Consider the following 69988-nt stretch of genomic DNA (forward strand, 5'->3'; position numbering starts at 1 on the left):
ATGGCTAAGTAGGTCATTGAACATCTGGGAAATCCATTTTATATGGCATCTGTGGAAAAGAAATATTCTGGGCTATTACAAGTAATAGACTTCTGCTATGTCCATTTCAAATCACAGCAAGTCCAAAGTGCAATTGCTAAAGGATCTAAACATCATGTTTTTATTTTCATTTCAGGATCTTCCATTAATAGAATATCTCAGCTTGGAAGGCACCCATGAGGATCATTGAGTCCAACTCCCTGCTCCTTGCAGGACTACCTAAAACTAAACGATATGACTAAAAGCGTCGTCCAGATGCTCCTTGAACTCTGACAGGCTTGGTGCCATGACCACTTCCCTGGGGAGGCTGTTCTGGTGACCGACCACCCTCTCAGTGAAGAACCTTTTCCTAATGTCCAAGCTGAATTTCCCCTGACACAGCTTCATTTCATTTCCTCCTGTTGTACGATTTGGTGTACTACTTACATAGAACTTGTTTAGCATAACTTGCTTAGCATTAGTAGCTAAATTTGCTGAAGCCTTAGGCCGCAAGCTGTGAACTTTCAGCTAGATATGTTGAACTTTTACCTAGTCAAGTAAAAGAAGGCTCCAGAGTTGGTTCAAGGCAGAATATAAGGAAGCTACATTCATTAACAAAAGCTGGAACCTTAGAGATAAGAAAATAAATGGCCCGCCTAGACCCAATGTAGGGACCCAATGAAGAATGGGAAGACCCCAGTCTCTAATATTACTACTGGTCCAAACTGTTGCATGAGGGGTGGAGAATTTAGATTGTAAGGGTATAATTGCCGAGGGATTTCTTCGTTCAAGGTCCCTCTTTGGAGGCACCCACCTCGAGCTGTAGCGTTATTAATAAAAAGTACTTTTATAGAGGAACCGATCTTTCGGCTTATCAATTCAGCAGAAACCTAGAGTTGAACGCAACTGGTGACTGGTTGCCAGCCTGATGTAACCCCATTTACTATAACCCTTTGAGCCTGATCCGTCAGCCAATTGCTCACCCAACGTGTGATGGACTTGTGCTGGACAGTTTGTCCAGGAGGATACTCTGAGAGACAGTATCGAAAGCTTTGCTAAAATCCAAACCCACCACATCTACTGGCTTCCCTTGGTTAACTAGATGGGTGACCTTGCCATAAAAGGAAATTAAGCTGGTTAAGCTGGACTTTCCCCTCGTGAACCCGTGCTGGCTATGACCAATGCCTGTATTGTCTCTCAAAGGTTTTTCAGTAACTCCCGGAATAACATTCTCCATAATTTTACCAGGCAATGAAGTGAGACTAACAGGCCTGTGATTACCAGGGTCTTCCTTCTTACCCTTTTTGAAAATTGGGACAACATTTGCCAGCTTCCAGTGGACTGGGATCTCTCCAGACTCCCAGGACCATTGAAAAGTAATGGAGCGAGGTCCTGCAATGACACCAGCCAGCTCTTTCAGTACCCTGGGATGAATCCTATCAGGCCCCATAGATTTATGTGCATCCAGCTGGAGCCGCAAGTCTTGAACAAGTTCAGGGTCGGCTGAGAGTTTATCATCCCCCAGTCACAGTCTTCCATCACAGGGCTCCGGGGGTCCCAGGGCCCATCATCAGTGTTAAAGACAGAGGTGAAGAAGGTATTAAATGTCTCCGCTTTGTCTACGTCTCTATTTGTGAAGTGACCAACCTCATCAAGTAAGGGACCAATGTTATCTCTGATCCTCTACTAAGAGGTTTCACCCACAGAAGACAGCCAGCTGCCTTACTGCTTGTATGTAGAAGACAACAATCATAAAATGTTGCTAACATTCCCCGGTTTCTAAAAGCCACCAATATCCTGGAAAGACAGCTTGTTACTGGGAGTCTTGAGCATACTGGACAGTGCTACATATCCCCAGTGAGAAATTTCTGGATGTAGAAATGGAGGCAGGTACCAGCCAGAATGGGGACCAGTGTCCCAGGCCCAGTATTCTGCTAACATTGTTATTCCTCTGATGTGGCCCAGTGGTGCACAGGCTGATGGGAAAAGGGTACTGAAAGAGGACTGCTAAATTAGCACCCAAGCAGTTGATTAATTCACTTCAACTGAGGCATTTTGATGAAAACAGGCTATTTCCTTGACTGTTGGAAAAATGAATCTCTGGCAAGAGAAGGTCGATCTGCCGAAAGGTACATTTGTGGAGACGTACTGTCCTCTCGGCTATCCTTGTCTCCTACCTCATGCTGCAAGAGGAACAAAAGTGAACGTAAAACCACAGAAAATGCCCCATCGGGGCAGAAAGCATAGTCCAGACACTGTATCTAGTAGTGGCAGAGGACATGTTTTTTAGGGAAAGCAGACAAGCCTGGCCACTATTTGTGGTTCATTATGATCCAGTCACATTACCTCAATACCCACAATGACTGTGGTTGGGAACCCTGCATCTTCCCTTTAGTGTCTGTTTATGGGCTTGAATACCATGAATTTCTCAGATTTCTTTTGGCCCTGTCCTGCCATCTGTGTCCACAGTTTACTGGGACAGCAGATTCCAGAAGTTCACAGCTTGCCATGTAATAAGCACTTGTCTCTGTTTTAAACTGATCAACTAATGACAGTAAGTGCCAGATCTTGCTATACAAATGTCTCATCATTAATCACTGAAACACTTGTCTGCATTTGAAAGGCTGTGCTAGCCTAGAGAATTTTCCACTGGCTCAGTGGGAGCTATAACATGTAACTGACAGCAGCACTTGATCTTAAAAGAGCAACTTAAAACATCCCCAGATGCTCCATTCAACAGAAGCAAATCCTCCATCCACCAAACGGTGTGACTGTGGAATGATAATTACAGTATCTGTGGTCATTGCATTTCAGCAGCTCCACTCAGCTGGCTAAAAGAAGTAAGAAAGTATTTTTATCCACAAGCCCGTCCTGGAACTGGACCACTAGATGTATCCACTGGAAACTCCTTGAGAAGCAAGGCATGTTAGGCTGCACAAAGAACGGTAGGAACGCAGTTGTACCCCTTGCAGTTGTCTGGCTGCGTTGTTTGCTCCTCTGTCCGATTGTTCGCTCCTCTGTACTGTGCAAAGGTACAAGCCCTGCTGTCCGTACCAAGTGCTTGGGAATAGAACCTCTCTCCATCCCTTGTTCCTGATGCTAGGTTATTTTTGCAAGACTAGGATGAATATTCATTGACTTATACCCATTTTAGTCATTAAATTCTAAAGCTATGATTGGGCCTGATTCTTTTCTCATTTGTATTGCTAATCTTTTAACATAGTCAATAGAATTACTCAGAGTTTTCGACCAGTCTAGCCTAAAGAGAATCTGGCTAATGGAAAAAAAGAGGTGACAACCTGTAACTCACAAAATGGCAGCACTGCTCCTCAATTAAGTAATGGCCACTTCGGTAATGTGTCCTCCTGTTTATATATGGGTCTTTACATCTTACAAGTTTAGGAGCTGATACTTTCAAGCTGGTCTTAAAGAGGCAGAGAAAATTGATCACACAAGTTGTTATTGGGGTAAGAGAAACACAGACAGTGTGAAACCGCTAAACTCAATTTATGAAGTAAACCAAGTGTCTCGCCTCAATCTCTGCTGTTGAAGGTCCTTGTAGCTAGTTGTTGGCACAGGCTGCCAATCAAATGATATCACAGTATACCTTCCCAGCAGCTTTTGGGGTGGTTCTGTCGCTTGTTGATGTACTGTCCATGCCAAGGCTCATTATGCTGAATTTTTGTTTACATTGTCCTGTTGGCCTTGACTTACCACACTCTGTATTGTAACCAGCTCTTGGTCAAAGCAAGGCTGTGACATTCCTATGTCACAAGCAAGCAAGAACCCCAAATTGTTTTCACAATAAAAACCGAGGGCAATTATTATGGTCTGTGTATGTCAGCGCCCTGAGGGCATTAAAAAACCCTTAGTTGCCTTGACGACCTTCACTTGGGGCTTCCACTGACACACCGCCCACAGATGGCCCAGGAGCTCCATTTAAGCTCAGGTCTGCGCTATTAGTCCCTGCCTGAGCTATGGCATAGGTGCGCTTGTCTCCATCTCTCCCACCCATGCCTACGTCCATGCCCGTGGCCAGCCATGGAGCCTGTTGATCTGTTTCCTGACCTGTGAACTGATTTTCGGGGTTGACCTCAGACCTGTCTCATCTCTGTGGACCTGGCTGGTGATCACCGTGTCTGTATGTGACCTTGGTTGCCATCACAGGACCTGATCCTGACCTGAGGATTGACTTCCCAGCTTGACCTAGGACCTGCCTGGTCAGCATGAACCTGCCTGAAAAATCTGACTCTTGGTTGATCCTGGCTGCTAGCCCTGGGCCTGCCCTGCTCTCCTTTTCTGGGTACACTGGGACGGGCCCTGGCTAGCAAGGCTCCTTCCTTGCTGTCTGCTTTATCTTGCTTGACTCGGCTCCTCATCCCTTAGGGAGTAGCTGGCCCTTGCTGCACCCTGGCAGTGTCTGGCAAGAGCTGCTGTGACTTGGGAACAGAAAACAGAGGCTCTGGACACCTGGCCGGTTGTCTAGATTCTGCTTATCTATAATGCTATGACGACATTTTTATTTCAAGCCATTCTTTTTAAGTCATATTTGCCTAGCAAATTAGTCTGTGGTCAAACAGTAAGCAAGAAGAGACCTCCCTTTCAGCTCAGTTCTCCCCGGGGTGTGTGGGGGGGAGAACAAGGAAATGAAATACAAAATGCTGTATCTAATGTAATAGTGAAAGTAAACACCAAATGAGACCTGATAGGCCAAATAGCAATGGTGCAGCTGAGCAATATTTCTCAATAGTAACTTAGAAATCAGAAGCCATCCCTCTTGAACTGGCAGAGGCAAAAGCCAAGTCATGAAACAGGAGAATACTCTTGCTGCTGCCATAGCTGGCTGGAGCACTGCCATTTAACCATGTGGCACATGCATATGGGGCTAGGAAAAAGATCTGGGAGCTGAGGGGTGATGTTCTGTACTCAAATGTCTTGTAGTTCTCATGTATAGAGGAACAGAAAGGCCTGAATCCAGTCCCAAGTAGCACCTCTATGGTCACTGCTAGTCCTTAATGCACTGCAGCCTTTCTGTTCCCTGCTTGAGGCATATGACATTTTAGTCTCCCACGGACTGAAACTTGTGCTTAAGCTCAGTCATTTAGAGGTTATGGATGATATGTAGAGTAAGGCCTCATCCAGCACTCCGTTCTGGCTACCTGGTCTGTTCGCATCCTCTCCACCTCCAGCCCAAGCCCGTGTCCTGCCACACAGCGCGATGACTGCTCTCCTCACCTCCGTTTCCTGACTACACAAAGGTGCTGGTAGCTGTTGTCTCTTTCCCTGCAGCATCCCAGATCTCTCAGGCACTGAAGGGGTTGGAGCTCCATTGCTGGTTTGGCCTGGACTTTTCCTTCAGCAGATCAGAATTCCTATGCCAGCATGCTCTGTATGTGCCACCCCACCTCTGCATCTGGATGGTCACTTGGTGGCATCCCAGAGCTCCGAAGAGACCCAGGGAGCAGCCAGAGCTTTATCTCCCCAAAGTGGCTTTGGGAGCCTGGCTCAGCTCTGCTTCCTGATCTGCAGCCCCAGAGATGAGATGCAGAGTCACAGTGCTTTGCACTGGCATTGCCTGATTTGTGCTGCATCCATTGCTACCGTGGGTCTGATTAAACCAAGAGCAGTTTTCCTGCCAAATGAAGTCTCTGTTCATCCTTGAACCTTATCCATGGTGATGGGAGGCAGAGTGTCTCAGTTTAAGCGTCTCTGGTGAAGGTGGATTGTGGACTGGGCAGTAGGCTGTGGCAAAGGAGGTGCAGATGGATATGTTCCCCATCCTGCAGCCCTGCCTGTCTTACAAGACAAGCAGTAACTGTGTTAGCCTCCAAATCTGCAGTCTGTGTTAACTGTAGTAGTGAGATCTGGCAGGACTTCCCTGTCAGCATCATGCATGACTTCTCTGAGATAAGACAGGAAAATTGTGACAGGGCAGATTGCAACAACATGGTATCATCATTCCCTCTGCTTCCAACTACCGTCTGGATTATTGGTCTACCCCGTAGTGGGGTCTTTCCATAGCAGCATCTGATCAGCAAATGCCTAATCCATAGCAGCATCTGATCAGCAAATGCCTAATCCATAGCACCAGGGCCAAGACTATTTGGGTAGTTGGAGATGATTTTCAGGCCGCTTTCATAGCTGGATCTGATGAACATTTACAGTTGACCCCATTAGGTGTACTTGTCTGAGTGAACCATGACAGCTCGGCTGGATTTTTGGATATAAGGTCTGCCCTTCCACCCTCACAGTTCCCTGCTCGTCTTGATTTCCATCTCATTTGTTTTCCACTTCTGCCATCTGCTGCTCACAAACACTGGTTAACCCCACATGCACCTTTTAATGCCTCACTTCTCTTAAGACCTACTTAGATGCAGTGAACACGATCCATAACCATCACCGTGGCAGGTGGGGGTCCTCCTTGTGCTGCTGACTGGCCTAAGCAACACCGCTTCAACCTGGGAAAAGGTAGCTGGGACCCACCGCTTCAGCTGCATCCCTAAATCTCTTCCCTTGAAGGGTTATCTCACAGCTGTACCAGGTGTCCCCTGGACCTGCACCACGTGCCATGACTGTTCAAGTTCAAAGCTATCAAGACTACTGATAGATGGTCCCCTGAAGATTGTCCTGCCTCTGCTGTGAGGAATACCATAAAACACTGCTGCTTAAACACACGTTTGAGTTCCTATCTCACAGTCCTGCTCCATACCAGTGACAGGAGAAGGAGCGATAGCTGTGATGGAGAGACTATTTACATAGTAACATAGGGCCCGAATCATGACGATCCTGGCAGAGCAACCCCGTATCTCTGGAGTCTTCTGAAGACTTCTTACAAGACCTCTTTAGCAGCTTACCTGCGGATATCCAAGTAGGGTGGATTTCTAGCCTACCTATGGATGTGAGATGGTGAGTTGGGTTAACCCTGGCAGGCAGCTAAGCACCACACAGCTGCTTGCTCTCCCCTCTCCCTGCCCCATGGGATGGGGGAGCGAATCGGAAGGCAAAAGTGAGAAAACTCATGCATGAAGATACAGGCAGTTTAATAAGTGAAGGGGAAAAAAAAGAAAAGGCACCCCAAATGATGCAGAGGCAGTCACTCACCACCAGCAGACTGATGACCAGCCAGTGCTTAAGCAACAGCAACTTCAGAAAAAAATCTCCCCAAGTTTTATTGTTGAGCATACCATTAGATGACATGAAAGATCCCTGTGGTCAGTTGTTCCAGCCAGCATCTTGCCCACCCCCAGACTACTGACTTGGGGGCAAAGTCAGAAACAGAGACGGCCTCAATCCTGTGCAAGAGCTGTTCAGCGATAGCTAAAATGTTGGTGTGTTATCAACACTGTTCTCGTAAACCAGGCTAAACCACAGCACTATACGAGCTGCTATGAAGGAAATTAACTCCATCCTTAATGGTGCCCGATGGTTGTAATGCCTGGTTCTGGCAGACATTTTCTGCTTCTCATGGACATTTTACCTCCCATGGGAGCTACAGCTTACAGGTGAATTTTGGGGAGAGTTTAACCATGTGGTTGCCATTGAGCAATACCTGAGCACTTGGAAAGAAAAGCTCAGTGCTGAAAGTTCCTAGAGCTGCTCTGAACGCTCTCTCCAGTATGACTGATAGGAAAGGAACAGATGAATCATTGCTTTCTTTCTAGTGAAGTCCACCTGGTTTTGTTGTCCCCCTCGCTATTTAAAACCCTGCTAGTTGTGTGATGATTGTATGCCAGACTCAGCCTCTCAAAGGGAGTATGGACACTCTGATGTCCACTGGGTTTGCAGTACTTATTGTTCTACTAAATGCTTTGACACAGTGCGTGCATTGAAACAGAGGTAGAAACAAGGCAAAATCAGAAAGATAAATATGCAGAATTTCTGTGGTGCAAAGTAGTGTGATATGACTGTAGAAGGACTGCTTAGACTAGAAAATCATAGTCCAAAATACAGATATGTTCACTTGTAGCATTTCTTTTTTCACACTAACTCCTCATGAAATATATTTGATCCACTTCACTGATTTCTATAGCCTCACCAGATTTCTATACCCTTACCAGTAAATGTGAAAGAATTCTGTTACAAGGATATTGGGATGTTTTGTTTAGCTAAGAAAAATTAATACTGAAGTAAGCACATAGGTAAGTCCTGCCCACTAACCACCCGTCCTCCACCTTGCGTGGGTCAGGGCTCTGCCCACACGCCCTTGTGGCTGGCTGCCATTCCTTTTCAGAGTCACTGTTCAGAGTCAGACTTACCCAGAAGTAGCACGGCGTCAACAGTTATCTTAATCTCTTACATTTTCATTTTCACCTATGGAAACTGAACAAGATTCTCAGTAAAGTATGATGCTGCTGTGTAACCTGCAAAGGAAAGGAAAGCAAAAGTGCTGGGAGAGATAAAAAGGCCATGGGTGGGTGAGCTTACTGGTCAGAGTTGTAAATTCATATGCTGCTAAGGATGTGTATTTGTTTATCTACAAGCTTGTTTTTATATGCATTATTGCATTATTATGCATACATATATATGTAAATATCTGTGTGTGTACTCATACATACATATTCATACACACACAGAGACACGTTTTAGCCCTTTTTAAAATTTGAAGTTCACAGAATAAATCTCAAAAGGATCCGTGTGGTTTTTCTTTCCATACAAATGTAGATATCTGCTGAGAAAATGTCATTAAATCCAAACAAACATACAGCAGATTTTCCTTTTACTGTCAAATGTGCCAGCAGCAGAACACTTGAACTAACACAAAAGTTACCATTACAAATTAAGTCCAGGAGGCGGTTTGTAAGTGGAGATTGAGACCTAAGCCTCTGTGGCAAGAGCCCCAAGCTTTTAGTCACATTTAAGTTTTGCCTTCCCCCTTGCTTCCAGACTTCTACCTGGTGATTCTCACCTCTTTCCAATAGATCATTGAGCCAGAGAATAGAAAGCTGAGTACCTGTAAAATTCTCAGAGATTTGCGAATTGGGATGTTGGCTGATTCCAGCCTCGTCTCTTTTTGTCTTCTATGATGTCTGATCTAACTTTCCTTCTTCTGTGCTCCTCTTTGTTCTCTCTAACCTGCCCGTCTTTCCTAATTTCCTCCCCATGTTTCCATTTCTATGACTTCTACCTCAGTCCACATTTGTGTTTTATGCTGAATAAAATTGTTCGGTGTGACGTTGGAGTTGATGTTACCAGATCTACACCTTGGGTTTCAAGTGTCAGATAAGCCAAAAGATATTTGAGAAAAATTGCAGACTTTGTGCCTGTTCTCTGGAGACACAGCTGGCTCAGTGAAATAAGTTAGAGGAGTGGTACATTCAGGAGACACCACTACTGTAATACCGTCACGCTGCAGGGCTGTTATGCTGAAATCTGTTTCCTGGGAGACATCTGTAAGGAGTTAGCTCCCTGTTGCTCTGTCCACCTCTCTATCACCTAATGTATATCCTGGAGTTCCTCTGCAAAGTGTTCTGAAGAAGCTGTGAAGTTTCTGGACAACTACCCCCAATGAATCTGGTCATAGGTATACAGCATGGCTCTGCTACCACAAAAGGGAATATTATCGTGAAGGTCTAAGGAACCTGGTGGCTAAAGGAGTCATGTGAGTGTGTGTCCACCACTCTGTGTGCCCTTTGCTTGTGTATGATCCTCCAAAATGCATTTATGTTCAGGAGGTATGTATATGAGGGTGGTGGGGGTTTTTTTAAAAAATCCTTTTGCTGGAGCAGGTGAGATATATTCAGATGTTACCAATAGCTCAGCATTACAAACCACCTTCACTTTTATATCTAACATTATCTTAAGCAGCTTCTGTAAGGGGAGATAATTGACAGCGTGAGAAATAGAAAAGAATATTTTGATCACAGCTGTTTGAGTAATATGAAGTCCCACCCATATATATAACCCTTGTTACAGACATGTAGCAACTTAAAGGCATACTGGATTACTGCTATTTGCTCATAAAGGCCCAGAAAGGGTTTTCCCACTCAGGTATATGACCCTTTTGGAGGTTATCATCATCCCCTGATGCACGGAAGTTTGGTCCCCATAGACAGGATGTGCAAGTTCTTCTAGAAGCGTGAAAATTCACTTGTGTAGTAACCTTGTCTTTCTGATTTTGTTAGGGATTCCTCTCCTCACATTAAGCTGGCAGAAGTGACAGAACGACACTTCCCTTTTTTTTCTCTTTTGGTTTTCCACCATCTCATAGAGCACATTCACCTTCCTGGAGACACCTGGAAATGTTGCGTTGCAAATTCCCTGCTTCTGCTTGGACTCGTTTTTTCTCTCTCTGCTTTCTGTGACACATCGCTGATTTTATACCAGGAACTACTGCTACTGAGCACTGCTGTTAATCAAGCCATTTCTTGCAGATCAGACTAAGCATCTCAAAACCTAATTTACAACTGCATATTTGCAATTATCTACTGCAGAGAGAAGGAAATTAAGAGAATAGCATAGTATCAATGCATTTCTGGCCTTACTGAGTATCATGTCCATGATCTCAAAAACACATTAGTCAAACACCTTTCAAATTTTTTTCAAGAAGTGTCTGAGCTGATCCCATTCACTCTTCCTAAGTTACGAACTAATGCAACCACGAGGCAACAATTCTGTGCTGTGGAGTGGGTGGTGACCTTGCAGCAGCAGAAGAGGCCCTGAAGGCAGGTGCTGTGTTGGCACCGTGCTGCCCGATAACCTGCCGCGACCAGCCTTCTCCTTCACAGAAGGTCCTGCCAGTGCCTGAATCCCTTCTCCCTCTGTAGTCCACCATTCATGTTCACTTCTGTTTGGTCTGCCCTTGCAGGAAACTGAGTATTTTTTGACAACAGAATATTGAGGGCTGGCCTCGGAGAATACAAATAAATCACTCCTTTAGCTTTACAATCCCAAGTCAGACCTGGCATTGAGGATGGCAATGGCTTTGTCCTCAGGGAGTGCACATTGCTGGACGATGGCTCACCAGGGATCCATTTCTGCGGCTTGCATCAGGTCATAAAATAATTGTGTCACAAAACCAGGGGAAACTGTAAGTGATGGAGGCTGACACAGCACAGTCATGTCTAGCTAAGCCATATGAGGAATTCTTTTGTAATCCCTTTTGCTCTGCAAGCCAGTTTTGGGTGTGTCAGAGGAAAGCTTCTCACTAGCAACTAGCATTGCTTCACTCATTTGTCAGATTAAATGGGAAATATTTTTGCTGCATCTTGTGGGAATTACAGAACAGGTCACAGGAAGGTGATGCCCAGTTCATAATGCAGAGCAGATTTCTCAGGGCACTGGAAAAAGCCTATTCTTTTTACATCAGGGAACCAATCTGTCATGACCAGTAGCTTCTGCAGATACTCACCAGCTGGCTCAGGTCTTGCTGTCAGGATGCTCACATGAGTACAGAGCTTTTCTCAGTTGTGAAGTTTCATAAGTACCTGGGTGTTCCCCCACAACAAGCTGTCCACTGCCACAGCTCTCTTGGATGCTGGGCAGCTTGCTCAGGGTTAGCCTGAGTGTCTGCCCAGTTGCTGACCACAGCTGTAGATGTGTCCTCACACACATTGAGGGTCTGCCTTGCTTACCTTAGGACCCAGGTTCAGGGGTGGATGAGTGGTCCTTGGAAATCCACAGAATGGTCCCATGAAGGGAAATGGCAGTCACCATCACCACCTGCTGGAGATCCATAAAATCACAAGCTTTTGCAGATGATGTCTTCTGTTTCCCTCTCTCCACCGGGTTCTGCTCAACTTTCTGATGAGAGCTGGGTGCCAGAAAAGTTATCTGCCATGCCACAGCTATGTGACTTGATGCCATTTGTGTAGATGCTTTTTCTCCCTTCGTGTATTGGGGTGACCAGGGAAGACTTGCTTTTCTATTCTGGGGCTAGGGGTAATAAAGAGATAAAATTTCTGTTCTGCACTGCAAAAAAAGGGCTCACCTGTTAATTCCAGCTTCTGGCAGGCAACCTTGTTTACACCCCCAGATCTACTTCTGAATGGGAGTCACCCTCCTTAGCAATTTTTTTGCTGCCAGGAACTTGCTTTCAGTTTCCCTGAGCGGGGTGGTTTATGTGCATAAGAGCAAGTCACCAGGAGGAAATAGTTGAGTAACATTACTACTGTCCAAACTTCAGTGTTTGGGAACAGAAACTGAAACAAATGTAAGACTAATAAAGAGACATCCATCGCTCAAGAGGCAACAGACAAATCCAGAAATATCCATGGCTGCTGTCGCTGATAGAGGTAAGTACCTGTATGTGAAAAGCAGGTCTAGTTCTCCATATTCGGTGTAGATATTTATTGTAGTTGCATCTAAGGAACTGATGAGTACAGCCAAATGTGTGCATTGGCACATGAAGATATACAGGAGATACTTGTGGATTTTGTGTGTTATCTCTTTGAATGCATTACCATATCTTGAGTCTTAGGTCCAGCTTCAAAATATTAATATAATTTTGTTAACCCTCACGTGGCATTAGGCAGGAAGAATTCAAATTCCAAAAGACCACTTAATGTGGAGAGAGATCTCAAAGGCAATTAAGAATGGAGAAAATTAGTTGGCTTATCTTTTCGCCTATTTTGTTTTCAATGCAATAAAAAAATTAGAAGATGCCTCTTAAAGAACTGGTGCAATAAGGCTGTGCAAAGAGCTGATCAGGTCTCTGTTGATGTAGAAGACTATTTTATTCCTGCTGAAATGTAATTTCACTGTGTATATTTCATAATTCCTCATCTTAAAGAGCTAAGAGCTGTGGAAAAATACCTTTAGTATCTTAATTCTAAGTAAATTAATTCTTTTCTTGAATAAAATGAGGGTTCTTAGATCCTTAAGTTTGCTCTGGATGGACTTTTACAAAAGAAATAACTGTACTTGATCACCCGCAATTGTTTTCATCTAGACCCTCAGCTAGGAAGGGATGAAGGAGTCATAGGGTCAAACTTCTTTGCCATCACAAGAGACAAAAATGTATATAATCAGGCAGGTCTGTGGTGCCACCCCATAGGTATTTGGTAGTCAGAAATCACCCTCCTATCTGCACTAATATTTTTCCCTTGGCACTGATATTTTTTTCAGCTTTTGAAACAGTTTCATACTAAGAAAAGAAAGAACCATTGGCTGTGGAAATGTTTTTGTCTAGATTGATATTATGAGTATCAACAGGAAAATAGCTCAAGTTTTGCCAATAGAAGTGGTTTGGAAGATACAAAGGGAGAAGAGATTTTATTCTGCTCTTTCATTAGTCAGGGAAAAGCAGATGCAGTACTGCTGAAATCAGTGAAGTTAAACTTGACTGAGATCGCAGTCAGCCCTAATGTGTTAAAGCGAGTAAAGGTTCATGTACAGCATAGTCTAAACAACCATCAATTTCAGCTCCTGGGTAGAAATCCACCACTCCCGCATCCCAGAGTGACTGCCCTTTTAGATAAAAGAGATTTGGCAGGAAGCGTATAGACTGAAAGGGGCCAGGACAGGAGGTGTAGAGGAAATTTTGTTCTCTGATCTGCTATCCCTAGTGACTGACAATTCTGTTCCATTTAGATGCTGCACCCAGAGAGAACATCCAAGGGTAAGAGATACAGTTCTATCACTGTGTGCTGCCCGGGGCCCATGGCAATTTCCAGACATAGGCAAAGCTAAGAAGCCTTGTGCCTTGTTTTCTTCTTACCATCCCTTTCCCTGATCTTCCTTTCCAGTTGTCTCACTGCTTTGACCAGTGCTGATCTCAGAGTGGTGATGGGGTTGCTTACTCTCCCAACACCTCTCAAGGAGGTGCTGTGGGTGTTTCACCAGGGTCACGCTAGGGGAATAATTCTGGAGCCTTCATCAAATTCCAGATTTAGATCATTAGATTGCAACATTCTTCAAGCTGCTTATTTGTGATGGGAAAGGCTGAGAGTGGGAGGCTTGGCTGATGTTGAGAGCAGGCAATGCTCAATGGGACCAAACAACTTTGAAGTGGTAGGATCACAGTACTGCTGATACATTTGTCGCAGGTGGAAGCTACAGCCAAATGACTTCAAAAGAAATTATTTGCCTGGCCAACATCCAAAGGTGGTGTACATGCTGTACGAAATCAGGTGGAGCAGAGGCACCATCTGGAGGAACTGGTGCTCAAACAATTCTACCCAACACGCTGAAGTCAACTTCTTGGAAAATTGTTTCAAGGCCACGCCATCTGTTTCTTGTTCCATCACCTGGGTCCTATCTACTACCCCCTGTGGGAAATGCTCCAGAAGAATTCTGGAGTTCCTGAGGGTATATCCCAATGTGACCTTGGAAATATACGCAGCCAAGCTGTTCAAGCACCTGGATATCCGTAACCGGCAAGGTCTCAGGGACCTGGCAATGAATGGAGTCATTATACGTATCATGAATCTTTCAGGTATCCCAACTACTCTTTGGCTTTGTCTAGATGTGGATTGAAAGTTCTGGGATTATGTGCACTCTCAGCAGTTGTGCTTTGTAATAGTGGTAATGACTGGCATTGGGGAGGACTAGTGAGTGCAAAAGTGCCACTCTCTTCTGCCTTATTTCTTCCACAGTCCCATACAGCAGCAGGACCAGCATCATCATTTCCTTTTGCGAAATCTGAAGGAGAGTTATGTCTTTCTCTAGCCATGCACACCTCCTTTATATACAGTAAAAAATCCTGAGTGTAAGATAGAACCTGTCCCTTCTAGCATATATGGGCAGATCAACTTGCCAGCTGCAGCAAGTAATGGGTTTCCCTTGATAGCTGGAGGAGACAATATCTAAAGGATACTTTCAGAGGATGAATCACAGAGGACGTCTTGCATGTGTGTCTTTTAATATGTATATCTTGCTTGTCTGTTGATGTTTAGCTGTAAAAATAGTCCAGACAAGTAGCTCACAGAAAGGAACGTACATTTGAAGAGATGAATCTCACATACCTGTCTGGATACTTGCTACTGGAGTGTGCAGCTAGAAAACCTACCAGCTCAAATGTAAACTTAAAGGACATTGCTTATCTTGGGGAACCTGTCTCTGGGATCATACCACCAGAGCATTGACAGAAGCTCTGGCCATCCTATCAACACTAAGATCAATATGAAACTGCTAAACGTTAGGGTGTTCACTCCAGGTTTTCCATGATCGTCAAGGTAAGTCAGACAGATTCATGACTGAAGCAACAAGTTTATCGTCTTAGCCAAAGCTGCTGTGATCAAGCACAAGGCTGCCAAAATGTATGCCTGAACAGCCCTGATTGCACATGCTACTTCCCTTTTCAGTCGCTCCCAAAGAAGCAGCCTGTCACTCGCTAATTCCTTCTCCCTTGGCCAACATGCTCTGGCTTTATGCCCTGATCTGCTATCTGTGATAGGGGTTGCCCAAGCCACCGTAGTGATCTTTCTCTCTTTGCCAAATCCCCTTTTTAGACATACTGCTATTTGTAGAGTTTTGGTTCCCCTTTCCACTAACTTATTTGTGTATTTGCAAGTCATTGTTAGTCCCTTGCATGAATACCCTCAGATGAATATCTTTCTCCTGCCCTTTACCGTTGTCTTACTGAGAAAGAAGTGACTCACTGACATATTCATGAAGAAAGAACTGGGCATGCCATTCATCAAGTGTGACTGGATATCTCTCTTTTCAGATTACAGTTACTGCTGGAAAACATTTGTTGCATACCAACATGGAGAAGAGGATTATTGGCCCTGGAGCTTTGCTTCATACATCTTTCTGAATCAGACAGAGCTCTCTCATATCCTTTTGGTTAGTATACACTTGAAGAAAACACTGAGAGAGAAAAGTAATGCAAAATCCTAGGAAAAGGAGGTTTGGAGGATCCTGGCAATAGTGTTAGCAGAAACAATAGTAGGAAAAATAAGCATGGGCTTGATGCTGCATGAACAGAGGGCCAAGTGGGCAAGAGATTGCCAAGGACTATGAGCCTACATTGTGCCTTTGTGGCCAGGAGTAGAGAAAAGATTTAGCAATACTCTCACTTTTTTTACTAAGGAAATGGTAAACTATTTCAACCCTTTACATGGATCAGCTACAAGTTCATTAGCTTGCAGCTTACTGGAGCTATTTGATCCCAAAAGCTCCTTCAGCTGTGTAAACATGATTCAAGTACACTCGTATTGCCTCTCAGGACAAGGCCACTGATTTTAGTTAAGTTCTGAGCAAGTTCAAAAGCCCAGATGGGTGGATTCACTTTCAGAATCAGAGCTTACACATAAGAGTATCATATGATTGAGATCTGCATTCCCTATTTCTTGCAATCCATACAACTGCAAAAAGTTATTTCTATGGCCTGATATCCTACTATACAAGAAAGACAAGGTGGTCTACTGAACAGGAGAGAAGACCAGGACTGGAGTTAACTGCCTGGCTCAGCCACCCTTTGCGGAGCAAGCCAGTTCTTGAACTGGTCCCTATATGTAGAACAGGGGCTAGCAGAATGGACAGCAGGAGATAGAGGAAGGGATGCACAGAACTACGTAATACAGACAGGAACTTGAAAGTCTAGAAGGAGAAAAACTAACCTGTTTGTAGGATGCTATAAATGCCTTGTTTCATTTGTGACTGAGGAAACGGTATGCATTAGCATTCATTTCAGTTCCATCCACTCCAAACTTTAAACAGGTCTTTTAGTACCTCAGATTAGGTATACCTCAGGAAAGGACCTGACCTTTCTAATTCTAAGACATTCAGGTGACAGGATACACAGTCAGTGGCATTATCCTGCCAGTCAGCTGATCTAACAAAGTAGTTAATGCAATGTAACTGTTTAGGAGATATTTTTCCCTTGGCTTTCAGCCTTCCGGAGTCTCCTAATGTCTGAGATGATTAAATAATTTAGCAGCTTACGCACAATCAAATGCATAGTGTGATGCTTACCAGGGAGCTGAACAGAGCTGTCTGCTAAATGCTTGCGGGTACTGACAACATGCAGCTGACTCAGCACCGTTCCCTGGGCAGCAGGACATGGCAAATATGTCCTTCAGGTCTTGGTTTTAGAGACAGCTAACAAAAACCTGTCCCTCCCTGTGCCCCTGGCATCCCTGTTGTTTACTGCAGAGTCCTGGTCCCTAGGAAGCTTGCACTGGGACACTCGTGCTGAGTCAGGCACTTGCTCAACCGCTTTGCTGTCTCAGCGAAACTCAAGCTACCCCTAAAATGAAGGTGAATAGGGCCCGTTATCAGTAGTTCTGACTAATCACTAACTCACCCAGAAGGAATGGGAAGGTCTATGTGCTCAGACCTTGTGAACACCCAGCCCCATTGTACTAATTACACAGGGGTGTAATGAGGAGAGTGAGTTCCAGGCACATGCTCCAGAGAAATACAGACCGTTGCGTCAAGTCGTGCCTCCCTGGCATAAGAAAGACAGTGAGGAACTAGAGAGGGTTTGGTGGAGGACCACTGCGATGGTCAAGGGGCTGGAGCACTTGCCCGACGAGGAGAGGCGGAGGGAACTGGCTTTGTTAGACCTAAAGAAAAGAAGGCTAAGGGGGATCTAGCTGAAGCGTCCCACTACATAAAGGCAACAAAGACCGCCAGGCTCTCCTCAAAGCTGCACAGAGGGAAAATGAGGCAACAGGCACGAGCTGCAACAGGGGAAATTCCAACTGGAAAGAAGGAAGAAGTCTCCCCAACAGCAGTGCCGTACTGGAGCCGGTGCCCAGAGAGGCTGTCAGACCTCCATCCCTGGAGATGCTGAGAACTTTCCTCTAGAGCTGCCAGATGTAGCTTTGGAGTTAGCCATGCCACAAACACGATGTTGGACTAGAGACCTCTAGACAGCCTTTCCAACCCCCCAAATTCTGCCTTTCCACAGGATCTAGCTCCACTTCCCCTGAATTCAGCTACGCAATCTGCCATCTTTTAAATGCTTCTGTTTCTGAGTGGTCTGGCTTTCTAGGAGGGGTTTACACGGCACGGTAAATTCCGAGGTGCTATCCTGTTGTCTGGAAAGCTGTATCCCAAGGGAGATTATCTAACATGCTGAAGGTGGATCAGAGCGATCTCTTGGACTAGATGCTGTATTTTGAAACTCTGGATCATGTTGAAGAGACAACTTAAGTTTTTAGCACCCAATTTTTAATGTTCATGTTTCTTTCTTCCTGCTAGGGACTTCCTCCATTGCTGGCAAACTGAATACTAACAAGCATTAGCAGCACGTTTCAAGCTCACTTTTATCATAGCACTATTTACAAGACTGGAAAAGCCAGTCCCTGGCAGTCTTTTCTACTGCAGCCTTGAACTATCACCTTCATACTGCCACCAGAGAAGGCTCTTATCACTGGCTGGGCATTGCTAAGTATTGGACACAGCAGAAGAAGCACATGAAAAACGATCAAGAAGTTCGGATGATGCAGCCAGGGAGCCAGGACACAGTGCTCTTGGTCTTTACAAGGCTTCCCGAGAGTCCAATGGGGATGGTGACTATGCCCCAGGATCAGGCTTTTCATGTCTGCTGATTCTGCAATCAGATTCTGTGAGCACCTTCTTGAGAGGCCCGTGAGTAACATTTTTTGTGCTCTGATCTGTTCCAAAGAAATAATCAGAGCAATGCATTCTGTTTTTGAGAATTTCATGAAGATCACTTTTATGGCTATGTGTGTATGCTTCAGAAAATACTTCATGCTACTGCAGTATTTCTGTAATATTATTATTATATTACTGCTTTTATTAAAATATAATACTATGATATTACTAAGGATTATGTTGCTTCATTTTAAGTTTTTATTCTCCCTACTTTTATGAAAACAACAGAATAAAAGGGAAAACGTCCACTCTGTGGAAACTTTTCTTTCTTGCTCTGTTCCTGGGCACATCCTTCTCTTGTAATTCCAGACTCTGGAGTCCTAGCTGTTCATTGTAAACTAGGGGAACACAGTAAAAAGTCTCTGCTTTTCCAGCTGGAAACACTGAGTGGAGTGGTGAGGTAGGAGATAGTGAGAGCTCTGCGCTATCTCTACAGGCAGAAGGCAAAAAGAAGGTACAGGTGTGTTGGGCCTTGGAGCAGTTCACAGTTTGCACTGCAGATAATGCAAAACATCTGAATGAATCATGCTGGGAGCTCCATGTTTCAGGATTCCCCACCCCTCCAAGCAGGAGGCCCATTGTGTGATCCCACTGGGGAATGTGCTGCTGCTGGGATTTGCAACATGCAGGCACAAATGATTCTTTGAGGAATAAGGCAGGGGCTGGTGGGAACCATGCCTATCTCTTCTAGTTGATTAATGCTTATAGCATCCTTTGGCCATGCCAAAGCCTCCAGATGTTTAGCAGACAATCAAGACAGCCAGAAAAGTTGCAGGCTGAGGAAGCAGCTCCAGCCCCTGCTGTCTGAGAGAGCATCTAAAGCTGAGCGCAGCTGGCTAGGGAGTGTCTTTTACATTAACCAAGTAAAATTACTCCAAGCAATGTATAGCATGGCTAAAGATTCCTTTCCCCTGTCCAGGACCTCAGGCTGGATGTCACATGCTTGCTTTCTGGCCATTCTAGTGTTAGGTCTTTGTTTCCTTAGGGAGAAATCAAATCACTTGATCAAGATGTAGTGGAGTACACCAGGGTCCATAACCATTCAGCAACATACTTTCTAAGTTACTGGTCTGCTGTAGAATGTGGCAAATTGATTTGAGCTTCATCAAGATATGTATCTTCAAAGGCCTTCATTTGTCTTGCTTTGAAACTTCATTATGCCACAGAAGTCAGCTAAGTCCCATCTGAGAATCTAAAAAGTACAACAGCACAAAGCTCTGCAACAATGTGTAGTGTCTGTGGCCAGCACAAAATGGAAACCCCAAGTTTTAAGAAAGTCTGCAAGACCTGAAGACCCATCCATGTCTCTTGTCAGAAATACTTAAGCATCATAGAATCTTGCTCACAGTTTAGCATAGCACAGAGAAGGCTTTACCCATAGCAGTGTGGAAATTACGGACACATTGCTAGTTCACATGAAATAATCTAAAAATGCTGGCAGGTGTCACTATGTTTCTGTACCTTAGAATAAATATGCAGTCATATGACCTTGGAAAGGTTGGAGCTCAGTGTACCTAAAACTCCAGCTCTCTGGAGGAAGACAGCAGGTTGGATGGCCCAGGTCTTTGGAGTAGGATGATGACATTGCCTGGAGATTAAAAAAGATGTGAATTTGAATGAGGAAGGGAAGGTGGGTTGATGGGAGGGAATTCATCTGAGAAGACCCAAGAAAGAGAAGAGGAGCCTTCTGTAAGTAGCACTAGACGAAGGGGATTACATGGTCCAGAAGCTAGGGCTGTGTCAACCACATTGTTCTACATGAGAAAGGACCAGTAGTCCAGTAAGGAATGTACCAGGCCAAAGTTGATCTTAATCCTATAACAGCAATATGGTGACCTGCTCCAAACTAATTGCTTTTTCCTGCAGTATCATCTGAGGGTGAGCACAGACCCTGCTGTGAAACCTCCAGCTTTGTTCCTGGCAGTCCAAGGCCCATCTCAGTGAGCTATTACCATGAAATAGCTTTTCTTCAGGCAAGGTAGAGGACAGTGCCTTCACTGCAGGACAGAGGGGTTATTCCTGGCACACCAAGAGGTACCCTATTCTTGCTTTGAACTTCAGCTAATACTCATCTGTTTAGCCCCAGGCCAGAGAGCCCTGGATGAGGGTGGGGTGGTGGCCAAGGGAGAAAAGCAAGGGAGAAGTCAGAATATACAGCAGAACAACAGAAGACAAAATGATTGATGAAGGAGGAAGAAAATGAGATCCCACCAGGCTCCTCAGTTTCATTTAACATGGGTCTTGCAGCATTACCTGGTGCAGCTTCTCTCAGACAGGTAGTGCGGTAGGTAAGATTCCCTCCAGGCTGTGAGGAATGCCTTGGGGATTAATAACAGTAGGTCAGCACTAGCAAGCATATGAGATGCAACCTGATGAGTTTTGGACACACATCCTGAAAGCTGTTGGGCTTACTCCTGTTCCATCATCCTATCTTAAAACACTATTGGCAAGTGTCCACTGGCTCCTCAGGGAGCAGTGGGTGCCTGCACAGGGATGTGCTGGTTTATGTCCCTTTTCAGCTCCCTATAGTATGCTATAATATCGTACAGTATTGACTCGCTGACTTTTACTCCCCAAACATGTGTTTTCGTTTGTTGTCCCCTGTAATTATCTGGTTTTCTGTCCAACTCCTTGTTTGTTTGTTCCTCCTTCTCAGAAGGGTAATCAGTCTTCCTAGAAGTCCCAAAAGAGAAACACAGCAACAATGGGTTCCTGAAGGTGAAATACTAGGGAAGAGAAGAACAAAGTGAGAAGATAGAATACTTCTCAGCTGACGCACTCCCAGGCTCCAGCTCTCTTCAGCTCTTCCTAGGCCAAATGTGGTTTCTGAGTATTCAGTAGCCCTTTCTGAAGCATAAGCAGCTACGATGCTGTTCTGGGAGTGGAAATGAAGCAGGATCTTGGAGACAGCTGAAAGCAGAGACAGCATTTTATGGAGGCTGTAACAACTCCAGCTGGAGTGTGATCAGGGTCCCATGGCCCTGCCCCAGTACAAGTGAGGGTCGGGGGGGGGGAACCAGAGATGTGCCCATTTGCTCAGCAGCAATCCTAGTCTGTTAAGCAAGAACTTTGCAGTGGTGATGATCCTGTAATGTGTAGAACTATCTCTAAGGGAGCAAGAGGGCACCTGATAAAGCAGAAATGATGAACAAGGCAGTGTGAGGGATGGTGCCACACTCCTAGTAGAGCCTGGACTGCGAAGTGAGCGCTGGGGATAGTGCTAGGCATTACCAAGTCATTCAGCTGCACAGAAGTGCCTGGATTAACTGAAGTGCACATACTCATTTTTATGAATTAGCCAGAGTTCATGATTCTTCATGGAAGGCTCAGCCCTTTCCCAGTGAAGGCAGGAGGACAAACTTTCTCTGGTCCATTTGGAAGCTTGCCAGTTCCAAGTCAGCTTAGTGAAGCTTTTTACACCAGTTTTAGCTGCCAAAGTGAACTTGCAATCTCCTGTATCCCTGCTGTGCTCCTCCTGGCATGTAAGGGCCTAGCGGTGGGTCTATAGAGGTAGCCTACAGAGGTAACCACACAAGAAAGCTGGTTTACTCTCATCTTCATCTGTCCCTCTGGACTGGTAAAAACATTATTCCAGCTTGTAGAGTAGGGTAGTTCTTAACTGTGATTTAATAACAAGATTATAGCACAGACACATCGACATCCTCCCTGCCCCGGAACTCGGATGCACTCACCCACGTGAGGAGACAGGCCCCTTGTAGGCAGGAAGATTTCCTCCCCCAATATTAGCCCCGCACCTCCAAAAGTCACACCAGTCCTTCAGCTGGCATGCTTAATAATAATGATGACAACAGCAGCATTAACAATGGTGTTTTAGCTATATCTGATGTGGCTTTGGAAGCCTGAAGGGAAACATGCCTATCACAAAAGCATATGGGAGATTTAAAAGCCAAAGGCAGCCTTCAAAATACTTGCCATGCTTTGGTGCCTACTCTTCTGCTCTGACCTCTGCTCTTGCAGCAACCCACTTTCTCCTTCCCCTGCAGAGGCTCTGCTCATCACTGCTGGTGTTGTCAGAACAAATGGTCTCTTCTGTGCCAAACCCCTCCACGTTTCTTCTGCGAACCAAATCCGATTTCCAACGCCGCGAGTATTTAATACATATGTGATTAAATAATGAAATTTCTGCTCATAGAAACACCAAAGGGTCAGCCCCAGGGAGGGGAGAAAAAAACCTACTCGAGCTAGAGGACAATGTTGGGCACAAATACATCTAGGCTAAAACTCCTAAAGGGGCAAGTAGCAGGGGACTGGACTCCATGACCCTGAAGCCCCTTTCTGTCTTGGTTTCCAAGTACCAGCAGGCAGGAGAGCAAGCAGCAGGGGGGAGACGTGCCTTGAAAATCCCCCTTGTATTTGCAAGGGCCTGGAGCGTGTCTTTGCATTGTTTAATGGTAATCTGTTTCTTATTATTGCAATGTGATGTCCAAGGACGCTGTGTACTGACCTGGAGTAATGCTGTGTGCAGCTGTGGGAATGATGTCAGTGTCCTGCTCTTCAACGGGCATGTTCTGGGGGTTGTTGAGAGCAGGACTGCAGGGGCCATTCGCAGCGAGGAACAGCATCCCTCCAGCCAACAGCCTCGTAAAGGGTGCCAGACACCCCTGTGCGCCAGGAAATGACAGCCATGCCTGGTTTTCCACACTGTACCAATAACCATCCCATCCCCGTCTATCCTGTTCCTCCGTTATCAAAGACCGATCCTGTACCTCGCTCTGCTGCGGAGCTGGAGCTTCCACAGAGCGGGTTGTCTCTGTATCCCAGCCCCCGGGGTGATAAAGCACCCGTCTGTTGTCATAAGACTGGATGCGTCCCGAGGGTCCGATTGCCAAAAGGTCATGCAGGTGGCTGCGTGCAGATACACGCGGGATGACGAAGGAGCTACCCCCAGCCCGTGGGCAGGATGGTTCTCAGCAGCCCCCTGGGCCTGGTGAAGGTGTGTTTACAGTAACGGGACATACAGCTCGAGCGTGCAAAAAGCACCCAAAACATTACACACCCAGTCGTGGGGGCAGGCCTGGCAAAAGCTCATGTTTGTGCCAGATTTGCTGGGAAATCTTTTGTATCCTGTCATTAATTGCCGCTGTAGTCCTTAGGTGCGAGAGCGGGGAGGTGGGCACACTCGTGGAAAGGAAGGCTCGGGGCGGCAGCTGTACAGCTATTCGGATGCGCCTGTGCCTTGCTCATCGCTGCAAACCATGGGATGTTGGACCAAGTGAGACTGGGGGTTTCGGCTAGCACCATAGACCCCTGCTCTGGCTGTTCCCCACAATCTTGGGAGGAAACACCCACCCAGATATCATAAGCCCCCATTTCCCACAGCTCAGGCAATGGGGCCTGAGGTATATTTGCCACAGTCTCCTTGAGGGGTTAGGTTTTTCCCAGGTGCATATAAAGGAAGGTGACACCAAGAATAGCACAGTCACCATCTCCATAAGGGATAGGCTGTGAACATAAGTGGTACTCAAGAGTATATAAGTAGCAGTGAAATGTTCCCTATATACACAGCCTACAAAGCAAGTAAAAAAATCGTAGGCTGAAAAAGTAATGTTACTACATAACAGTCATCCTCCAGGGAGTTATTCTTTACAGAGACACCTAATGCATCTGAGGTTGAATTAATAATAATGCCGATTCAAAGAATACCTTGTAACAAATAATAAGAATTGGTATCTGAGAACAGAAAAAGTGCAGTTGAAAAGAATCTCTATAGCAGAAGAGCTAAATTCCTATAGCTAAGTTGCATGGATTAGCTAAACAGTCCACTGAATTTAATCTGCTTTAGATTCAGAAGAAGCAACCCGGGATGTTTTCTGGATGCAGTGCATGTTTCTTTGCGTTTACTCATTGCATTTATTCTCCTATCATATAATGTCACTAATTGTCATGTTTCAATAGGTATCTTCAGTTCAATGTTTGTCAGCATTTAAGCAAATTCCAGTGTCTCAACTGCTTTTTAAAAAAATACTGCTTTTTCTAGTAGCTCTCCAACAATTTCACTGAGAAGGACAACGGTGTTGTACAGGCCAATCCCAAAAGTTGGAAGACAGAGATCCTTTTTCCACCTCTGCTTTTCTTCTTGTTTTGTGAAGTAAGTTGAGTCAGCACTTCTGTGTCCACTTTGGTCAGTTACAAGTCATGAATGGGGACGATGATAGGCATGCAATCAATGAATGTTGCAATCAATCATCTTGAACAACTTCAGCGTTTACATCACTGATATTTGGTAGTATTTCCAAAGTACCTGTTGCCTGAACACTTTATCTGCCTTGATCTGCTGGGTGACACTGCCAACAACTTCAAAGTTAAAAGTGAAAAGGATAAAGACAGTTTAATAGGATAGTGCCAGGTTGTCTCTCCAGAAATCAGAAAGGATAGATGTCACGTCAATCCTTTTTGTCAACTTTTAATTCCCTCACCCACATAGTACAAAATAATGACAAAACCAGATGCTCATTTTTGAGACCTTTATTTATATAAATAATATCCACCATATCAAACAAATATACAACACCATGCTTGCAAATTAATGCTTTGCAAAGAACTCTCATTGTTATTCCTGGTCGAAATTCCTCAAGCTGAGAGTATCTCAGGAGCCTGAAGTTGTAGGAAGCTTGTGATGTACCCAGTTGTGACCGGTCCTAGCAGGAGGAGGCACCGCGGGAGCAGGGCTCTCTGCTGTCCTCCTGCTTTTGGCCAAGCACCAGAGGAGGTGTTTTGAGGAGCGACGCAGGAGCCTCCAGCCTTACCCGGAAAGAGGAACGGGATGGAGCAGAGAACTCCCAGCCATCATGAAGGAAATGACAGAGCACCCCCAGAACGTGGGACACACTTAGCCTTGGCAAAGCCTCAAGAGGTTAGACTGCAGAGGACAATCCATTTGTAATTTAGATGGTGGGAAGGTGGTGGTGAGTAGGTGTGTACTATGAACACGTCTTCAGCTTGGTAAAGACTGTGTCCACAAGATCAGGTGCTAATTTGCCCCCTACAGAAGATATCTATCTACAGGCTGTATAACTTTGCTCATGCTTGATGTTTTTTTCTGGTCAGCTCTCAGTCCAGTCACCAACTAGCCATATCTGGCCGTATTATGGGCAGTTAAAAGGCCTGAAAAAACCAGAAGACTGTGGGACTGTTGAGGTGCCTCCAGCAGAGGGCGGCTGGCTGGGGAGGGAGCATATTGCAGGTCTGATCTGGGAGGAAATGCTCTGTGGATGAGAAGTATTCCAGTAGTGAGAGCTGTGGTGCTCCTCCCTGAGGTGTGCAAAGAAACAGATGGTGACCGATGTGGATGCCAATACGCCATCTAAAATGCCACAGCCTCAACCTACATGAATGAGAAATTATGTCTGAGGGACAATACGGTGTGGAAATGAAGTGTGATTTCCAGTAGCTGTATGCTAGAGAAACGTTGCAGAGGTGAAGTGCCTTGGAGGCTCCTTTCCTGGCTGGGTGGGATGTCCACACACTGATCGGTACTGACTCCCAGCTGCCACGGCTCTCAAAATAGTTAATAGGAGTCGAGTGGACTTCCTATTTCTGCATGGGGAATGTCTTGCTGCACACCCAGAATTGCAGCTCGCACTTGAAAATGTTGGCCAGCGAGTCTTCTGGTTTCATTTTAGGCTTTTATTGTCTGGTTTCAACCTCCCCTAGGGCACAAACCTGGCCGCACAGCTACTGAAGCTCCCTCCTTTCTGGGCAGGAGGCACCGCAGGGCCTGGGCCTGCACACGATCCACTTGGGAGACCTGCTGGCTTCAAGTGAGGGTTTCCAAGCTAGGCTACCTGGGCTGCCCACAACTCACTTCAATACTCTCAGTCAAGCTTTCCAATAACTGGCCAATTCTGCTGTTAGGACATAGGCTTTACCACTTAAATGGTGATGGTTTTCAAGTTCCTACCCACATCTGGAAGGACAAATGAACCGTTTCACAGGGGAGGACACAGAGCAGCTCAGTGTAGTGCAGCTCTAAGAGCCAAGAGACTTGCTCGCCGAAGCCCTCATGAAATGTGCAGATCATTGCAGTGCCAGTGAGAGCACAGTTGCACGAACAGCTTTGCAGGCTGTCTGCTCCCACCTGAGCAAGGCTAAACCCAGGTCTCCATTTAGTGGACCACCTAAATTAGCTCTGCAAGGACTGAGGGAGGTCAAATCGCTCTTTGGCAATGTCACTGCAGTCCTGGCTCTTCCCAGCTAGCAATGGATGAGGTGTGAGTCTGGGGAATGTGTCTTCAGAAGATCAGCCTAATTCTCCTTGGAAATGAAAAAGTAAGGATAGTCTTATCTCTAGACACAGGGCTGGAAGGGAGAGAGATGTAAAGAGGGAAGAAGAGATAGATCTGTTGTAAGGGAGAGAGTTGGAAATCAACAAGTGTTGGTGAAGTCTTCTGATTGCTGATGACTTTCACTTCAAAGTCCCAGAGTTTTAAAGGCGTCTCGTAAATCATCTACTTCGTACAGCGGCTGCAGGACAATATACAAATGGTAGGTCAGTTGTCAAGTGAGCAGGAACCTATGAAGGTGGGGAAGCAGGAAGGAATGGCAGGAGATGGGATGAGAGGTGGAAGAAGGGGAAGCGGATGAGGAGAGGAGACATGAAGGAGGTTGGGGGACAGAGGCACGAGGGGCGTGGAAGGTGAAGACACAGGAATGAATGAAATGGCAGATGGCAGAGATGGGCAGCAAGAGCAGAAGGGAACTATAGTGAGGAAGCGAGGAAGAAGCTGAGGGTAGGAGGCACTGGAAGTGAAGGAGAATTGGCCCTCACCAGGAGGATCCGTCGAAGTTTCCTGGACAGATGGACAGCGTTTTCATGCAGCCCTTCCCAGGCTTTGAATGTCTTTTCCCTGTTCTCCACAAATGTGTTCCAGCAGTAGAAGTAATCTGTGCGAGGCACAGGGGAGTTACAGAGTGCTCAGGACTGCCCCAGAGGGGACGCTGACCTCTCCTAGGATCACCACATCATCGCATCCCACCACCCTCTGCTCTGGCTCCTTGTCCTAGCTCCTCCCGCCCTCCTGGGTCTCCCTAACCCCCCATAGCTTTCCATCGCCTCTCTCCCGCCTGCACATCTCACCTTTGAAGGTCATGATGGCAATTTGGGCCCCGGCCCTGTGCAGGCGCCTCAGCCCCTCCGGCTCTGCCTTGCGGTCCTCGCAGAAGTAGAGGCGGGCGGTGAAGATGCGGAGGGTCAGGTTGGGGTAGGCGCGCAGAAAGTCGGCCACGTGCCGGGCGCAGTCGTAGCAGGGGCTCCAGGAGGTGAACCAGGTGATACGGTAGCAGCGGCCCGGGTCCAGGTCCCAGGCCGAGATGTAGCGCAGGAAGAGCACCTCCACGTGACAGCCCATCTTGGTGAAAGAGGGAGAGGGGCAAGGCGTGAGGTGGGGAGGGGGGAGCGGGGCGTACGAGGGGCGAGGAGGGAGGTGTGGGCTGGATGGGGTGTGAGGGGGGGAGAAACAAGGTGGGGGGAGGTCCCAGGGTCAGCGCGCCGAGGGAGAAGGCGCAGCGGTAGGGAAGCAGAAGGCTGGCTAGGAAAGCACAGGAGCACACCGATGCGTGGGGACGTACAAGAGGAACGGGTGGGAGCTAGGTGGAAAAGTAGGTAGACTAGTAAAGCAGCAGAGAGTATGGGTGTCTTGCTGGTAACGCACTTGCGGGTAGCATAAAGTACAGGTTTACCTGGAGGCTGCACCCCCCAACCAGTGCAGCGTCCGTGCTTGTGGACGCGTGTGCCAGTGCCTGCGTTGCTGTCGCAGCCCTCCTTTCCCTGCTGCCCAAGGCGATCTGGAGCTGCAGGCACCTCAGCATGGACGTAAGAACAGGATGCCAAGGCGTTCCCGTACCTTATTGCGCAGGTATCCGAAGTCCAGGGAGCACGACGTAGCGCTGTCACGGCGCTTTACAACATAGCAGAGGTAGGTTTCGCGCCGGCCCTTGGCCCAGCGCAGGTTCTTGAAGTTGTAGAGGAAGAGTTTCCTCTTCATCAGGAGGCTGCAGGAGAAGACAAGAGAGAGTTTACATTAGCCCCACCCTGGAGCCAGCAGTTGGCCATCTCTTTGTGGAGGGCTTAGCACCAAAAATATCCTCCTCGTGTCCAGGCCTCTCAGTACAAGACGAGCATCGGTAATTTGCATGCAATGTGTTAGGGAAAGGGTGCAGACTTGACTGTGGGGATGAAGCAAGTGACCTTGTGAGTGGAAACAGTAAATGAATTAGTAGTGATTAGTCAAACAGCAACTATGGCTGGGTAGAGTGTGAAAATATCTGCAGATATCCAAAAGATGGACACCAGTGAGGGAGAAGGATGAAGGCATCTGAGAAGAACTGGGAAGATGAGAAGGTCTGAAGTTCAGTCATCAAGAAAGATAATTTTTGCTGTATGAAACCCTGAAAAGCCAGTGGGGCAAGGGATGGATCGAATTAGACCCTCTTTAGAGAAGACTGGACAGAGTTTCTTCCCAGCATTGCCCAAAAGAAGAGCACGGTTGAAAATGTGCAGGGCTGGGGGCTCGGGTAAGGTGCCATACACTAGCTGACCTAATACATAATGGGGTAGACACGCTGACAGCTCTGCAAGCACAAGTACCATTCCCACATTAGGCAGGCCTGCTCCCGTGCCCAGAGATCCTGCTGGGGAGGCAGCAGGAGCACGGGGAGGGTAAGGTAGTCGTGAGTCGTATCTAACAGCCTCGCTGCCAAGTGGAGGTACACAGGCAGCTGAGACCAGCTGTGTTCATTGAGGTGAGATACTCACCTCCCCCACAGCAATGCAAAACAGAAGCGAATGGGTTAAAAATAATCACATCCTTTGTCATCTTTTCCCTCCGATAGGCTGATGTTCAGCAGGGAGATGGGGACAGTTTTAAGAGATACAGAGCTGGGTTTTTTGGGGGGCCTCCAGTGAGGTGTAGGAAAGGGGAATTGGGTTTGTTAGGAACTTAAATCCGTTTTAAATCTGAGAGTCTGAGAAAGGAAAAGTTTTTTTATACAAACACCCTTCAACTGTTTGCTAATGCCACCATAAAGCCTGAGCACCGCAGAGCACTTAATCTCCAGCTGACAGCGGCATCCTCTCCGCTCCTCCAGGAGCTTCTGCCCATCGTGCACCCTCACACACGGCTGCTGCACCACAGGTGCTCAGGACTCATTCATACAGCCATGCACATCCTCTTGCCTTCTGCTACCCAGCGCACGTGCTTTGCTCTCCTGTAGCACTCCCTATTGCACCTCACGCTGCATCATTGCCAGAGAGGCACGCTCTTCCCTCAAGCACCCATGCTACTCTGATTGTCCTACAGATAGGCAAGCCACCTGCACACATCCTCTTTCCTGCTGTGTCACCCTCAGCCTGCGGTGCAAAAAAAATACCTGTCCCGCTCGCACAGAAAGAGCGACGACACACATACTCAGTTATGCCGTGCTTCATACAGACATGCTCCTAGAGAAGTAGATCCCATGGGAGTTACGGCACGTCTCCTGCTAGGAGAAAGTCCGTAGAGAAGACAAGGCTCTGCAGAGTCCTGCACACACTCAGAGCGCAAAGCATTCCTACGGAGCATTTTACTCAGCCCAGCAACAGCCTCAGGCAGTTCTTGGAGGCCTGTCCTGGAAGCGCTGCCACAGTCCCGCACCGCTGGGCTTGCAGGTTGTGTCAGGAGAAGAGCACAAACTGATCCCACTGCATTTCATCACCCCTTTCTCTGGCAGTTCCTGCTGGGTGCATTTCCCATACCCCTTGTAGGTTCTTCAACATCAGTTTTGATTTATTTCTCACACTTAGAGCCGCCCCACTTCCTACCACCTTAGATTCACCCTATTTCCCTGCCTTTGTACAAACAGTTCTGAACATATCTATTCCCTAACACACACATATGTTGGTCCCTTCACAAAACTGTCATCCAGGGGTTCACCTCAGGCTTCCCCCTGTTAGATGTGTGTTATTGCAGGGATGTGGGGAAGACTCTCCCCCCTAACAGAGGTGCTGGAGAGGGGATACCCCTTCTATGTGTGACACGTCCTCAGGTTGTCCAGAGAGGATAGCCCAGACGATCGCGCGGGAAATGAGCAGGTATGATAGGCCAGAGGCTTGGAAAGCTCTTACCCGGGCTGTGCCACAACAGCAGAAAACAGAGCAGAGGAATTGGGAAAAATGCAGTCGCTTGTTGAAGAACCATATAAGCCAGGTGAAAAACAGTGACAATTATTTTGATGTTTCATCAAAGCCCACATGGAAAAATGCTTTTCAACACATCAGAAACTTTAGGGAAAACAGACTTTCCCTTTTCTTTTTTTTTTGTGAATTTTGGGGCAAAAACGCTTGCTTTCAAAATGTTTCTGATTCTTCTTCTAACTGTCCCTTTTCTCACTTCTTCCCATTTTTCTCTATTAAATGGTTTTGCCCCTGTGGAGCAGCACGTGGATGCAAATAAGAGTGAAGAACAAGGAATGACCCCAAAACCCAGAAAAATAAAATTATGATCACTGGGGTTATTTTTCAGAACAAAGTGAAGACAATTTTGAATCACAGTTCCTGTTTTCCCTTCTCTCTGGAGTTCACCATCCCAGGTTTTTTTTTTGCGAGGGAGGATTTCAGAACGTGGCTGGTATAAGAAGAATAATAATGAATAAACAGATGTTGTGGGGAGCAACTGAGCAGATGTGCAGTTAGGTACAAACTGCTGGATACATCTGCAACTCCTATAGCTATAGCATAGCTCAAGGGAAAGCAGCAAGGCCACAGGAGCTGTGATTATACCCGGGCACTGAAGAAGTAGATTGAACAGAGAACTTCTCCTCAAATAAAGATTCATGAAGCCAATCCTCAAGTCAGAGTGAAGGCCCCTGAGTGTGTGAATGAGATGCAGTTGTGAGGAGTGATTAGTGATAATTAGCTGCAGAGTAATTGCAGTGCAAGTAGAGGAATCCAATGCTGGAACAGTCTGCGCTTATGAGCACAAGGGTGTGAGCAGCAGAAACACAGTAAGACAGAAATCTGGTGCAACAGAAAGAGTAAGTGGATGAGGAGAAGAGTGGGCAGGGATTGAGGTGCTTAAGCGGCGGATAGCATCTGAGTGTTCATCTTTCTGTTATGTTCTTTTGTTTCTAGAAAAGAAAAACTATGAAAAGGAACAGAGAATAGTCATGAGAAAGAGAAATGACAGAAAGGGAAAAGAGTACAGGGTGGCAGATAGTCAAAGAGAAAGAATGACGGAGACACAGAGATGCAAGGTGCAAGAGCAGGACGGGGTGGGGAGTTAGATGACTGAGTCAGATGGAGAAAGGGAAAGGGACGGTGAGCACCAAACAGAGAGCAGGTTAATTCTAAGAGAAAGACCCTTGTTTCTTAGACGAGCAAGAAACCGGAGGCACTCATTTTACCTGTCCATGACTGCCAGGGTGTCTCTCAGGTGATGGGATAGGTTGTCTTGCAGGCTCCGTCTGTGCAGCCCTCTGACTTGATGTGCAGAAAGGTGGACTGCCCCGTGTGTCCCCTCCCCATTCACCCCTATCTACCCCGGCTGGCTTTCGTCGGGGTGTGGTTGAGGGAGGAGTTAGGAAGGTCTCAGGAGCTGGAGAGCAAAGGGTTGAGATGCGAAGGGGCATCAGTTCTGAAAGATGCTCAGCACCCATTGGTCGCCTCCCCCCGCTGCACTCCCCATTGGGCCCTCCCCGCCTGCAAAATTATTCTGAATTAATATCAATAACATAACGAGGCAGGAAGCATTGTCTAGTGGTTAGAGGGGGGGCCTGGGAGCTTGTGTACCACTAACGTGAATGTGGGCAAAACCACACTATCCCTCCGGGCCTCGGGTCACGCAGCTGTGCCGTGAAGATGGTGACCGTGCCTTGCCCCGGCGCAGAGGGAGCTCGGGAAACACCGAATTGTCGGCAGGCTTCCCCCCCGCTCCTCCGCGTCCCCCTTCTTGGCAGCACGGGGCAACACCGAAGCCGAAGAGGAGAGTGAGAGGGACCCAGCTCCAGAGAGAGCCCGGGGTTTGACGGGGAGCACCTGCCCCCGCTTCGGCACCTGAACGCGCCTGAGCCGCGTCAACACGCCGGGAGCGGCGGCAGCCCCGCGTTTGCAAAGCTGTACACAAAGCACGGGTGGGCAATGACTCAGGGCCGGATCCCGCCGTTCCGGGCGGCACCGGTGCCGCGATCCACCGGCGGCAGGGTGGCTGCCGGGACCCCTCTGCCCGACGGCTGCGCCCAGCCGGCGTGCCGTTGCGTGCCGTCATGCCCGGGTTCACGCTCAGGATGCGCAGTCTCCGCTCGGCCAGCGCGGCTCCCTGCCGCCCGGGCTCCGCTCCACCGCGGCCCCACAGCCCCTGCCCAGGCACCCGTCCCCTCCGCAGGGCTCAGGGGCACGGGACGGGGCAGCCGCTTCGGCCGGGCAGGGTGCTGAGCGGGCAGCCGGGGGATATTCTGCTCCGTTTCTTCCTCAAGCGGGGCAGGGTCAGCGCGACGGCTGAGAAAAAGGGCTTTTGTTTACCTCACGCTAGGGTAGTTCTTCGTTTTTTCTCCGCTTGATTTACTTTCCTTATTAATTTTACTGGCTTTCAGCACGCTAGGACTGTGTGAAACCAGTATATGCAAAAACATGAAAAGGAGAGATGAGTTGCCAGAACAGAGCAGACGACTCTCTAGCCCAGCACTTTGAGAGTTTTTGTCTTTGAGAGCGGCTGGCATGGCACGCTTCAGGAAAAGGAGAAGCACTCCTGGGACGTCCAGGGCTGGGCTGTCCTGCTCCCTGGGGACATGTCTGGGTAGGGCACACACTCAACCAGTCCACATTCGGGCAGCTGCATTGGTCTCAAGAGTTGTGGCAATTACCCTCTTTGAGGATCTGGCTCCCAGCTTTTGACCAAAGCTAGAAGAGGCTGCAATCCTTGCCAATCCCTGTCCTACCCAACGGAGTCAAAGAGGAGACTCCTGCTGATGACACAGCTGTCCCCCATCAGCCTTTGCCCTAGCAGCACCTCGTGACAAATCTCCTAGGTCAGACCAAGAGGCGTTTTGTCCCCCTTTCATACTAGTTTTTTCTTTTAATAATGCAAGGAGGATGTTTGTTACACAGGACATAAAAAAAAGAGAAAAATAGCAACACGCCCCGGGAAATTTGCTTCTTAGAGATCACAACTGTTTGTGTTTCATCAGATAAATTAAGGTAGTTTCAGCTTTATTCTTGTTCTGGCTCCTAATTTCCATAGCCAAAAGCTTGCAGAAAATTTTACATAACATTTTCTGCTCTGAAAGGAGTCAAGAAATATCTTCATGGCCAGCCTGTTCTTCCCCATAAATAAAATTTGTGTGTAATGATTTTCACAACGGTTTAACATGTCAAGTCTCATAAAATGTTTAACTAGATCCTTTCTCTGGTCCTGCCTGTAAGTGGAATTCATTCCTCCATGTTTAAAACGTCAGCTCTTTTCCTTAAATGTTGAAAGCCTCTTTGCTCTCCACAGAGATGAAAAAGAAAGAATGAATGAATGAATGAACAGATGAACTATATTTATGTGACTCTTTGGCAGGGTTCTTAGGTCTAAATACTGATGTAGGCTTTCTAACACCCTTCATTTACACCGGTAACTTCCCTCACACTGCAGGTGCGACTGCACAAAGTCAGTGGCAGTGATTCTCTGCCTCCAGCTCTAATCCCCAGAGCAGAAATGTCTTGGTGTGGATGTGTGTTTAGTGTCTGATAGCAAGTCCAGGGTGACATCTCGAGAGGGACCCTCAGCTCCTCTGCAGTTCTGCCTAAAGCAGGAGCTGCAGTCTCTTGCCAAGGCAAGATCTTGCTCAATAGCAGCTGTCACTTCTGCTCTGGTTAAAAAGAAAATAGTTTGGAAAACCACGGAAAGGTGGTTGATGCCTGATCTAGCTGCTAGTGCAGCTTCCTCCCTGGCTGTAAATTGCCAAATCTTTAATGTATGGTGGGGACCCTTTTGGCTGGGAGCTAATACACCTGAGGAGAGATGCTGAACACTGGCTTTCCTTCCTTTCTTCTCAATGCAAACTTACTTGGAGAAGGGACTGGGGATGGGAAAGAAAAACAATTTTAATGAAGAAGACTCCATCTGTTTCTGATCAAAGCCCGGGTCAAAGTTACAGGCTAGTGGGGAAGGCGAGGAAGGGTCCCTGTGCTGGTGGTTTTGGAGTGTTATCTAGCAAGAGACACTGCTCCAGCTTATCAGGATCACAGAAGGATGTTCCAGCATCCCTTCAGGTTTCTTGTGCTCAGGGTCTACTCCATGTCTTGAAGTGAGAACAACGAATAACAGCAGGCTGAAGAGCCGCGTAGGGGAGGAAGAGGAATATCACCATTACTGTTACTAAAGATTCAGAAAGCAAGCTGATAAGAAATCAGAGAGCAAAAATGTGGTGAATAATTAAAAGTAATTACCTAGCCCCAAAGCAGAGGAGAGGTTGCTTGTTTAGTCAACAGGAAGTCATGTGTTGGTGTGTACTGATATAAATACATATTTATTTTTTCCATTCACCCTTTGCTCAGAAATCGCATTTTGAAACAAGCGCCAACATCACCAGTTGGTTGGTTCTTGTGCTGAACACAAGAAACGCAGACACCTGCTTCCCCTCGCCTCAAGCAAAAACCTCAAGCAGAAAAACTTTCTCTGCTCAACAAGTGCTGATGTACCACGGACACTGACTTGCACAGAGACCTCGAGCAGGGGAACGGTAGAGCTCCTTGCAGTTAGACACAGGCAAATAAATAAGCCGATGCGCTTATTTATTATAAGCACATATAATGTGATATGCTTATTTATTATAAACATATATTAAGCATAAGCATATATTAAAGCATTTTTTTATTATAAGCACGTTACATTATATTCTGTGTTCATTCCACAAAGATTCATCACCCTATTTTGAATGGCAGACCCAACACATAGGTAATGCACTCGCTCAGGTGCCTCTGCCAGGCAGACCACTCTCATTACTCCAGTCCTGGGTGTAAAAAAAATCCACACTAGATGTAGAGGCAGCTTGCTGTCTAGGACATGAGGCAAAGGACCTTGTCCCTAGAGCTATCAACTCATCTTGTGACACAGCTGTGGATGCCATGCCGGGGGAGAAGGTTTCAGCAGTTGCATGACGAAGCACTGCTTTCCGTGGTGCGGGATATGGAGCACCGCGGAGATGTAGGAAGGCTGTGAGGACGTCTATGAGGTCTGCCCGGGGTGGACATCACCAGGAGGGAGGTGTGTGGTGTGGGGGGGTTGCTAACACAAATCTAAAACACTGTGGGGTGGGTGTCACTGAGGCTGCATCTAACGATGGACGAGAACAGGGATCCCAGGTCATGAGAGGGAAGTGGGAAGGAGAGAAGGCAGGAGTTCAGGATGCGTGGGAGTGCAGCTGGGAGCGTGGGTTTATGAATCCTGGATGCCTGCGCTGTGCTGCCTGGGCTGCTGCATGCTGCAGAATTGTAGATGATGCCACTGATGCATAACTGAGGGCATCTGGGTGCTGGGTGTGCACTAAGTTTATACGTTATTATGCATTTTTACTAGTAATTTGGCTTTCCAGTCTTGCACTGCAAAACCTTTACCTGGAGACTTGACTCATGGTTTATTTTATTCCACTGTTGAGCTTGTTTTGGTGCTGGAGGATGAGGCAAATGAGGGCGAAACTATTGAATTGAGTACACATTTTTCAACCGCAGTCCTGTGAGTGCCTCTCATTCCTGCCCTGCAGCTCTCTGCTAGCCCAGCCTGGGGCTCCTTATAGAAACTAATGACCCTTAATCCTGCCTCTGTGACCCCACAATTTTTTTTTCTCCCTGCCTGTGTTAATTCCCCCCACTATGTCTCCAGGCAGCAGCAGTTCCATCCCTTGCTACCAGTGACTGACACCTGCTGGGATCGCCAGCAGGAAGGGAGGAAAGGGGCTGGGTTGGGTTGAGAAGCTTGAGACCTAGTGAATGGCTTCCCATCATGAACGCAGGTAAGAAATGTGACCAAAATCCAAGTACTTGCACCAAATGTCTTCAAGCGTCTTCTCTAGCCTGAGGCCGTGGCACGGTTGGCAGCTTATCTCATTTACACTAAGAAAAACACAGTCTTCGATCAAAGCAGAATGCCCTTCCCCATGCTGAGAGCTGGGGGTGGGGAAGCACCCACCAGAGCTGCTTGCACCTTGCTGCTTCCCACTGCAGCGCACGCAGCTCCCGCCTCCAGCACGCCCTGACTTGGCTTCTGGCTCCGTGCTGCGCAGACCCGGAGAACACATTCATTTTGCACAGGGAGCTGCAGGCTGCGTTCCAGTGTTCCTCCACCCTCCTACAGCTCAGCCCGCTGGTCTGGGCACCCCAGACCCTGCTCCCAATCACATCTGCCCCCTCCTTAATGGAAGTCTCTAGCTCCGTATCTCTGCAATCATCTGCTAGTCATGGGGAGAAACCCAGTTTTGCACCGCAGTTTTTCACAATGAAACTCACCTTCTAGCTGTGGTTATGGTTTCACAGACCAAAGTCGCCTGTTATTAGCTCCTGTTTGTGCAGTTGCTGCAGCTCGTGCTACTGAGTGCAAAAAGAACTTGCACCTGGGGCCTGGGTGGTAAATCCTGATTTTAATTTCCCTGTTGTCTTTGGAGAAGTCCTTTGCTGGAGAGGCTGGGACAGAACTGCTTGGGAGCTCGCCAAAGAGCAGCATGTTGCATGGTCCTTGGCTTGCAGTCATGTGTTGAGTTCCCTGCAGTTATACAAGCTTTCCATGGCTGAAGGTCCTCATGAGCAGTGTTCTTGCATCTTACAAAGTTTTCTTATCAACAAAGCAAGCATTTTCAGAAGATTCAAGATAGCCTTGCTACTTCTTGTCTTCCTCGCCCCCCTGAGTTCAGAGCTGCTCCTATGCTCTCATCACTGGCCACATCCAGAGGGTGTGTGGGATGCCACCACTAACCTCTACTCCCTAACACCAAAGTGTTGGACAGTAGAATTAGGGTCTGCCCCTGACACCCTGATCCTCTTCCAGGGGGCCCAGTGCTCTTGGCAGTGGGGGTGGAATGGGGAACCATCCTGAGGCCAATGAAGTGAGGGAGAAGGGGGTGAAAAGTGATTCTTATTGCATGATGAGGATCATCTCCTTTGCTGTGGTATCTCTGCTGTCTTCCTTCCTTGCTAGTGCACTGCCATGCCTGGCTGTGTTAACTGTTAGCATCAGCTATTTCTTTAGCCATGACCGCATGGGAGGCTCCCAAGTTTCTGCTGTAAGGAGCGAAGTCAGAGTTGTGACACACTTGATCTAGCTGCCCGGGCAGAGGATGGTATCCAAGAGTCTGAGGAGGACTTCCCAGCTGATTTCGTAGAGTTTAAAAATACCCTTTCATGTTCCAGCCAAAAGCATGGGTTCTGCTTGGAAGAAAAGGCTGGTAGAAGCTCCTGGAAAGCAGAGGAGAGAAAGAAGAGGAAGAGTCTGAAGGGGAAACAAAGACCCTGGGAAACTACTGATTATGAATTACTATTATCAGAAATTTTAATTCACTGGTGCCCGCTGGTTTTAGACAATGCTTGTAGCATTGCTTCTGCTTCCCACTCAGATGTGTCCTCCAAACAAATATATCTCACTAAAACCCACAGCTCTTGCATTCACACGCACAACCAGTTAATTTCCCTTTGCCCGGTCTGTACCCAGTGAGGGGACACCATGTCCACTCATCTCTTCTATCATTTCCGTGCAGGTACAGGTAGGGTAGGGCACAGGCACATTTACTTTCAGGTGGCTAGCTTGCTCCCGTCCCAATTTGGAAAACTGATGATGAGACCAAAAAGCTCACAGATCGGAGAGGCAAAAATCTCCCCTGAAGCAGTGCCCCTGGGGACTCTCAGGGAACAGCAATGGCAAAGGGGCTTGCAGAGACTATGAAGAGTTCAGACACCTTTCCTAAATTAAAGCAAAGGGAAACTACAAAGATACCAGCTGATGGACAATGGAGCCAAGAGAAATGGTGTAATGATAGTGCTGGCCTCAAGCAGACCTCATGAGAAAATTCTTTGTGACCATGGTGTGGAGAGTCTCTGACTACATTCACACTGCACCAGGCAGAAAAGAAACTCTTTTGAACCCTTCCTCCACAGCAAGGACCAGGCTGGAGGCTAAGTCTAGGCTGTGGAAGAAAACAGGTTTCATTTGTTAATCCATAATAATGGCCAACGCAGCTTGCTCCGGCTGGTCTGTGCTATTTGGGACCCAGGCAAGAGACACAGTGAGGTGCAAGCATTTTCCAGTGGGTGCGTTCTAACACCATCTGACTTTGGTGCTACAAGGGAAGAGCCAGAGCAGTAAGCCCCACAGGAATGCCTTCAGCATGGAAAGGCTTTGTAGGTACAAGGCACCCCGTACAAGAGGTGGCATGCTGACACGTGCATCAGTGTGAAACCAAAACCTTGGTCAAGACGTCACGTTGGCAGGCTGTCCTGGCTGTCATGTTTGAAGCAACTGCTGCTGCGGCACGTGCGACTGCTGCTCCAGCTTCTAAGGCATTGGCTAAGACGCCAGAGAAGGGGGGGGAGGACCCAAATCCTGCAAGTTCCCAGCCTCCAGGAGGGCTGATTATGAGGGCGATGACTGTCTCCAAGAAGAACTTTCTCTCACCACTGGAGTCTACGCGGTACAGAAGGGCAACAGCTGCACCAGGCTGGGGCTCAGGAGCCTGGACAAGGGCAACACAAGAGGGCTTGGTACTTCTAGCTCCTTTAAACTCAACAACAAGCCAAGAGGAAGGTGCCAAGAAGGCAGCAAAGGCCAAGAACCACCTGACCCTTGACTGGCACTGCCAAGAAGCCCAGATTATATGTGTCTGTGAAGGAAATCCCAAGGAAAGCCAAGAAACTGGCAGCCCCCATGGCCAAGAAAGCAATCAAGAGCTTAGAGAATATGAGAGCTGACAGACCAAAAAAGGCAAAGATCCAGCTATGGGTAAAACTGTGAAACCCAAGGCTACCAAACCCAAGGCAGAGAAAGTGAAAGTGGCCTCAGGCTGAGAAGGTAGTGCACAAGAAGTAGATGCTGCATGAGCACAGGCAAAGTCTCCTGCTTCAGGGACACGGAGTGTAAATCCTTTAATTGAATCATTGATTTTCATCATGTTTTGCATTTTTTAACACAGTTTCCCCAAAGGAAGATAATTAATTGTAATAATTAAAATTCCTTGGTTTGCAATAAAACTCAGGCTTTGTATGAATTAAATGTTTCTTCTTGCTATTTTCTTCAATTGCCTGCAACAGTTTTGTAGGGGAGATGGAGACAGAGTCTGCTCAGAGGTGCACAGCAAAAAAGAATAGAGGCAACAGACGAAAGCTGCAACAAAGGAATTTCTGATCTGACATCAGGAAAATATTCTCCATCTTCAGCGTGGTGCAGCACTGGAACAGGTTGTGGGTTCTCCATCCTTGCCAATTTTTTCAAAATTCAGCTGGACAAGGCTCTGAGCAATCTGATGAGCTTTGAAGTTAGCTCTGCTTGCTAACTTTCGACATAATTTTATCTATGATCTTAACTGGGAAGGTATACTATCTCAATAAGGACATTTATTTTAAAAAATGCACAGCTTCATGCACATTTATTCTTATATTTAAGCAGGTGAGTTCTCACATTACTTATTATTTAGACACACTGAATTACATATGTTTATTTATTACTTTTTTTTTTGTTAATGTCTACTTCGTGACAAGCTGTATTTGTATGGAAATTGCAATCTTAGTAAAATGCCCCAAACAGCATTCTGAAAGAGAATTTATTCATTAAATGGAGCTTTGCTCTACTGACGACTTTCACCAATTCAGTTTTTTTCTATACTTCAACATAGTAGCAACAAGTATATATGGCTTGCATTTTAACTGACATAATTTATATTATTGAAAACATTTTTGTTTGAAAAAAATCATTTACACTAATAACAAAGGTAGACAATCAAATTCACTCATGATGTTTCACACACTTTTTTAATAGCTTTTTTTTAATGGACTAAACTCCAGCTTTCTATTTTGTGGGAGTTTATGCCAGCTTGCTACATTACAAGGGCTAAGAATGGCAGGGAACAGAGAGAAACAAAGCAATATGCTGAAGATCAAAGAGCAGGAGGTGAAGAGGAGATCCAGAAATAGAATTCAGATTTTGTGTGCCCCAGTCAAGGGGCTGTTCACAACTGGACAAATGCACCTTGTCAAACAATGTCAGACCATGTGGTGCCAAGAGTAAATGTAATGGGATCGGGCACCTTTTAAAAAAATTTTTTTTTAAAAAAAACAACTTTTAAAAAATTTTAAAGTAAAGTCCCTCTTGGTTTCAACCCAGCTATTCTTTATGTGATAGAGGTGCTCTTTCTGGATGGGTTGCAAGCACCGCTGCCCCCCGTGAAGGACCAGCCCCCACCCCACCAGCAGCACGCTCTTTGGGGGATCCCTCCGAGCCGAGAGGCCTGACGACAGCACGTTTCGTTCAGGCTGTGGGTTCTCGTGGACAAGATCCAGGCAACACGGAGCTGCCGGGCGACTTGGCAGCTGCTTCCGCCAAGCTCCCCCTGCTTTCCTGCAGCATTCCCCCTCCTCCTCGCCTTGCTGCTGCAACCTGGGGCTGCCACCTCAAGAGACGCGGTTGCTGTCCCCACAGCGCACGAGTCGACCCGAGGTGCCGTTCTCCCCTCCCTGCTCCGACCGGCACGTCCTTCCCTTCAGAAAATCCCGAGCTTGGCAGCTGAGGGAGCCACAGCGCGTGAGGACTGGAGGGCAAGAGAAAAGGAGAGCTGGCGTGGGCCGAGCACGGCCCCCAGCCCCAATTGGCAACGCCACATCGGGCACCCTTCCTGCCGCCCCACCGTGCTCCTCGCCGTGTTTCTTGCTGCAAGGTGAACCTATGAACAGAGAAGGAAGAGGAGAGATGAGGAAAACAGAGGCAGAGAACGAAGAGGAGAAGGAGAGGTGGGAAGGTGGAACAACCCTTGTTTTCCAGGCGCGGCAGAAAGCCCTCGGTGTGGCCGCCTTCCCTCGCAGGGAGCTCCAGCTCCGTATGCCCAGCAAAGTGAGGTACCACTTCAAACTGGGGACCAGGCATCGGAGCACCGGCCTGGAAACAGCAGCCTTCAGACTGGCAACACCGACCAGTTCTCTGGAGCCGCGACAGCAAAATGAGCGAGAAGAACCATTGTGTGGGAAGTGACTGCAGGCCATCTAACTCCCGCTCCAGGTCAGAAGAGTTTATGAGAATCGGCCACAAACTGTAGATCATGCTTCTAAAATGGGACCCTGGCTAGTCCAACTTCATGGGAAACAGACCTAGCTGGACCTGTATTTAAAACCATTTCCCCAGCTTCCAAGAGAAGGCAACGTCCAGAGACCAGCAACGCAGCACCGTGACAATTCAGGTTGGAATGGCAGGGGAAATAAATCTGTGTATGGGATAAGAGACCAGCAACGCAGCACCGTGACAATTCAGGTTGGAATGGCAGGGGAAATAAATCTGTGTATGGGATAAGTGCTAATGAAGATGGGGAAGCCTGTCTGTGGACTCCGGTACTGTAAGGAAAGGGAAGAACAAACCGAATTACAAAAAGTCGATGGCATATGTCGTAAACTGCTCACACAGTCGGTGGAACGTGCCGATAGATCAAGACTGCAAAGGCCAAGAGCTCATCAGTCAGAGCAGGATCAGGCCTGTGTAGACAGGAGCAACATCGACAGTCCCGGGGGCTGAGGCCGTTTTGATTGTAAGGGTCCGAGACAGGGACACCGCAGCGTTAGCCAGGAAGGAGCATCGATTCCAGGGGATGGTGTTGTGCAATAACCTGCATTGTGTGGTTTAGTCCTGAAGAACGATGGGGCACTGTCAGAGGCAGTTCAATGGGTAATTTGGGCCACAGCCACTTTTGTTCTACAAATACCATCTAAATGCAGACTTGACTGCTTGCACATGAAGCTGCTGCCTGGAGTCTCCCATGCTCTGAGTGCTCCATCTTTTCAACCAAAACATGATGTACAGTCAGTGCCTGATGAATCTATGCAAAAGTCAGAAATTCAATGAAAAAGAAATTTTCCTAATCTTTTTGACCTAGATGTGTAATTTTTAATGTATTTAATTTCAGTTATTCCCATTACTGAGTTAAATGGCTCTAGCAAACAAATTCTTCTTTGCTTATGAGATGATTTATCACAGTTCTTCTCTTAAGTCAGCCATCTTACTATTTTACTTGGAGATGGTAATTCTCCACCAGCAAATCATGGCACATGCACAGCGAGAAGATGTGTTCTCAGCACAAATCTCACGGGCTGGGAGGAGTTATCCCTGTGCTCAGCGGCTATCAACTGTCAGGAAAATCTAGCCCAGCTATCCATGGAAAAAAAATGCTGAAGATAATTTTCTGTATCTCTAGAAAAAATAATGACCTCCCAGGAAGACCTGTGATTCACGAGTGAAAGGAGGGTGGCAGGAGAGGACTGGGCTAGCAGGGAATAAAGAGGTCCAAATGACAGATTTGGGCTGGAGTCAAGTCTGCCCACAAATCTGGAGGAAATACAGCTAGAGACAAATAAACCCAAACACATGAGAGTTGCCAAGAATAACAGGAAATAAATTTTCTTTTAATATTTTTGTGTGCATTATATGGACTCTAGCATTAAAACAGTGTTCTCCTGGAAAGGAGCACCTCTTCCCGTCCCTGCTGAAAGCAAGCAACAGAAAGGCTTCTAACCACTCCCCAAACTGTATGAATGTTAAATTTCTATATACTGTACAGTAGCAATGTTACACAGTTATATATCTATATCTATATCAGCTTACATTCAACTCTAAATACAGAGTGGAGACTTGGCCTAGTCCGATTTCCAAGAGCTCCCTCTAACACCTCATCTCCATCCTACCTTCCTCCACACAGGCAAACTCCACAGGCGTCCCAGCATAGAAGTCAGTGGCTGCCAGTGGCTTGAATGTCTTTGAGATCAAGCTCTCACTGCCTTCCTCCCTACAAAAATGTGCATATTCTCAGTACAGAGAAATTCCTCCTCCATCCCTAGTCTCATGAGCCTCGAGTATTCAAGAGGACCATCATCCTCTGTGTAGGGGTGTGATGCCCCTATGTATAGGGTGAAATTCCAGTCACCGCATAACTTGGAATTCTTTCTCCTGTATAGTGGGTTAATACAGAGAGATTTAGCCCATCGATGGCCAATTTTGACCTTATATGGAACAAATCTGTGTCTGCACAGGGTGTCTTCCCCTACACAGAGAATATCACCAGCTTCTTGCTGCATACAGCAGAAATCTGAGTCCTGGGGAGAGGCTCTTACCTTAATTGTTTTGCTCTTTTTTTCAGAAACGTCTGCCTCTGTGCAGCAAACTGTCCCCTATATTGTGTGACCCTGGCCCTGTGCAGCACACCAGTGCTCCTGCAAGGCTGAACGGTACTCAGTTCAGCAGGCGAGTACATTATGCGATGGGGGTGAAAACTAGCAAACTGGCTTTCTGTTAGTTGGAAACAACACTTAGAGATCCTAGAGACAGGGTCTTGCTGATCTGCTGCAGTGAGCTAAGCTGCTCAGCTCCAGTGCCCCACAGAATCATGCCACTGAGAGTCACATAGAGTGATTAATACACTTCAGACAGCTCTTCCCCACTTACCCTACCCCGTCTCATAGTGAAAACTGCCCATATACCTGGAAATGTTCTCTATATATCTGGAAAACAAAGTTCTCGAGCAGACCGCAGACATCCCATGCTACCAGAGTGAATTCTTTTCCCCAGGTTGGCCTGCCTCTATAAGTGCTTATACCTGCAGATACGTTTACCTCCCCACCAGCACCTGGCTCTGTGCAGGTCAGCACAGCCAGAGAACCTGCAGGAAAACCCAGGGATCCCAGAGAACAATTCTTCTCCAACATCCCATTCCAATTTGTGACTCCTTTCTGCTTTGTGCTGGAGCTCCCAGGTCAGGAGGTAGGAACTCAAGTGGAGCTACTGAAAGCAGGCTCAGCAACTGGAGTGTGGAGGTAGCCAGGCCAAGACAAGTCACCAGGACAAGCTAATTCATTGCAAGTTCCCAGTACTGCGAGGACACAGAGGTTCTTCATGGGCTTTCTTGGGCTTAGGAGCGGAGGCAGCCCTGCTTACTGCTCCCTGGAACTTGCCTGGAATGGGCATCAAGAGATTTCTTCAACGGAAAGGGAGGGACAGAATGGGGGAGAGGAGAGGAGGGAGAGGAAGAGGCAGCACTCTAATCCAACATAATCTTCTTGAAAAAAAGATAATGCCACACTAAATCCAGAATTCTTCCTTTTGGTAGCAGTTGTGTGTGAGGGAGGCAATGGACTTGAGACAAAGAACTTCCCAGAGGTAGTTATAAATGATCTGCTGCCATACAGGGACAATGAGGTTTGCCTTGGGTTGAGGACAGCTCATCTCCCAGTTCTGTCACTTCTCTGAGGGCAGCAGACACAGGAGGAGGCTGTGCTACCACACGGCAAACTCAGTGGCTCAGGAGGACCAGAGAGGCTCAGGCTGACTAACCGTATCTGAACTCACACTGATGCCATGTAAGAAACCCAGGCCAGGAGTCCTAGGCTTGCACTCCTCCACGTGAGGCACAGCTTAGGGCATCTGTACCATTGGAGAGGACTACATCCTGTCCTCACGTCTGTCTCTCTGCAGGGGCAAAGCAAAAGAAGATGCAGCACATTTATAAGGACCTCTGGGAAATAAGCAGTTCATGGCCTGCCAAACAGAGTTTGAGAGAAAAGAGGGGACAGCATCCCACATCCTCAGCAACAGATTTAGAAGATGACAACAGCCACCATGAACAGACTAGCAGAGAGGGGACTCTGTGTACTGCAGCACCTGAAGAAGAGGATGTGGGGGAAGGCAGAGAAGCAAGGAAATGGCAGGGAAATCACAAACAAGAAGGACTTGTCTTGGGTTGTAGGTAGTGGATGATGATTTCTCTTCTCTCCCTTCCTTTTTCTCTCCTACTGTTGGCAGCTCACAGAGCATCAGGCCTTCTGCGCTGCTGCTGCTCCAGGAGCTGTCTGCAAGGGAGATGCAGGGGTTGCCCAGATCGGCGGAGACGTCGAGAAGGAAGGCCAGCCAGCTGGCGACAGATCTCATCTGAAGACATAGCAGACACACACAGGTTGACAGATAATCAAAGTTTCCTTCAAATTCTTCACCACCAAAATAGTTAGAGGTACATCCTTCACTTCATCTACAGAAACTGTTGGAACTGCTGAATCCTCTTATACGTGAAGCAAGTGAACAAGTCCTTAGGCTTTTATTCATTTCCTTCTGGCTTTATTAATGTACAATACATATTAAAATCACTCGTATTTTGCTGCAACAAAGACTGCATAAGAAATCTAGACTGGATCCTTTTTCTATTTGTGAATAGAAATACTGAGCATTACTCTTTAACCTCAAAGGAATGCAACTTTGAGTAACGGTGTTTCTGGGGCTAGCAGAGCTTGATCAAGACTGAGGAAGGCAGAGCTTTCATACTTGGTAGTATGATATCTACTTCCCAGTGTTTTTCATGGCATGCATACTGGATGCAAGGCTGCATTGCATTACAGGTCCCCCAAACCAAGCCCAGGGAAACTACTACATATGGGTTGGGTAATTAGGTAGCTTGGAGACTCTATCAGATGGCTACAGCTATTCTAGGTTAGCTTGTGCTATCACTCACCTTGCATGACCTCATTCTCCTTGCAGACAATGCGAGAGCACACCTCCTTGTTTATTATGTACATGCGACGCACGCTGAAGGATCACCAGGAACACGCCAAGGACAGTAGTGAAAGGCACACGGACCCAAAGAAATGAAAAAAAGATACAGGCAATAAACATGTATAGTCACTGATGAGGAGGCAAATCCTAAATTTTTAGGATTAGTTAGTCTAGAACAAGGCTGTTGTCAATAGGAAAGTAATCTTCGTCAAGACTTCACGAAATGGCCAAATACCTTAAATATGGATTACGATATAGGGCACATTACAGCTCCCTAGTGCTGCACAAATAATAGTTATTGTGCTGTTTTAATTAATCACCCTAAAAGGACACTCTGAGGATAGGATGCATCTCACCAACTGGTTCCCTGAGGGAACCTCTAGTCTTCAAATGAAACAATTGCTGAACTGGACATGCCATTTCTGGAGAGTTTTTAGGGCTTTTCTTAGAGACTGCTGGTTTCTTACCTTGTAACACAGAGGTAGCTGATACACTGCTTTACTGGTTTGTGAACAGAGTACAGGCGCGTGCAAGGGAACTTTTCTTCACGACAATCTGGGAACACACACAGAGAGAGGTGCAATCCAGCATCACTGGCAGAGGCACTCATTCTGGCACACTTACGACTTCATCACTAGGTACTGTCCTCCAGGCTTCTAGGGAAGGCCCCTAGCCATTATTTTGCACTCTTTTGTGAGAGGTGGGGATGGTTTAGAGAAGAGGGAAATAAGGTAGACATTTCTGATCCCCTTGCCTCATAAGACAAAAGTAAGGGAAAGTTGAGTGAAATGCAAAATAAGCCCACTGGGAATCCTCAATACAGAAGGCACATGCTGTAAAGCGGACAGACACAAATAAACAAAATGTAAACTGTAGTCGCATGTTTAAGACACGTGTTTCTAAAAGATCTACAATCTCAGAACTCAGTACACAAATCTAGTTCCTTTCTTTTCTGGACAATCAACCCTGTAGCTAACTGTGATGGGTTTTCTTGTATTTCCTTCTGAAATGCAAGGTCTCAGCCACTGACAATGACAGAATATTGACCCAGTGTATCTGGTCTGGTGATCTGCCAGTTCCTCCCCTCCTCGGCATGCCACCCAGGGGAAGACTTCTGCTTCCACTACCATCGTTCTCCGGTACTTCTAACTCAAGGAACAGGGTGAAGGGAATTTTCCAGGAGACAAAACTCAGTGCTCAGCCAGCACCTGCCTGGAGAGGTAACAGTGTGGGTTAAAGTGGGTCTGGGAGGGGGTGCAGGCAGCAAACTTAAACGTACCTGATGAAGCTGTCGTAGTTTCACTGTCAGACTGAACTGGAAGACAGAGGGTAGCAAAGTTAGTGTGATTTACCATGGTTCCTTCCTAGACATCAGCTTACTCAAAACAAATAACTGGAAAGCACTTTCAAGAGCCCTCCATTGTAACTTCTAATGTGGAAAAAGATTTCATTGTTACTGACATGAAACCAGAAAAGAAGGTACAAATCCAATATGAATCTAGTGCCAGCTACCCAGCCAACAGTGCCAAAAAATCTGTCCAAGCTTTACCATAAAGCATTGCCACTACTGTTCAAAATTACACTGTAAGGGTATCTTGACATATAATTCAAAAGGTTGGGTAAATGTATTTAGTTGCTGTAATTGCCACCCACTTAGGCAAGAAGCGAAGGAGCCTGTGACTACCTCTTATTAAGGCATAGTGACACCTTTAAGAAACAGCATCCCCAGACCGCTGGTTCTTTAATGTCCATGGCAAGGGGTCAAAAGGAGGTTGTTTTGTTGTTCCCTCTGATACAGCAACCTGCCTGTACCACAGTAAACCAGTACATTGTACTATTTACCCAGGGAGAAACTGGAAGGGAACTCAGAGGACTGACTGCCAGGCGCAAGCTTTCATCAACAGTTATAGAGGACTTGTACTTCTCTTGTTCACATCCCATAGTGTCAGCCAGACGCACAGACAAAACAGACAGGCATAGAGAGGAGTCTTTTGGGCATCGGGGCTGCGGTTAGGGGCAGTCGGGGAAGGCAGGATTCTGGGTGAGCAAGGGAATGGGCAAGGAGTGGGAAGCGGGGGGCCCACAACATTTGGCTGTGAACTGAGAATAAACTCACCAGGACTAAGAAGCACAGGTGGTGTGACAGCTGCAGCTGGAAAAAGAGAAGATGTTCTGAAAGATCTTAATTTGAGCTTTTAGTCTCCTTCCCCCTCCCACAGTTCTGCCGATGGCTCACCACTCCTGACCAGTTGCCATCCCACATCTGGGTCATAGAGAACACTGATAGTGATGTTGTTATCTGACTTGTCAGAGTAACTGCAGGCTTTCTTTGTGAATATGCTGGATGCCCTACAGATGATGGGATGCTGTAGGGCAGAGATGGGTCCCATGGCATGTCCTTTGTGAAGAATTTCTTCTTGATCCCACAACAATAAGCGCTTTGAAGCCAAAGTCTGCTGTAAAGGCTTCACGTTCGGTCTTTTCAGGCTTAGATGTAGGTTAGCCACTGCCAGTTTGGTCTGGACACCAAGCCTTATCTACCCTCCTACAGACTGTCAGGTCTCACACACTGAACACGAGACTGACACGGGTTGCTTTCACCTCCCATACCCACCAGGAAGATCACGCACATCGCGTATACAGTATTGTGCTTCCACTTTTCTCCTCCAGCGCTGTCCCGTGACAGCTGGTCAGCTTGACCCACAACACTCTAGGCAGCTGATGAGCAGAGTCACAGGGCAGAGGAGAGACCATGGAACTGCTGTCCTGGAGAACAGGACACCACTCTTGGATGAGCTCTCCTACACACACAGCACACTTCCCAGCAACAGCCAAGCGCTGCTGTCTCTCCTTTGTCTCTTGAACCGTATCATCAACCAGATGTGTTCTCCCTCTCCCTGTCCTGCCTGGTCCCCCCACCTCAGGGGTATGTGTTTGAGAGATTGACCCAGCAGAGAGAGAAACCATCGCCAAGGCCAGCGGTGCCATATTTGAAACAGGACTCTTATGGAAAGATTGGGGAGGCTCCTTCTTGAGCCCCTGGCCCTCTTCTCCATTGCCCGTTGTGAGGCCGGCAGGATTAGTCTGTCTTGTAAATGCCAACACAGCAAGGCTTGGTTCTGTAAGGAGGCACACTGCATGCTCCAAGTGCTCATCTTCCAAGCCTCCGCCATCTACCCTATCTCTCACATACATTTCGCTGTCTCCCAGTGACATAGCCACAGGCACAGCAGGGAAGACAGTACTAAAAGAACAGTATTTCCACCTCCCCATCCCACTACTGCTCAGAGTTTGCTTTATTATTCTCTTGGGGGTTTTTTGCCACCTCTGCCTCCCGAGCACTCAAGCATGGCTGCTAGCTGTCAGCAGACACGTACGCAACCTGTGTCCCATTGCTGCCCAGTTAACCGGTGAACCTGACCAATTCCTCTCCCTTGTCATTTAGTCTCTTCTTTCCTGCAACATTCTCTGGAAGCCCAGGCTATGTGAGCTTTGGATTTCGTGGCTTCCTGTAGTGCAAGCAGCTTCCAAGAGCCCTGGTACACTGGGTGAGATTGGCATTTCCTTGGAGAACAGGCCATTAAGTCACCCTAAATTCATCTTCCTGCATGGAGCACAGAAAGGACTCCGAGCCAGCCATAAACGCTGGAAGAACACTGCTAGATGTCAAAAATGGGGAAGAGGAGTTTCTGAGAATAATGGGTAATTTCTGGGTCTATGTAGGCAGGAACAAATGTGAAAAGGGGAAAAGAAGCCTGAAGTTGCCAAGAGATAGGCGCTTACCAGAGGTGCTGACAAGAGAGTCGGTACTAACGTCACCTGGAAAAGAGAGAATGTCCTTGAGAGAGCTTGTCTTTACTTTGTGGTCCCTGACATAGCTAGCCATAGCTAGCTTGAATTACCTTGGCTGCCAGGGTAGGCTCCTGAGACAGTGGGATCCAATCCAGTAAATACATAAATAAATACAGTACCCCCATCCCACCCGTATCCAACCCCCTTTTCAGTGACTGGCCTGGGACTGGATTTCTTAGTGCACATGTTGCATCAACCCTTACTGAACTCTGGATTCATATTCTGACTTCTCAGATATGGCCACTGTGGGCATCTCAATGGGAAAGAAAGATGTCTGAAATGAAGGCACTGATGGGTCCTGCAGCAGTAGGACAGACAGGTGAGGCACCCGCTGCGGAGGAGGGAGGCAACTCCAGGACCTAGCCTTGACTGCAGAAATTCATCAGCAAGTGAGTTTCTTTGAAAGGCAACTGATGGCAAAGCTGGGGTAGGTGTGGTGGAGGGATAAAGCGTGAAGGAAAGGGAAGCTTGGTGGACACATTTTGGACTGGCTTCTGAATAGTTTTCTGGGAAGTCCAAGGTATTATACATGACAGGATCATAGCTGGGAGATCTCTGATGGCTTAGCCAGGGGCTTCAGTTTGAAGAAAAGGCAGGCCCTTGTGGTTCTTCTGGGTGCTGAAGCATGATGCAAACATACATTCATTTTATCTTACTGTGTCACAGAAATGGAAAAAGGTCCAGAAGGATAAAGCAATTCACCCCCAACAACACAGCCAGTATGAGGACCAGTCAATATCCTTTCTCAGTGGCCTCACTGCTAAAGCACCATGCCACTTGGGCACCCTTTCTCTTGGGATTTTCCTGAGCAGTGGTAGAGTTCCCGAGCATCTCACGACTGAAGGGTTATCAGCTCTCCTGGATCTCCCCCAATGCTTGACTGTGAACATAACTTCACTTGCTTCAGCTAAGTGTTCAGGACCCCAACACTAGTGAATTATTTGTAAAGAACACACAACACTTAGCAGGTTGTCTTGGAGGGCTTGTTTAATCTTCACTGAAAGGCAAGCTCACAATGTCACAGGCAAGGAAACAAAGAATAGCATTTGCAATTAAACAGGCTGTAACTACACAGGTCAACTGGGTCACATGAGCAGCCTTTAGCACCTAACATGCCTGTAATACTTACCAGTTGCACTTTCCAGTTCTTGCCCATTGACCACCCATGGAAACCAGTCTGCAAGAGAAGAAGAGAGAGGAGTGAAGAAAGGACAGAGAGACGGATTTCTATAGTCTGCAGGCTTTGTGAAATTTGTGAGATGCCTCTCTGTCCAGGAGACACCACTGCCCTCTGCTGAAAGGAGAAATGCTCTCCTCTGCCTCTGCTGCTGGCTGGATTTGTTCTTTAAAGACTTGTGGATACAGTGGATCCTCATCCTATCCCTGCTGCTTCCACCAGGGTCAAAGGCTAGGTACAGGGACAAGATAGTAAATACCTCTGGATCTGCTACTGGGCTTTGCATTTCTGAAATGCCATTTGATGCATTTTGAAGCCAAATTGCACCACTGCACCCGTTGCCCCTGTGCTCTGGAGGCTGGTCAAAATCCCTCTCTCCATTTTATAAAAGAGGAAGCTGAGTCACAGAAATTATTTGCTTGGGGTCACAGATTGAGTCATTGGCACAGTAAGAAATGGATTGCAGGTCTTGTAGCTCCTTAGGCAAATATTTATCTGGTCCATCATCCCTCCTGGGTATGGAGCACAGAGCAGAAGATCTTTCCCCTCTCAGCCCCTGGGCACACTGGAGAGGGAGAACGGTGAAGGCTTGGCTGTGCATGCTGGGTGGAAGAGGATAAATTGAAACTGAGCTAGACTGTTCATTTGTCCAAATATAAAGGGTGAGAGAGCTGCTTCCTACAGCAGCCAGGAATAGGAAAATATTTCCTGCTAGCCACAGAGGAGGGAAATGTCTGCATAACTGGGGTGGGATGAAGGAAGGAGTTGGCAGGAAAACCCCAGTGATCTGGGGCACTGCAGGGATGTGTGCAGGACCAGCCCAAAAACCAGTACACCCTGCTACATCTGATGAACTCAGCCTTTAGCTTTCTGTTAATGGGAGCACGGCATGGGTAAAAACTATCAATCAGGTCTGGAGTTTTTGTCTTAGTTCTTCCTCATTCCAAGAGCAGTTACTTGCAGACTGCAGAGGGACTCTTGGGACCCCTATATAATCCTGCTCTGCAGCATTACAGGAGTCACTGGACCCTGCTATTCCCTTCTCCACCCAGCTGCCCACAAGGGCTCAGCTGCTGGCGACTGACCCAGACATGCTTAATAACTTTAGTGTACAATGTAGTACAGCCCAAAATTTTCCCTGTTCTGGCTAATCTCTTAACCATAACAAGTAGAGGAGAAAAATTATATTGAACACTTTCTCACTTGCTTCTGATACAAAAGGAATGACACAAATTCGGAAACCATTGCAGGGGCCAGGGGTGCCAGATTTGAAACAGGAGTCATAGGGAAAAAGGGGGGAGGCTCCCCTTCTTTTCTATAACATTGAAAAGTCAGCTCTTACTAGCTTTCTAGCTTTTTTTTTTCCCCTCCTCCCTAGGAGATAACTAGAAAACTGGTCCAAGTCTAAAACAACAGGGCACAAGTGAAACGTCTGTATATGAGGAGAGGAGACAAAAGAGGTGACTTCCTTATCAGATTTTCAACCATTTCAATTTCTATCTGCTATGGTACCTGACTCATATGCTTTATAAGTGATTGGACTTTATTGTCCAAGTTGCAATAAATTCATCCTTGAAGTCTGAGAAAACTGCAACCCTAATTCACCAAATCTGTAGCTCCCCGAAAACCAGAAGAGACAATGAGACCAGCTAGTGATTCCTGTTGTTTTCCAAGTTAAAACAAAAAAAACCCCAGAAATGCTAAAACAAAATACACAAAAGTCAGAAATACTTTTTTCAGGCCTTCTTCATGCATCATAAAAACCACTGCCTTTTTTTTCTCTCTCTAACTTTGTAGGCCACCTATAAGCTCATCTCTTGAATGCCTCACCTCCCTGCTTCACACTCACAAACATGACATCCTCCACTGTGCACCTTTACAGGAAAAAGTGCTATGGGGAGCAGAATCAGGCTTCAGCATGAGGGTAGGACTGAGGAGAGCAGATTGGAATAACCTGACTTGAATGGGATAGGTAAAGTCATCTGTCTCCCACATACGGTCTTTCCTGGGCAAAGCTTTTTCTATTCACTGGAATTAATCTTCTTTTGCTGTCTGTCCTAAGTCTTCTGACTATAAAGTCTGATGCTGCCCTCTTGTTTATTTTTTTTGTGATGTTCCTTTTTTAACAAATTTGATCCCACCTGAATTTTTGCCAGAGTAACTCCAAGCAAACAAAGACATGGAGCAACAAAACATAACACCAACAACAACAAAAGCAGAGAGCGGTTTGAACTACGGAGGTTAGGTTTCTCAACACAGCTATACAAAAATCTACAAAACCTCCCCACAGCCGAGTGGCCTGGAATGGGGCCATTCCAGCAGGAACCACTAGTGACAGCAAACTATGAAAGAACAAGTTTTGTGGAGCACTGGGAAACGCTCTGCAGATCATGCCAACACAGGTGGTACAGCTGTCTATAGTAAGCACAAAACCCAGCTAACCCTCTTCCTCAGCTCTGGACCTGGCTGTTTTGCTTACCCAAACATCCCTGCAGTGGAGGCTGTGGACCTCTGTCTCTTCCGACTCGCAGTACTTACTGGAGAGTAGACATATTTGGGGGCCATTCCCCAGTTCCTAAATTTTTCCTTACAACCCTATATCCACCTTGCCGTGTTTGGTCCTTCCCCCTTCACCGTCCATCTCTGTTTCTCTGTCTTTCTCCTTAGGTTACTGCACATTAGCCTGCATAGGAAACTCTGCGGGGCCAGGATGGAGAAGAAATCCTCCCCCCGGCATAAGGACTCACCAGCTGGGGACAAGGAGAGTACTAAGAGACACAACAGTATACAGGCTCCAGAGGTCTTCATCCCTGTGGAGTGGAGGAGAGAGGAGTCAGAGGAAAGCTAAGGCAGCAACAGGCATACCCCCCCGATAGCCCAGGAACTCTTTGCTTGCTGCCTCCATTTCCCTCTCAAGACCATTTGGTCTTCCCAGCCTCTCTCTCACCTGTCTCCCTCCTAACCTGGCCAGTTTTCCAGCTGTTTCTGAAACATTTTGGACTGAATGTATAGCTCCATCTGCTTGCTTTCTCTTCCCACCTCCTTTTTCCAGTCTCCATCTCTTTTCTCACCCAGGTGGCCAAGCCCCCCTCCACACACACCCCCCCAGCATGCAAAGAAAATTTTCCCCTTGTTATCTTCCTCCACTCTCTTCTGCTTTTAAATGATCTTGAGGAGCACTGAGAGGGTAGGTAGGGTCCCCATCACTTACTGCAGCCCTCGGTCTCCACTCCCTGCAGCAGCAGTCGCTCTCTCTCTCCCCTTCAGTGGTCCCCCCACTTTGGCTATTGGATAAATCACATGCGGCCACACCCAGAACACGTTCTACTTTTGGTTGTCTTCAAAATACGAATTTGTGGGGAGAAAAAAAAAAAAGAAGAAAGAAAGAAAGAAAAAGGAGAAGCCAGCGAGATGGTGGGACGTGGTGTCATCATGCATCTGGAATGAGGGGGGGAGCGAGGAGCAGCAGCCCACACCCTCATTCCAGAGTTTATTATCCTCCGAAGGGAGCCCGCTCCTCCCATTCCCCCAGGAGGGCCCAGCACCAGGGACGGATTCTTGCCGCTGCCTTAGACCTCCGGGTCCCGTTTCGGTCCGTGCGCCCCCGTTCTCCCCCCCCTTCCCAGCCCCTCTTCTCCTCCCGAGGCCGCCACATCTCGCCGCCTTTCCCCACTCCGCCGCCTCCCCGTTCGGTTCTCTTTCCGTGCCGTTCGCCTGCCCGCCCTCGGGCACGGGGACCCTCGGCAGAGACCGCACCCCCCCCCCCGGTTCCCGGGGTCCCCCCCCCGGTTCTCCCCCGGGCTCTCAGGCTGCGGACACCGGGCCGTGCTCCTGCAGCCGCCACGTCCGCGGGGTCTCTCCGCTCCGGGCGGCCCGGCCTGAGGCAGGAACCGAGGGCGGGCACCGGGGGGGGCCGTGGGGGGGGGAGCGGGGATTTGGGGGGGGGCTGAGGGGCGGCGGGCAGCGGCGCCCCGCCGGCCGCGGGCAGATGGCGGGCTGGCAGGCAGCCAATCGGCTGGCAGGAACAGTGATGACATCATCCCGCTGCCCCGCGCCAGGGGCGGAGGGGACCAGCGCCTCCCGGCGGGACGGGGACGGGGACGGGGACGGGGACGGGGATAGGAGTGGGAATGGGGATGGGAATGGGAATGGGAATGGGGATAGGAATGGGAATGGGAATGGGGATGGGGATGGGCATGGGGATAGGAATGGGGATGGGGATGGGGATGGGGATGGGGATAGGAATGGGGATGGGGATGGGTTGGGGATGGAGATGGAGATGGAGATGGGTTGGGATGGATATGGGGGTGGGATGGGATGGGATGGGGATGGGATGGGGATGGGGCTCCCCCCAGGACCACGCTTGTGTGCGTTTGGGGGAACGGGGAACAGGCAGCAAGCAGGGCGCTGGGTCCATTCTGCAATGCCATGGCCATTCTGGCCAGTGTTAGAAAGGTGGGGAATAGGGAAAACGGGTGCAAAAAAAAAAAAAAGTAAAAAAGTAGGAAAATGGGAGAGACATAAACAGAGAAAGGAAGAGGAAGACTGAGATCTGACCCTCCCTGCCATCCTTCAGACTCCCTTGTGCCTCCAAGCACACTGCATTTTATGAGAGAGGGAGGGGCAAGCCCATGAGCCCCACTGGAATAGTCATACTCCCCTAACCCTTCCTCCAACAGCCCCAGGATCCCCCATCTTCTGTTGCTTTCTCAGAGATTTCTTTTCCCTTTGCTGCTTCTGGAATTACTCCTCTGGGCCTGAGGAGGCACTGGCTGGATGGTGCCCCTTGTACGAGCTTCAAGGCACAACCTCAGTCCTGAAGCCAAGGATAAAGCTAGGAAATGACTGAGCTCCCTCCCTCGTGCAGCAATGAAAAAGAAACCTTGCAGGGGAAAGCTGTGTCCCCTACAGCTTATCCCGGTAGCCAGGTAGCCCTCGTTTGCTCTCAACAAATTGCAGACTAGAAATAAAATCCTATAATGCCTTGTACACAGTTACTGAGGAAATCCTCACTATGTCCTCGCTGCCCCAAGAGACCCAGAAGAGTGCTACTGAATGTGACATACCTGAAGCCACCACTTCTTACCTAATAGTGGCTGAGCATCGGCTGTGGCAGTGCTCAAGAGAAAAGACAGAATGGATTGCTCCTTCTTATTTCTGCTCCTCCCAAGACTCGCGGGGAAGCAGCTGTGGTGGGCAGTACCAGAAGAGGGGTAGAGGGTATGGGGAAAGCTAGGCATTTCCCTGCTCACCAGGGCAGCCCTCCAGACCCAAGCACCATCACTGTTTTACTGGAGTGAGACACCATCATTCCCGCTTTCAGGGACTGGCTAAAACTCAGTCCACTGGAGACGCTCAAAAGGTGTGATTAAACAGCCAAAAGAAAATGATGGAAGTTATAACAGCACCCCGGTTTGAGGAATCCTCTCAGATCCTCACCTTTTTCTGGAAGTCCACATAGCAGTGTGTTTGGGCTACACCTTTCCACACAGCTTGGTTTGGTTTTTGTTTTTCTCTGTGCCTCTGTGTTGTCATCCAAGCCTCTGTTACTGCTTAACTGGATAACTAAAATAGCTTGAAGACCTTGTGAGTTCTGAACACATTTATTTGGAAACTTTCATTGATGCCCGATGTTTTGGTCTAGCAATCTGTTGATGTACCACCATCTCCCACAGAGCGCAGGGTTCACCTCTAGTCCTGCGCAAGGTTTCTTCTGATTGCTTTTGAGCCTTAAATCCTTTTTCCAAACTGGAAGACTGTCTCCTCCCCCAGCTGCTCCGTGCGGGTAGACCACTTGTGCTAGCAGCACCCCTCCATCTGGAGACCCGGGGGGAGGGAGGGGGATGCTCCCGCTGATGGAATCGCTGGCTGGGAAGCAGTTCCGTATTTTATATGCCAGAGAAACCGCAGTGAAGTAACGGGAGGTCTCGTGGTGCTCTTGCTCGCCGTGGACACCGGAGGGAGCTGCAGCACACCGGCATGCGAAGCCCCATTTTTTTTTTTTCCCTCTTGCAGTCCAAGCCCATTCTGCAGGAGATGTGGCTCTGTGTCTGCAGACCCCAGTCTGGTATGAAGGCTTCTCCTCTTTGCTCTCCTGTTTGTCAGTCTGCTGGATCCACAACTGTTTAACCGTTTTGCTTTTGGGGACAGAAAAGAATCTCGTTATTTCTTCCCCCATCCTTGCCCCATGACATTGACAAAGATAGTTGGGAGATATGAATAATTAACATCCTTCTGCACCTTCCCTTCTCATTCACGTTGCTGTCTTCTGCTTTGCATGCAGCCATCCTTCTTCAGCAGAGGGTATCTTGGGGACATCTGCAGCAGATGACTCAAGGTCAAGCACTCTTCCCTCTAAAAAGTCAGGTATCGTCACTGTATGGTGGGAAGGAGAACTGCCGCAGTAAATAGCATGGGTGACTCATAAAGGAAACACTTCCATAGAGATATTCCCTTAAGCTGCACTGACCCCAGTGCCCGATGGTGTTTACTTAAGATCAGAAGCAGTGACAGTGATTCAGCAAAAAGTTCTCTTCCTTCCAAGTTGGTACTGATCTCGTTATGTTACCAGGGATGCTATAGCGATGGTAGTGTGGTATTTTGGATGAGACACAAAAAATCAGCCTTCCTGGAAATTAAAATCTTCTGGTGCGTGTCACCTCAGAGATTACTGCATCTCAGCAGACAGGTAAGTGGTCCTGGGGTGTACTATTTGTAAATGTCTTGGAGAGGTATTTGAATGCCTGCTGATTTCTTTCCCTCTCTCTCTTTGTTTACCTGGCCTTCACATATCCTCATGGTAACTGGGCATTAAGTTACATCTGAGTGACGAGAAATTAATGAACTGTTGTAAGATGTTTGAAAGTGTCACGTCAATAACTGGCAGCACTACTGGTCATGTGAATTGGGGCTGAAATGAATTTTCTTGGCACCCATGCTGCCGACGGCCTCCACTAATACCTGAGGTCTGATGCTATCCTGCAGTTGTTGCACTGGTGTTGCTGAGGTCATCAGTGGGAAGGGACATGAGATCAAGGCCTGATCCATCTGTCCCCAGTTTTGGGAGGTTCACATCTGACTTTGTATCCAACCCATTGTAGAAGTGCAAACACTACAAAGTACAGGAGCCTGGACGCAATCCACCTCTTTTTGACTGATGGTCATGCTTTCTGTTGTCCCATCTACAAGAACAAGGAATTCTCCACTCCGTTATTTCCAAATCAACAAGCCAGTGTTTAGAGGGCAGGCAGTCTTGTGGCCACAAAATACCCTAAGGCAGTCCATGAAACTCTAATTAATACCTGCTCAGCTCCTTCAGATCAGTTCATTTGTGAAGAACTGAGCGCAAGAAGAGGCAGCCAGCAAGCTCTTTGCTGGTTGGGTAGTGATTTGGCCATGTAGCCAAGAAGGCTACGGTGAGAAGTTGCCAGGACCTTCCTTCTTCCCTCGCCGTGCTTTGAGGTTTCCTTCTCTGCTCTTTCTGTAGTTCTTACTATCACAAATGTCCTTCCTTTCCTGTCCTTTGTACTGTCTCAGGGCCGATTCCTCCTGGCTATTTCACATGTCCCTTGGTATTCCCCTTTCTCCAAGCAGCTAAACTCAAATACAGCTTCTCTCAGGGCATTTTTTCCACAACTGATCTCTCAGGGAGACAGGTAACACTTTAGGCTTAACAAATATATAAATCCCTCCTGTAAGCCCAGTTATGTGAGTCCATATATTCTTTGGACCACATAGAAACACCACCTTTAATTCAACTGGCACAAGTTTTCCATACGGACGAGGCTGTGGCCATGAGTTAAATGCCAGTAAAGACATGACGGATTCCTCCTCCCCTTCTCCCATCTCTTCTGGACATCACAAACCCTGGAGCAAAGTCAGGAGGATTAATCCTCCCACTGCAGCACGGCAATCGTGCACTGGAGCAGTAACCAGAGCTGGCTAAATAAGTCACTGCTAGGGAGCTGAAGGGTGTCTTACACCTACGCAAGGAGGTTCACCAGAGCTGGGCCAGTGGAGATCAAGTCACAGCTCGGCTTTCCAAACAATACAGTATCTGTCTCACTTGAGGTCCAGCCTTTTATACCATTTTATTGTCTTTTAGTAGTCTGCCAAGGCGGAACAGATTTTGGTAGTTCTGCTCTGATGTTCAACGTTGCAGCACTGAGGCGTACATTGCTCTGAGATTCTCACAGATCCTCACTGAACCTTGCGAGTCCAGTAGTGGGGCTACAGAGAGTACTGGGTATTACAAGATGTGATGAAATCGGGACTGCTTGCAGTGCTTGAACGGGACGTGCCCTGTCAGTTACAAGTGGCATAAGAGGGAGGTAGGTGTGCAGAAAGGATGTTTCATGTGCACATAGAGAGACTGGGAGCAGGAATAGCAATTAAAAATAAAATAAAGTAAAATAAAATAATTTTAATATTATATTATAAAATTATATTATAAAATTATACTATAGTATTATGTTAAAAAATAGGATAGCCTATAAGCTTTTAAACATAATCAGGGAAGGGGGCAAAAGTGGCAACTTTAAAAGCGATTTGCTTTATTTAAGTTCTGTAACATTTAGAAAAAGATCTGTTGTCAAAGCCTTTTTTTTAAACTGACCACATCCAAAATACACAAACTGTTGAAATCCTTCTCAGTGTCAGCACCGACAGCACTTACCCTGCTTCTGAAAGGATGTAAGAAAGGAGAACAGCAACTGCACTGAGTAGAAGAAATGCAAACAATGCTATGTGTTAGCAGACAAATTGATAGGAGTTTATATTGTGGGGAAAATTAGGAAGCACCACCTTTCAGGTTTTTATCCCTCCATTTCCTATACCTTCACAGGGACTGTAAAGGCTGACTTATCTTTTAAATACTTGTTTATGTTTTATTCTACAGTTGACATTGGAGGAATTTGAACAAAGATAGATTTTGGGCATTACTGCAACTGCATTGATACAGAGTACTGTCTCTCCTGTAGGTACAGCTGACTTTAACCAGATCACTTAAATTTTCTTCTGACCTTCCCCATGTATAGTTGCTATTCTGACTCGATGGCAGACCAAAACCAAGGCAAGCGATGTAAATTAAAATCTATATACACGTATACACGTAAAGGGCCTGCACTGATTTAGTTCACCTCAGTTTTAGAGATGAAACCAGCACCAAACGTAGACCATTCTGCATCAACATAAAAAACACCTTTACAAGATGCCTGTAAAAGGGCAACAACACTGGTAGCTGAAAAAACTCATCTGATATTATTCTAATAATTTCTTGCCTCTGTCCATCAACACAGCTGCCCTGATATGTATCTTTTTATGAAAAAAGACTTCAACTATTCACCCATTATTCCCTCATTTGTAATTGTTCTGAGAATAAAAACACACTGGAACTTCATTTGCATGCAGCTGTATAGAATATTTGCATTCAAATCAAAGCACGCTGGGTTTGCTTGTTAAAATATCTAAATGTTATTTCATCATATCAACCCAGCCTCTTTAGCAAGGCTCCCTTGGCTATGTATTGTGTCCTCCTCGAGTTCTCCTGCCATGCCATCCATCTCAGGTTTTTCTCCTATTTAATTCTTGTGGTTTTTTTGCTACATTTTCTTTTTCCTGCATCTAGTATTTTTTCTCTCCCTCTTTATTTCTGTATTTCTTCCTCTATTTCTGTCATCTTCTGTGTATGTCTTTTTTTTCCTTTCTTTTCTCCCCCCTCCCAGTGCTCTTTCTCCCGGTTTCTCTCTCTGCACAAGCTTTCCTGACTCTAGCTTTCTCTCTGTCTCCCTGGTTTCCTTTCAGTCACCTTCACTGGAATGTTGGCAGAAACATTTTTTTCTTTGAAAACAAAGAGACTAACTAAGTAAATGAATAAATAAAATAGCTGGAAGCAGGCGGGAGGTTTCAATTCCAGAAGGGTCTGTATTCTGCGAGCTTTTCTCACTTCTTAGCAGAGGAGGAGATAGTTGAGCTCCCTGCCCACCCCACACCCCCCCCCACCAGCCTGACGGGGAGCCAGGCTTCCCCCCCCTCCCCTGGAGTGAGGACCTTGGCTGGGAGTGATGGATTGCACTGCAGTGAGGGCTGGGAGCACTGCGGGGAGAGAGGGGGAGGGATGGGGAAAGGAGGGATGGGGAAGGGAGGGAGGGGTGGGGAAGGGAGGAGACATGCTGGCAGCATCAGGACAGGAAGGATGTAGTGGGGCTGAGGAGGAGGGGGGGGGAGTGGAAAATGGGGAAGGGGAGGGCATGCGTTTCTGCGGGCTGTGCTGTTCCGAGCGGATTTGGGGAGCCCAGGTCTGCGGGAGGCAGAGGGTAGTGGGGGAGACAGGCAGGGAAAATGAAAAAGCAATAGGGAAAGGGAGGAAGGGGAGAAAGTCAGAGCGAGAGGAGGTAAGGCTTCGGTTGTACGGCAACGACAAAAGAACACGACTCTGGCAATCCGAATTTCCTTGGAGCTGTAACAGAGCAGGCAACGTCGGAGATGTAGAAACACTCCAAAAGGTCAAACAAGGCACACTGCAAACCGTATTGAAATGTGCTCTCATTGCACTCCGAAGGGTGATAACAGTGACCTTTGGACAGTAGCGAGGTACATCTGTACCGCTGAAGCTGCTGGTGATGGTAAGCATGTTGGCAGCGCCCGGTTGCAGCAGCTTTATTGCCTTGTGGATTTTGGCAAGGGGGATGCGTCCTTTTGCCTGGGCGCTGTGAGGAATGCAGATGACCTTCTCCCCACTGCAGCAATTACAAGTGCTGAAACATCAGTTGTCATTGTTTGGTGCCCTTCATGCTTCTCTTCTTCCTTTTTTTTTTAATATATATTTTCCATCTGTTCCTTATTCATTGTCCAGATTTTTCTCCATTTCTCTGTTTCCATCCAACCTCCTTTCCCCATTATTAACATCTTTCAATCCACCTTCCAGCATTACCTTCCATCCTCCCTTCCCCTCCCTCTCCCCCTTTTGCAGACCTCCCTCCTCCTTCCCACCCCCAGGCTTACTTCCCCGATGGCCAAATGCCATGCCACCACATCGCTCTGCACACCCGGGGCCCAGGGCAGGCAGGGCAGAGTGGCGGGGAAGGGGCTCGGCGGCGGGTGCAGGGGGTGAGGGGCTGGGGGAGGATGGGGAGCTGGGGGTGGTGGTGCTGGCAGCCATGCAATCAGCCCCCCCCCGCCATCGCACGGCACCAGCTGCAGTTTCCAGCTACACTGACCTAGTTCTGGCCTCCCTGCAAGGCACCTCCATCCCCCTCCTCCCTTAGCACCTAGCCGCAGCAGGAGGAGGAGGAGGGAAGGGGAAGGGTCCCCTCGGACCGCAGGGAGCTGCCCTGCACACTGCTCCCATAATGGTGCCAGACCTTGCGAGGGGAGACCCGAATCTGAGGTGCAGGCGCCCGCCCCTTAATCTCCTCCATCGGTTTAAGGCAGGCAAGCAGGCGCCGAGTGTAGAACCACGCTTGCTAGTGGCAAGAAGAAGCGTCAGAGTTAGATGAAGAAACTGCTCCCCACGAATGAGAGAAGTCTTAAAAAAAACCCCAAACCAGATTCCCTGCAACATCCTCTCATCAGCTCTGGGCAGAGAATTGCCGGACACAGGAGGAAAACAGCTGCATGACGGGGAGAAACTCAGGGACATTTAACCTGCTGTCTGCGGCTCTGCAGCTCGCAGGGCAGATGTTTATCAATCTTAATGCAGCAAAGTGCCTACAAGGTATAACCACCCTGCAGTTGCATCAGATCCTTCCCAACAGGCACTGAAATCCTAAGTCATCACTGCAACAGCATTCATCAAAAGACAATGGAGAACGAGACAGATAAAAAGGGCAGAACAGGAGTCAAAAAGAGGGAAAGGAACATGAAACAAAAGCAGGCAGACAGAAAAGAGAAAGGAACCTTCTCAAGATGGTAAAGGAACAATGCAGAGTGAGAAAAACTGCTGGAGAAGGGGCCAGGCAGACAAAAAGGAGAGGCAGAAGGGAGATACAGCGAGAAGGAAGCATTTTCCTTCCAAATTAGTTTCCATCAAAAGCACATTTTCCCTTTTCTCCAGCTCCTCAGTACCGTTCCCCATTTCCCTGCAGCGTAACTGCAACTTAGCTGGGAGAAATGCACTCCCATCTTCTGTAACCGGGAGCTGCCGGTTATCCCCCAGCCTTTGAAGCCTGCCAGCTGCTATTCATCCACCCCTTTGTTTCTGTGTGTAACTCTGCCCGCCTCAGCCTCTTTGTGTCCCTCAGTTCTCAAACGGTGCCCAGAATAAGGACAGCAGAAGCCTCTGACCTTCTCCAGAGTTACCTAGTCAATGAGATGCGTGCCCTCCTCCCCTACGTCCCCGAACGCTCGCTGTCTGGCAGGAAAAGCCCTGCAATGGCCCTGCCAGCCCCCTCCTCCTGACAGGATTGTGCCCTGAGCCTTTGCGGTCCTGTTTCAAGGGAGTTCCCACTCCTTCTATTCCACCACCGGCACAGACCTCTCTACTTTTATTTTATCCCGGTATTTACACCGAACGGATTATTTTCCGCCCTAGCATCCTGCTCGCTCCCTTCCCTCCGCCCGGTATGGGAAACGGACGGTCCTCCCCCCCCCCAGACGTTACCGCACCTCCGCGGCAGCACGGCTCCCCACCCCGAGGTGGGGGTGCAGGCCTCCTAGAACCCACCTAAACCATCAGCACCCCCTCCAGCTCCTCTCCCCCCACCCCGGGTCCCCGGCTGCGGCGGGCGGCACGGCCTGCAGAGACCTCGCTGCTGCCGCCGCCGGTTCCAGCCGGCTGGGCGCCGGCCGCCGCCTCAGGGAGGGCTGAAGCGCCAAGGCCGCGCGCGCTGCCCGCAGCGCCGCCCGCCCGCGCCCAGGCGAGGATGCGCATGCGCGCCCCCGCCCCGGGTGCGGGGCTGCCGGTGCCCCGGGCTGCGGGGGCGAGGCCGGGGCTGCGGCCGGCCCGGTTCTCCCGCTCAGCCTTCCCGCCCTCCGCCGACCCTCGGTCCGTCCGTACCGGCAGCAGCGGGAGGGCCCCGCCGGCCGGAGACCGCCGCGGGCAGCGGAGCAGCTCGCCAGCTGGTGCCGGCTCCAGCGGGGGCCTCCTGGAGCTGTACGGGGTGGTCCCATCCGTGGGGAGGCCTTGGCGGGTGGGCAGCCGGACGGGGTTTATTCCGAGCGGGTTGGGTGTGACGAAGCGCTGGGAGCCGGGCGGGTTGTGTGTTCTGGAGAGGGGACATCTGGTGACGAGTCCGTTACGGTCTCCGAGGAGCGCGGAGCAGCTGGCCGGTGAGATCGGAGACGTGCGTGGTGCTGGGCCGAAATACTTTTGGGGTTGAGTCAGTGAAACCTGGAACTTCCCGCAGACCCCCTTAGCTGGGAGTCCTTTGTGTTGGCAGTAACTTCTCCATGTTCTGCTATCTCACAGTGGGTTATTCAGAACAGGAATTAGTGTAACATCAGTCAGAACCAATGAGAAACTGGGGTTGTACGAAATTAGAGATGATTTTGCACCATTTTGCATAGTCCTCATTTTACATAGTGTGAAACAAGAATGATATGGCCATTTTCTTGTTGAAACACAATCCAGAAATTGTTTCCCTCCACGGGACCATCTGTGTTCATATGTGAACCCAAGCATTCATGTGTGAACACAGGCATCTACCTTGCCTTGTATTATTTATTTATTATTCAGTCATCCAAGTGGGAAGCAGAAACATCGCTATGAGACTTAGCTGACCAAATGAGTAGCTACTGCAGTCACAGGCAGCACACCGGCAAACTGGGAAAAACGATTAGGCTTAGCACCATTTGCAGACTGGACTTTCCACCATTTTTCCATCATGAGCTCATATACCCAGCCAGAGACAGTATATGAAACTTCCTGATGTGAATAACGGAATGATGTCCTGCAGGCTTTGGCTTCAGGACTAAACGGCTGGTTTGCGTTTTTAGCAAACTTGGTGACAAAAGACGTTTCATGGAATCAACCGTGAAATCAGATTTTGCATACGTTAAGGCCTTGGACCAGTCCTTACATGATGCATTTCAGAGTGCATGGGAAAAATCTCAAACTAAAGGTGCCAGGAATGTGGCAGATATATATAGTGTTCAGAGGCGTCCGTTCTCTGCTGATACTACGATTGCATTTCTTTCCTAAAGGGTAGGTACTCTGGACCATTGACACTGAGGGCAATAGCTGATATTCTCCTTGAGCTATCAAATAGTGAGAACTTTGTCTGGAGAATAGATTTATAGATGACAGGAGAGACCTCACCTTCACTGGCAAAAAAGAACAGAAAAAGGAAAAAAAAGTCTTGCCTAATTCTAGGGAAGTCTAACATCTACATCCAACTCAGCTGCAGTGACAACTCTTTAAAAGGAACTCCAAAGCTTCTGCAGCAGTGGGCATGTCCTGAGCAACAAATGGACACTTTCTCCTGCTCCACCTTTCTAAGAAATAGCAAAAGACTTTCAGGACTCTCTCCAAACTGACTTAAGTTTCTAGATGGTGGGGAGATTGTTCTAGAGACACGGGTTATCCAACCTGCTCTTTCAACTGACTCCCATCGTTACTCTCACTTCAATACTCAAACTTTGTTTGTGCCGAGGTTCAACATACTGCAACTCCAGCAGCTCAACAAACAGTAGCAAAAGGGATGCAAGTCTATGCTTTGCACGCGAGAGAGCTGCGAAAGCAAATGGTAGTTGGTGGAATAAACTGTTACTGATAATCATAAGACCCCACTGAAATATCCCAAACGGTTTGAGATACAGATCGGATGTCTTACCGTCACCATGCTAAGTCTCTTTGCTGTACTTGTAGAATGACTTCCTCTCAGATGTCTTATAACCCCACGTGTATTTGTATGGCCAAAAATCTACATTACTGAATTTCCCAGCTGTGCAGTTCTCTTCTTTCCACAAACTGCTAACCGTGTTGGGGAGGTAGAGGCACCTGCCTTACAGTTTGTCTGCTTGTGGAAATATAAAGGAAAAAAAATCTGCTATTACTATATATCACTGTAGTTATAGCTATATAAATCCCAACGTGGACATTTTCTTTCCTCTCTGCTTTATACTATCTTAAAAACAGCATACATGAATCCAGAAGAATTCTTACTCTGAAACACGTGTGCATGCTAGATGATGTGCAGTGGTTGCCCACATCCACAGCAGAGCAGTGATACCACAGGAGCTTTCTGTTAGTAAATTCCCTGTGTAAACAAACCCGGGCACCTCACAACCTGAAATGACAACTTTTGGAAGCGTGAACTTGATGCAGGTGGGAAGTCTATTCCAGAAGGCTTAGAACCTGGTCATTCTGTTGAAGAAGGTATTACTTTGTCACTGTCATAGTAACAAAAAATACTGTCCAGGATTTTGGTGTGATTGATTGATTTATTTATTTATCCGCCCTGCTGGGACTTGCCTCCTGCTCTCAGGTTGTAATTCCCGTTGGCATTTGAGCGAGTGATAGCATAGTTTTCCTTACACTGTTGTACAGAGTCAGGCGGATGGCAACCTGGAATCCAGAAGCGGTCTCTGGCTTGCAGCCATGAGAAGCCAGAAGACTTGGCGAGCAACCCGAGCAGGCAGGAGAACATCAGATGATGTCTGGGTGGACGGGGATTTTGGCCGCTGGCATCATCTGTGAGGTAGCCTTGCCTCATGAGGCAAACAGTTTTCAGGAGAGCTGACTGAATCACACCTGAGGTTTAGGGAGTAGGACCCCGATGTTTGCAGACCCTTCAGTAAAGTCGGTCTTAGAAATGCTCAGTGATGTTTGCGTTACAAGTATTTTAGCTGTCAGCTATGAATGAATAAACATTGCAGCAGATTTTAGGGCATTCTCTCTTGTAAGACATGGGTTACTAATGTGGAAACCAGTCCTGTGGTGCCAGTTAAAAATATTGGGGGTGCCGCATGAAATGTTTGGGTGGCACATCTTTATCCTGCAACTGCAGGTTTTAGAGCCTGTCTGAGGTGGCTCTGGACATGTCACACGTAGATGAGCTAACACTGGGGAGGCAAGGGGGATGTAAAGTGTCTGTCGTTCAGGTGGGAGAATGAAGATGGAACCACCACATGCTTAAGAGGCGGAAGAAAGCAGGTTGAAGGGTTACATTTGTGACAGGATGGGTGTTTGGGGGGTATCGGACATGACCAAGTGGGTATGTCCCATATTTGCAAAGCCGTCGGTGGGACGCAGGTTGTTGAGGAACGTACACGTTGTTGCCCCGGGGCACAGACTGTGTGCGCTGCATCTAGCTTCTATGAAGGCTGGTGAAGGAGAAATAGCACGCAGGACAATATGGAAATGCAGAGCTAATGCGATATAGTGAATAAAAAGGGCATGCCACAGGGGAAACCGAGTAGGTGCACCACAGAAACCGGTAAACAAGGTGTGTTGGTTAATGCAGGGGATGCGTCATACGGATGTGTCATATTTCTTTGTTGCCAACACTTCCATTTCAGAGCAATGACAGCAGCGTGGGATGGGGCAGCCCCAGCTGCGCACCAGGTGTGTCGGACGCACGGCAGCGCACGGCAGGTCGTGCGCGGGAGACGTCACACCTTCACCTGTCGCACGAAGGACGAAGGTTCTGGCTTTGCGCGCCACGTTACCAGCAGCGGCAACGACGAGCACCAAGACAGGCGTCGTACGTCTTGACGTCCCACTTGACGGTGCGGCTGCCAGCTACCCGTGCCGCCCTGTAGCCCGTCACCCGGGCCGGTGGGCTGAGGGTGAAGCCGGGCGGGCACACCGGGCCCGGGCCGCTGCCGTTTGAGGCGTCTCTAGCCTCGGGCCCGGGCTGAGGGGGGGCTTGACCAAACCCCCGCCTGGGGCGGGTGGAGGAGGGCAAGGAGCGGGCAGGAGGCCTCAGCCCGCGTCTGGCGCCCCGGCGGTCCGGCGGGGCCCGGGCAGCCGTTCGGTTTCGTGCGGTTCAGGTTGGGCCGTTCCGGGCCGCCAGGCGGGAACGCGCCGCCAGGCGGGAACGCGCCGCCGCCCCCCCCCCCCCGTAGCCGGGCGCCCCGCCTCGCCGCCCCCTCCCCCCCGCGGGTGCCAGCCCCGCTCGGCCGTTAGCGCCGTCGCCGCTTCAGTCAGGCGGCGGGAGCGAGCGCGGGAGGAGGCGGCGGCGGCGGCGCCCGCGCTGTGGCTGGAGCGGCGGCCGCGGGGGGCGGGGGTCTCGGTGCAGGGAACAGCCGGCCTCCTCGCCCCAGCCGCGGGGAGGAGGGACGCCGAGGAGGGGGAAGGGGCGAACGGAGCGCCGCTCCCCTTTAGGACCGCGCCGCCGAGCGACCGCCGCCGGCGGGGAGGAAGGGGCGAGTCTCCCCCGAGCCTTCATTCGCCCCGCGGCTTCCCTTCCTAGGCCCGGTTGCCGGAGGGAGGGGGGGTTGTGTGTGAGGGGGGGGGCGCGGACCCCCGCAGATCCCCTCAGGCTCGGGCTCGGCGGTGCCCGGGGCGGGTGAGATGTCGGGCTGAGCGGGTGCGAGCCCGGGGGTGGGGTCCGCCGTGCCCGGGGTGGGGGGTGGGGGGGGTTGGGACCGTCCCCTCAGCCGTCCCGCCCCGCCGCCGTCGCCGCCACCGCCGCGCTGCGCCCATGGTGATTGTGCATCCCCGGGCGCCGAGCGGGGCAGCAGCGCTCCGAGCTGCCGGCGCCTTCCCGCCGCGCCCGCGCGGGCCGGCCGAGCCGGGGCGCCCAGGTGGGTGGCGGCCGCTTCGGGGGAGGGGAGGCGAGGCGAGGCGAGGCGAGGCGAGGCGAGGCGGCGGCCGCTCGTTGTGCGCGGAGGGGAGGCGGTGGTTGCGGTGGTGCCGGGGCGGGGGGGGTCGGTCGGTGGCTCCGCGCCGCTTGTGCCGGGCGGCCGCGTTGCCGCCTCGCCCAGCGCGTTCGTGCGCCGCGGCGGCGGCGGCGGCGGCTTGGGGAGGGGGGGTGCCTGCCGCCTGGCACAGACACACGTACGTGCGCACACACACACACCCACCCGCGGGCTTGCACGCCGTGTGCCCGCTCACACGCGTTGGTGTGTGCCAGCAGCCGCCTGAAACGGGGTGAAAAACGGCTCCCGTGCGCCTGAATGTGGCAGCCCGCGCTGGTCGGGGGCAGTTTTTCACGTGATGGAGGGGTGTGCGTGTGCGTGTGCCTGTCGTTGAGTCTCGGCGACGAAATCTTCCCAACTAGGTTTCTTCTCTTCTTTTGTTTTCTGATGTTTAAAGAGCTAATTGCGCGTTGGTGACTTAACTGCCTAGGATCTTACCAGGAGCTCCGTTTTCGAAGTGTGCGACCGTTAATCTTTAATTAAACTCCATGGTTTAAGCAAGCATCTTCTAGACGTGCTATTTTGGGGTTTGGGTTTTTTTTTTGGTCGCCGTTTATAAACGACTGTTTATTTTCTGTGGCAGAGCGGGGTCTAATGCATAGGAATATATGCTGCTGACCTGAAACATACTTTTCTCTGGTCTCCTCATCTGAATTCTAAATGTTATTCTGGGGGAGGGGTTTAAAGGCTCACACAAATAAATAGGAATAGTTTCGTAGGTTTTAAAACTTGATTTCTTCACGTGTAGGTACAGATTTACCTGAATGCACATTCTTCAGTAAAGGAACAAACTGCTTAACCTTCTGGTTTTCTTTTGCCCTTAAAATGGGCTTCTGTGGTAGTATATTTCCGTAAATTATTTCAAGTTGCACGTTTCCCCTAGTTGTGTTCATCC

At 48.3% G+C, this 69988-nt stretch overlaps 5 protein-coding genes across 7 annotated transcripts in view; 3 read left to right on the top strand and 2 right to left on the bottom strand.

Moving 5' to 3' along the window:
• The window catches only part of LOC142041830 (C->U-editing enzyme APOBEC-1-like), a 16493-nt gene extending 15463 nt beyond the window's left edge, over positions 1 to 1030 (top strand). Inside the window, exon 6 of the mRNA XM_075051008.1 lies at positions 176 to 1030. Coding sequence (XP_074907109.1) covers positions 176 to 229 — 54 coding nt within the window. The 3' untranslated portion in view covers positions 230 to 1030. The remainder of the gene's footprint in view (positions 1 to 175) is intronic.
• A 5880-nt stretch (positions 1031 to 6910) lies between these two features.
• LOC142042210 (C->U-editing enzyme APOBEC-1-like) lies at positions 6911 to 18596 on the top strand. The gene is given in 7 exon segments (XM_075051889.1): positions 6911 to 6924; positions 12929 to 12968; positions 12970 to 12988; positions 13546 to 13573; positions 14001 to 14389; positions 15623 to 15741; positions 18106 to 18596. Coding segments are annotated over 7 exon segments (636 nt in total). The 3' UTR covers positions 18133 to 18596.
• Positions 18597 to 26952: 8356 nt separating this feature from the next.
• Positions 26953 to 31968, bottom strand: AICDA (activation induced cytidine deaminase). Its single transcript, XM_075051240.1, has 5 exons — positions 31921 to 31968; positions 28386 to 28533; positions 27620 to 27890; positions 27311 to 27426; positions 26953 to 27006 (listed from the first exon to the last, which is right to left on the bottom strand). The coding sequence occupies exons 1-5, from the start codon at positions 31926 to 31928 to the stop codon at positions 26953 to 26955; spliced, it is 597 nt and encodes a 198-aa protein (XP_074907341.1). The 5' UTR covers positions 31929 to 31968.
• An 11136-nt stretch (positions 31969 to 43104) lies between these two features.
• On the bottom strand, positions 43105 to 54896 carry MFAP5 (microfibril associated protein 5). The gene is made up of 9 exons (XM_075051581.1): positions 54506 to 54896; positions 54042 to 54104; positions 51247 to 51294; positions 50049 to 50084; positions 48382 to 48417; positions 47545 to 47580; positions 46733 to 46820; positions 46225 to 46298; positions 43105 to 45650 (listed from the first exon to the last, which is right to left on the bottom strand). Exons 2-9 carry the CDS (start codon positions 54100 to 54102, stop codon positions 45526 to 45528), a joined length of 504 nt encoding a protein of 167 aa, XP_074907682.1. The 5' UTR covers positions 54103 to 54104; positions 54506 to 54896; the 3' UTR covers positions 43105 to 45525.
• Positions 54897 to 68413: 13517 nt separating this feature from the next.
• RIMKLB (ribosomal modification protein rimK like family member B) overlaps positions 68414 to 69988 on the top strand; it is a 49047-nt gene continuing 47472 nt past the window's right edge. The window contains exon 1 of one of the 3 annotated variants that reach the window (XM_075051583.1): positions 68414 to 68741. The gene's annotated coding sequence lies outside the window, so the exon portion shown is untranslated. Of the gene's footprint in view, positions 68742 to 68787; positions 68980 to 69988 lie in introns of those variants that run through there. The other 2 variants (XM_075051584.1, XM_075051582.1) reach the window with 2 other exon arrangements.

The sequence above is a fragment of the Buteo buteo genome, chromosome 19, assembly GCF_964188355.1.
Source record: "Buteo buteo chromosome 19, bButBut1.hap1.1, whole genome shotgun sequence".
Classification (NCBI taxonomy): domain Eukaryota; kingdom Metazoa; phylum Chordata; class Aves; order Accipitriformes; family Accipitridae; genus Buteo; species Buteo buteo.

What these genes read in the sequence shown, in the direction of transcription:
- AICDA (XM_075051240.1), bottom strand. An exon ending in TCGGATACCTGCGCAATAAG is followed by an intron (nt 27,891 to 28,385) that starts GTACGGGAACGC and finishes TCTTTCACCAAG; the next exon opens with ATGGGCTGTCACGTGGAGGT. An exon ending in AACTTCGACGGATCCTCCTG is followed by an intron (nt 27,007 to 27,310) that starts GTGAGGGCCAAT and finishes ATTGTCCTGCAG; the next exon opens with CCGCTGTACGAAGTAGATGA.
- MFAP5 (XM_075051581.1), bottom strand. Translation starts at nt 54,102, where the DNA reads ATGAAGACCTCTGGAGCCTGTATACTGTTGTGTCTCTTAGTACTCTCC. An exon ending in AGAACTGGAAAGTGCAACTG is followed by an intron (nt 50,085 to 51,246) that starts GTAAGTATTACA and finishes TCTCTTTTCCAG; the next exon opens with GTGACGTTAGTACCGACTCT. An exon ending in AGCTACCTCTGTGTTACAAG is followed by an intron (nt 46,299 to 46,732) that starts GTAAGAAACCAG and finishes GTGATCCTTCAG; the next exon opens with CGTGCGTCGCATGTACATAA.